The 63,726-nt window shown below is 43.2% G+C and overlaps 3 protein-coding genes across 8 annotated transcripts in view; 2 read left to right on the top strand and 1 right to left on the bottom strand.

The window, feature by feature from the left end:
• The first annotated feature begins 3,521 nt into the window (after positions 1-3,521).
• Positions 3,522-30,806, top strand: c4b (complement 4B (Chido blood group)). 3 transcript variants are annotated; one of them, NM_001124385.1, is given in 43 exon segments: positions 3,539-3,653; positions 4,883-5,072; positions 5,194-5,359; positions 5,682-5,752; positions 5,931-6,022; positions 6,196-6,278; positions 6,472-6,559; positions 9,624-9,750; positions 9,949-10,090; positions 10,215-10,327; positions 10,425-10,586; positions 10,755-10,925; positions 11,463-11,654; positions 18,789-18,932; positions 20,683-20,812; positions 21,168-21,239; positions 21,369-21,581; positions 21,769-21,880; positions 21,969-22,039; positions 22,148-22,287; positions 22,391-22,606; positions 22,719-22,779; positions 22,881-22,970; positions 23,051-23,257; positions 23,418-23,493; positions 23,637-23,829; positions 24,184-24,284; positions 24,286-24,291; positions 24,501-24,516; positions 24,519-24,663; positions 24,758-24,969; positions 26,102-26,260; positions 26,363-26,425; positions 26,499-26,589; positions 26,694-26,871; positions 27,263-27,353; positions 28,583-28,657; positions 28,747-28,846; positions 29,346-29,435; positions 29,716-29,811; positions 29,922-30,005; positions 30,151-30,283; positions 30,402-30,806. In NM_001124385.1, coding segments are annotated over 43 exon segments (5,172 nt in total). In that variant the 5' UTR covers positions 3,539-3,585; the 3' UTR covers positions 30,544-30,806.
• Positions 30,807-36,274: 5,468 nt separating this feature from the next.
• On the bottom strand, positions 36,275-48,465 carry LOC110517892 (C-type mannose receptor 2-like). 3 transcript variants are annotated; one of them, XM_036965720.1, is made up of 6 exons: positions 47,746-48,458; positions 47,008-47,382; positions 44,983-45,321; positions 43,074-44,313; positions 37,096-42,845; positions 36,275-36,908 (listed from the first exon to the last, which is right to left on the bottom strand). In XM_036965720.1, exons 1-6 carry the CDS (start codon positions 47,786-47,788, stop codon positions 36,520-36,522), a joined length of 8,136 nt encoding a protein of 2,711 aa, XP_036821615.1. In that variant the 5' UTR covers positions 47,789-48,458; the 3' UTR covers positions 36,275-36,519. The 3 variants fall into 3 exon arrangements, with proteins under 3 accessions (XP_036821615.1, XP_036821614.1, XP_036821617.1); XM_036965719.1 differs by having other exon boundaries at positions 37,096-44,313; XM_036965722.1 differs by lacking the exon at positions 37,096-42,845 and having other exon boundaries at positions 36,772-36,908; positions 44,201-44,313; positions 47,746-48,465.
• Positions 48,466-50,782: 2,317 nt separating this feature from the next.
• Positions 50,783-63,726, top strand: part of LOC110517891 (retinoic acid receptor RXR-beta-A) — a 12,997-nt gene continuing 53 nt past the window's right edge. The window contains exons 1-13 of one of the 2 annotated variants that reach the window (XM_036965714.1): positions 50,783-50,946; positions 51,888-52,084; positions 52,320-52,464; positions 54,626-54,805; positions 55,471-55,494; positions 55,870-56,030; positions 56,387-56,516; positions 60,439-60,530; positions 60,570-60,604; positions 60,914-60,955; positions 61,047-61,138; positions 61,239-61,344; positions 61,575-63,726. The exon at positions 61,575-63,726 is cut by the window's right edge and continues 53 nt beyond it. In XM_036965714.1, coding sequence (XP_036821609.1) covers positions 51,944-52,084; positions 52,320-52,464; positions 54,626-54,805; positions 55,471-55,494; positions 55,870-56,030; positions 56,387-56,516; positions 60,439-60,530; positions 60,570-60,604; positions 60,914-60,955; positions 61,047-61,138; positions 61,239-61,344; positions 61,575-61,722 — 1,296 coding nt within the window. In that variant the 5' untranslated portion in view covers positions 50,783-50,946; positions 51,888-51,943 and the 3' untranslated portion in view covers positions 61,723-63,726. The other variant, XM_036965710.1, reaches the window with a different exon arrangement.

Here is a 63,726-nt window from a genome sequence, read left to right as displayed (position 1 = left end):
GTGGTAGTTTCTACTCTCCTATATACAGTATGTTAGTGGTAGAGTTTTTACTCTCCTATATACAGTTAGTGGTAGAGTTTTTACTCTCCTATATACAGTATGTTAGTGGTAGAGTTTTTACTCTCCTATGTACAGTATGTTAGTGGTAGAGTTTTTACTCTCCTATATACAGTATGTTAGTGGTAGAGTTTTTACTCTCCTATATACAGTATGTTAGTGGTAGTTTCTACTCTCCTATATACAGTATGTTAGTGGTAGAGTTTTTACTCTCCTATATACAGTATGTTAGATTTAGAGTTTTTACTCTCCTATATACAGTGTGTTAGTGGTAGAGTTTTTACTCTCCTATATACAGTATGTTAGTGGTAGAGTTTTTAACCTCCTATATACAGTATGTTTGTGGTAGTTTTTACTCTCCTATATACAGTATGTTAGTGGTAGAGTTTTTACTCTCCTATATACAGTATGTTAGTGGTAGTTTTTACTCTCCTATATACAGTACGTTAGAGGTAGAGTTTTTACTCTCCTATATACAGTATATTAGTGGTAGAGTTTTTACTCTCCTATATACAGTATGTTAGTGGTAGAGTTTTTACTCTCCTTCACTGTATGCAGTACTCTCCTATATACAGTATGTTAGAGGTAGAGTTTTTACTCTCCTATATACAGTATATTAGTGGTAGAGTTTTTACTCTCCTATATACAGTATGTTAGTGGTAGAGTTTTTACTCTCCTATATACAGTATGTTAGTGGTAGTTTTTACTCTCCTATATACAGTACGTTAGAGGTAGAGTTTTTACTCTCCTATATACAGTATGTTAGTGGTATAGTTTTTAATCTCCTATATACAGTATGTTAGTGGTAGTTTTTACTCTCCTTCACTGTATGCAGTACTCTCCTATATACAGTATGTTAGTGGTAGTTTCTACTCTCCTATATACAGTATGTTAGAGGTAGAGTTTTTACTCTCCTATATACAGTATGTTAGTGGTAGAGTTTTTACTCTCCTATGTACAGTATGTTAGTGGTAGTTTCTACTCTCCTATATACAGTATGTTAGTGGTAGAGTTTTTACTCTCCTATATACAGTATGTTAGTGGTAGAGTTTTTACTCTCCTATATACAGTATGCTAGAGGTAGAGTTTTTACTCTCCTATATACAGTATGTTAGTGGTAGTTTCTACTCTCCTATATACAGTATGTTAGTGGTAGAGTTTTTACTCTCCTATATACAGTTAGTGGTAGAGTTTTTACTCTCCTATATACAGTATGTTAGTGGTAGAGTTTTTACTCTCCTATGTACAGTATGTTAGTGGTAGAGTTTTTACTCTCCTATATACAGTATGTTAGTGGTAGAGTTTTTACTCTCCTATATACAGTATGTTAGTGGTAGTTTCTACTCTCCTATATACAGTATGTTAGTGGTAGAGTTTTTACTCTCCTATATACAGTATGTTAGATTTAGAGTTTTTACTCTCCTATATACAGTGTGTTAGTGGTAGAGTTTTTACTCTCCTATATACAGTATGTTAGTGGTAGAGTTTTTAACCTCCTATATACAGTATGTTTGTGGTAGTTTCTACTCTCCTATATACAGTATGTTAGTGGTATAGTTTTTACTCTCCTATATACAGTATGTTAGTGGTAGAGTTTTTACTCTCCTATATACAGTATGTTAGTGGTAGAGTTTTTACTCTCCTATATACAGTATGTTAGTGGTAGAGTTTTTACTCTCCTATATACAGTATGTTAGTGGTAGAGTTTCTACTCTCCTATATACAGTATGTTAGTGGTAGTTTCTACTCTCCTACATACAGTATGTTAGAGGTAGAGTTTTTACTCTCCTATATACAGTATGTTTGTGGTAGTTTCTACTCTCCTATATACAGTATGTTAGAGTTAGAGTTGTATCTGTGTCTGGCCAGAAATGAGTGATATGTAATGCTGCTTGCACTTTTATCCAATTCAATTATTATGTGACTTTATATGGGGCGGCAGGTAGCGTAGTGGTCAGAGCGTTGGACTAGTAACTGAATGGTTGCAAGAACAAATCCCCGAGCTGACAATGTAAAAATCTGTCGTTCTGCCCCTGAACAAGGCAGTTAACCCACTGTTCCTAGGCCGTCATTGAAAAAAAGAATTTGTTCTTAACTGACTTGCCTAGTTAAATAAAGGTAAAAAAATATACATACACCACGGCCTAGGACAGGATAATGTCAACAGGTTTTGTTTGTTGCACAGACAGATGCATTGCTCAACTGATGTTGCTCAGTTTTTGCAGCCATTACAGGCCTGTGATATTGACAGTTATAGGGTAAAGGTATATTTACACTTTAGACAGACGGAGTTTGGCATTCACCCGACTGGCATTTGTGTGATAACAGCAACAGACAAGTGAAAGTTTCCAGTTTGTCATTGGATGAATCACATAACCATAACCAGAGCAGATACACACTTGTTTTTAAATGTAATGGTCCAGGGAATCTAAGAACACACATACTGTACCATACAAACAAAATAGCCCTAACTAACATAATTAACAGGATTGGCTTTTGATTCATGTAAATTGTAAGGTATTGTGGAATTGAATAAGAGAATATAAAACAAACCCCACCAAACTGTTGATCCTAAAAGTGCAACTCTACTGCTTTACTTTGCCTCAGAGAATATTATTATAATGGCACTGACTCGAACACAGAGAATAGTATCATGCTGGCACTGACTAGAACACAGAGAATAGTATCATGCTGGCACTGACTAGAACACAGAGAATAGTATCATGCTGGCACTGACCAGAACACAGAGAATAGTATCATGCTGGCACTGACTAGAACACAGAGAATAGTATCATGCTGGCACTGACTAGAACACAGAGAATAGTATCATGCTGGCACTGACCAGAACACAGAGAATAGTATCATGCTGGCACTGACTAGAACACAGAGAATAGTATCATGCTGGCACTGACTAGAACACAGAGAATAGTATCATGCTGGCACTGACTAGAACACAGAGAATAGTATCATGCTGGCACTGACTAGAACAGGCCTCAGAAATCTAAGAAATCACATGATCTCAGGGAAAACCACAATTGCACTGACCAATGGGAGCATAGACTGTCATTGTGAAATGGAAGAATCCCTCTCCAAAGTTCCCCAGGTTTTGACTGCTTAAGCCAAACAGTTAAATAAACTGCTCTGTTTGTACCACCAGATCTAATCCTGTGAAGAGTATTTTGAAGAATAATATCCCAAAGAGGACTTTCTTATTTTAGTTGTAATCCTTTTTTGCCCATCTTGAACCAACCAGTTGAAGAGAACTATAGAACAGTTGTCTTTTCAATGAAGTTGTGCCAATTTCTTGATTATTGATGATTGACAGTAAGTGGCATCCTGCCTCAATCACGCAGTGACTACAAATTACATAACTTTTGTCTCAGAGGGAGAGGGGAAGGGAGGAGCATAAGAGATTGACATGGGGATTGAGAAAGAGAGAAAAGGGAGAGATATATATAAGCTGAGTGAATAAAACTGTGAAGATAGGGTCTGTGGACAGGGCAGGAGGAGAGACAGTGAACAAGAACCATGGGCTCTCCCGTCTGTCTTATGGTGCTCTTCATTTTGGCTGCTGAGTCTGTACATGGACAGGACAGGTAAATGTTTCAACAATATCTTCATGAAACATTTCACCATGCAATATCAGTGCCTTCCTGTGTCCTGTATGTGCATGTAGCTTTAACTTGAACTGACTTGTACTTATGTTTTAGCATGGTCACATACACTGTAAAAAAGGATTCAGGTGGTTAGTCAATTATACTTCAAAATATCATTGTTTTGACATAAAAAAGAGAAGTGGTCATCTTTACTTGAATATAATTAGTACTTTACATTACTTGTTCAATCAACCAAAAAATACTATTCCCAAAAAATAATGAATTCAGCAGAAGATAAATGCAGCATCTACACAACTGTTTGTGTGTAAAAACAACTACAAGGAAAATTGTGTTTAACTTACTCAATTATCATAGTATTTCCTTTCAACTAAAGAATTTTAAGTTCTTCCAACAACTTGTCATGTGGCTCTTTTAAAAAAAACTTTACGATACTTTTACACAATGTTGTTTGCAAAAAATCCCATTTCTACGTTAGTATCAAACAGTTTGATATGCTATGAGGTGTAATGGATCAAGATGAACGGATACCCAAACCGTAGGGCAAATTGACATTCAATGATGTGACCACCCATTCTCACTATTAGTTAGATCATGCTACAATGCTTACAACTTTACCTCCAGTTAGTGCTAGTGGAATAAACTCTGCTCTCAACAATTCCTGTTTCAGGAGATAAAGATGCCAAGCGATGAAAAACATAAAGACATATTTAACACAAACCCTGTTTAACACGATCAATGAAAGTAACTAAACAGAAAGATTAAGTAGATCAAATGAAGTTGTCTCTTAGTCGTTAGTTGTCTCTTAGTCACTAAGTTGTCTCTTAGTCATTTTTATACTGGACTTTTGTGAAACACTAAAATGTAAGTATATTATACCTAAAAATACCTCATGTTGGAAATCCTCAAAAAGCTGATGGAAATAGTTGCCTACATTTTTTAAAGTGGAACTAGCACAATATGTTTTACAGTGCGAGACGTTTCTATTAGTTGTGTTCTAATCTAATGTTTCAACTCAGATTAATCTGAGTACTTCAATGCCTCTGAATGACTTGCACATTTAGCCTTTTGATATACTGGTGTTTGACAAACATGAATAAAACATCTTTAGGTTTTTGTCTCTGACCTTAAAGTGATACTTTACATTCTAGACTTTTAAAAGTATTGGGTGGTAGATACAGTCTTCTAAATGCTACCTTCTCTTGGCTCAGGTTCTTTATCTCAGCTCCCAATGTGTTCCATGTGGGGGTGAAGGAGCGTGTCTATGTCCAGCTGGGTAAAGCCCTCCTGAATAAACGTGTTACCCTTTACCTGGAGCATGAGGAAACTACACATCTGATGTCTCAAAAGAGCAGCACTGTGTGTACTGAGGAGGGACAGATCCAAACTGTGGAACTAGAGGTATGACTTAGTGAGACTTGCCTTGATAAAAGGAATGACCATACAGACTATATCACAAACAAGAAAAAGGAGATACACTAGGTCTTATTGGTTTCATTTCATTGTTTTTCCCACCTTGCAGGTAGAAAGGGACAAGCTGCCCACCTTTGGGGATATTCCCTATCTTCTGCTGGTGGCTGAGATGGATGGGGTGACAGGCAGAAAGATGGTGAGGGTCCTAGTCTCCCAACACAGAGGCTACATCTTCATTCAGACTGACCAGCCTATCTACAACCCTACACAGCAAGGTACATCTACAGTCTACATGAAATAGAACCCGATCTTAAAGGGATACTTGGGATTTTGGCAATGAGGCCCCCTTATCTACTTCCCCCCCAGAGTCAGATGAACTGATGGGTATCATTTTTATGTGTCTGTGTCCAGTATGAAGCAAGTTAGAGGTAGTTTCACGAGCCAATGCTAACTAGCGTATCTGCTAAGACACCTATAGGCATCTGACTCTGGGGAAGTAGATAAAGGACCTCCCAGTCAAAATGCCCAAGTACAACTTTAATATTGGTCAAAGGTTTACAATTAAGATATTATATTAGGATTATTTTTTTTTACCAGTGAGATACAGGATATTTACCCTCAACCACTCAATGAAGCCCCATGATGACGTTTTTCAGATCTCTATTTTTGTGAGTACAAACTTGAAATTTTTGACCACATTCCGTTGTTACATTTCATTTGATGAAGTGTTGAAATGTTTATCATTGTGGTGGAGATCTCTGATGCGAAAAAGCTTGTTTTGATGTTTGAAAGAGTTGTGAAATAGTAACTGATTTGTATTGTAACTGATTTGTATCTCCTTGGTAGAATGCTGCGGGCAACCGGATAATGAAGACTCTTAAGAGAGCTACGGATGGAATATTCACCAATATCCCTTTTAATATCCCTGATGTCTCAGAGTACAGTCATATATTATGTGCTATGGAAATTTCACAATTATTCAATGTTAGCATCTATTAATTGACTGATATTGTGCAACTATCCTTATTTGATCAATCGATGACATGATTTACTTAAACAATAGATTATAATAAGACAACCTAATATCATACCTGGTGTGTTTTTATTTTAGAATGGGTGTCTGGAGGATCGTGGCTCATTACCAAGGAGATGAAAAGAATGCTGTTACTCGAGAATTTCAAGTCAAGAAATTTGGTTCATATTTTCTCTTTTTATCTCCTTTGCTCAACTTACTCTCTATTTACCATTTGAATATTTCAAGTTTAAAGCCAATCTTTCTTCAAATATTTTACTGAAAATGTATTCATGCTATTATTTATACATTTTCTTACACATGGAGAAAGGATAAGAAATGTTTTGTTGTTCTGAACATGTTTTTTTGTTTCAGTGCTGCCGAGCTTTGAGGTGACCGTCATACCTAAGCAAAGCTACTTTCTATTGAACACTGAACAGTTCACCTTCACAATTTTAGCCAAGTAAGATTTAATCCTGATATCAACTGTTTCCCCCTACAACATCTAGCTCCTTACAAAGTGCTGAAAATAAAATGTCAAGTCAAATTGTATTTGCCACTTGCGCCGAATACAACAGGTGTAGTAGACCTTACAGTGAAATGCTGAATACAACAGGTGTAGTAGACCTTACAGTGAAATGCTGAATACAACAGGTGTAGTAGACCTAACAGTGAAATGCTGAATACATCAGGTGTAGTAGACCTTACAGTGAAATGCTGAATACAACAGGTGTAGTAGACCTTACAGTGAAATGCTGAATACAACAGGTGTAGTAGACCTTACAGTGAAATGCTGAATACAACAGGTGTAGTAGACCTTACAGTGAAATGCTGAATACAACAGGTGTAGTAGACCTTACAGTGAAATGCTGAATACATCAGGTGTAGTAGACCTTACAGTGAAATGCTGAATACAACAGGTGTAGGAGACCTTACAGTGAAATGCTGAATACAACAGGTGTAGTAGACCTGACAGTGAAATGCTGAATACATCAGGTGTAGTAGACCTTACAGTGAAATGCTGAATACATCAGGTGTAGTAGACCTCACAGTGAAATGCTGAATACAACAGGTGTAGTAGACCTTACAGTGAAATGCTGAATACAACAGGTGTAGTAGACCTTACAGTGAAATGCTGAATACAACAGGTGTAGTAGACCTTACAGTGAAATGCTGAATACATCAGGTGTAGTAGACCTTACAGTGAAATGCTGAATACAACAGGTGTAGTAGACCTTACAGTGAAATGCTGAATACAACAGGTGTAGTAGACCTTACAGTGAAATGCTGAATACAACAGGTGTAGTAGACCTTACAGTGAAATGCTGACTACATCAGGTGTAGTAGACCTTACAGTGAAATGCTGAATACAACAGGTGTAGTAGATCTCACAGTGAAATGCTGAATACAACAGGTGTAGGTAGACCTTACAGTGAAATGCTGAATACATCAGGTGTAGTAGACCTTACAGTGAAATGCTGAATACATCAGGTGTAGTAGACCTTACAGTGAAATGCTGAATACATCAGGTGTAGTAGACCTTACAGTGAAATGCTGAATACATCAGGTGTAGTAGACCTTACAGTGAAATGCTGAATACATCAGGTGTAGTAGACCTTACAGTGAAATGCTGAATACATCAGGTGTAGTAGACCTTACAGTGAAATGCTGAATACATCAGGTGTAGTAGACCTTACAGTGAAATGCTGAATACAACAGGTGTAGTAGACCTTACAGTGAAATGCTGAATACATCAGGTGTAGTAGACCTTACAGTGAAATGCTGAATACATCAGGTGTAGTAGACCTTACAGTGAAATGCTGAATACATCAGGTGTAGTAGACCTTACAGTGAAATGCTTACTTACAAGCCCTTAACCAACAATGCAGTTTTAAGAAAATACCAACAAAAAAAGTAAGAGATAAGTAAGAATAACAAATCATTGAAGAACAGCAGTAAATAACAATATGGTGCTATATACAGGGGGTACCGGTACAGAGTCAATGTGGAGGCTATATACAGGGGGTAAAGGTACAGAGTCAATGTGGAGGCTATATACAGGGGGATACCAGTACAGAGTCAATGTGGAGGCTATATACAGGGGGTAAAGGTACAGAGTCAATGTGGAGGCTATATACAGGGGGATACCAGTACAGAGTCAATGTGGAGGCTATATACAGGGGGTAAAGGTACAGAGTCAATGTGGAGGCTATATACAGGGGGTAAAGGTACAGAGTCAATGTGGAGGCTATATACAGGGGGTAAAGGTACAGAGTCAATGTGGAGGCTATATACAGGGGGTAAAGGTACAGAGTCAATGTGGAGGCTATATACAGGGGGTAAAGGTACAGAGTCAGTGCGGAGGCTATATACAGGGGGTAAAGGTACAGAGTCAATGTGGAGGCTATATACAGGGGGTAAAGGTACAGAGTCAGTGTGGAGGCTATATACAGGGGGTAAAGGTACAGAGTGAATGTGTGGGGGCACCTGTGTCAAGGTAATTGAGGTACTATGTACATGTAGGTAGAGTTATTAAAGTGACTATGCATAGATAATAACAGAGTAGCAGCAGCGTAGAAGGAGGGTGGGGGGGGGGGGGGGGGTTCTGGGTAACCATTCAGGGTAGCCATTTGATTAAATGGTCAGGAGTCTTATGGCTTGGGGGTAAAAGCTGTTTAGAAGCCTTTTGGACCTAGACTTCGTGCTCCGGTACCGCTTGCCGTGTGGTAGCAGAGAGAACAGTCTATGACTAGGGAGGCTCTAGTCTTTGACAATTTTTAGGGCCTTCCTCTGACACCGTCTAGTATAGAGGTCCTGGATGGCAAGAAGCTTGGCCCCGGTGATGTACTGGGCCGTACGCACTACCCTCTGTAGTGCCTTGCAGTCGAAGGCCGAGCAGTTGCCATACCATGCAGTGATGCAACCCATCAGGATGCTCTCGATGGTGCAGCTGTAAAACATTTAGAGGATCTGAGGACCCATGCCAAATCTTTTCAGTCTCCTGAAGGTGATTAGGTTTTGTTGTGCCCTGTTCACGACTGTCTTGGTGTGCTTGGACCATGTTAGATTGTTGGTGATGTGGACGTCAAGGAACTTGAGGCTCTCAACCTGCTCCACTACAGCCCCGTCGATGAGAATGGGGACGTGCTCGGTCCTCCTTTTCCTGTAGTCCACAATCATCTCCTTTGTCTTGATGACGTTGAGGGAGAGGTTGTTGTCCTGGCACCACACGGCCAGGTCTCTGACCTCCTCCCTATAGGCTGTCTCGTCGTTGTCTGTGATCAGGCCTAATGCTGTTGTGTCATCAGCCAACTTAATGATGGTGTTGGAGTCGTGCCTGGCCGTGCAGTCATGAGTGAACAGGGAGTACAGGAGTGGACTGAGCACGCAAATGTAACTTTAGTTCGGGCTATGTGGTTCTCATTGAGACATTCACCCAAGTACAAGTCCTCTAAATGTTTATCAAATCTATGAATATGTCATAGAACTCTGTCAGTTGGTCTGACCTCACTGTATTTCCCCCTCAGGTACTCCTATGGTGAGAGTATAAAGGGAGCTTTCCACTGCCGGTTTGGACTGAAGGAGAAAACACAGGGGCCAGATGGTGAAAAAGACAAGATTGTCTTCATCAGAGGATTGGAGCTGACTGGATCGGTGAGAGGATAAATGTGTCATATTTCAATCAAAATATCTGTACTCTTCGATCAGAGAAGAAGACTAAAGCTCTGGGAGCTCTGAAGGACAACTGACGTGGCGGCCAACCTATTTCTACATAATGTTACAACATTTTGGTTTAAGCAAAGCTTGAGTTATGGTTTGACCAAAAACCTGTCGCTTGCCTTTTTCTCTCAGATAAAAGATGGAGAGGGGTCGGCGGTTCTCCAGGAATCCAAGCTCCGAGAGCAACTCAAATCCAACCTCAACACCACCCTCTCAGACGTGGTCCAGAGCAAAGCACAGCTTTACATGGCCGTGTCTGTCACTGACATCATCAGTAAGGCATCAGTTGTTGTTCTTAGTTTGAACAAAAATAGACTTTTGAAATGTGGTACAGTCATACAGTAGGTACAAGACAACTAAACGATATTGGTAGTGTACTGACTTTATCCCTTCACCAGGTGGTGAGCTACAGGAAGCAGAGGTGTCTCTTCCTGTTGTTTCCCAGCGTTACACCGTAGACCTGTCCCGTACCCGCTCTCACTACATCCCTGGAGTTCCTCTCAGTGTAGTGGTAAAGCCTCAATTTGGATGACAGAGATACGTTAGATTGAACAATGTCTATCTGTGAAATGATGAACTGTATATTGTTTTGTCCGGTGATCTGTTAGGTGGTGGTCCGTCTCCCAAATGGTTCCCCAGCTGTTGGAGAGCCAGTGAGAATGCATCTGCCAGAACTCCAGGATGGAGACCAAACTGTAAAGACTAACCAGCAGGGCGCAGTGTGGCACGATTTTAACCTTCCCAATCTTGATCGTGACATTACTGTGGAGGTAAGTATAACAAAATAGTCCAAATAAAACTGTAGCTTCTAGCAGTAGCTTCAAGCAATACAGCAATAGGCTTCTGAACTAAACACTGAAGGAATCATATGAAACTAAAGACTTTGGATTGGTTCTCTCTTCTTTTATCCCTTGTTTTCCCCTCTCTGTTTCCATTAGGTGACTGTAGATCACCAGAAAATAACCAAAGACGTCAATCGTACATCGTCTCCTGGCAACACCTATCTGAGCGTGAGCGTGAGCCAAACGTTTCTGACGCTGGGTCAAACCCTTTCCGTTGTATTCAAAGTCTTCAATGGGCCACCAGAGGATGGGTTTATTTACTACATGGTGAGAGATATATGCCCAATGTATGACCATATTAGAGACACATATTTCCCTCAGATTACACAGATCCACAAAAAAATTGAAAACCAACACGATTTTGATAAACTCTCATATCTACTGGGTGAAATACCACAGTGTGCCATCACAGCAGCAAACTTTGTGACCTGTTGCCACAAGTAAAGGTCAACCAGTGAAGAACAAACACCATTGTAAATACAACCCATATTTATGCTTATTTATTTTCACTTTTGTACTTTAACCATTTGTACATCATTATAACACTGTATATGTACATAATATGACAATTGTAATATCTTTATTCTTTTGGAAGTTCTGTGAGTGTAATGTTTACTGTTCATTTTATTGTTTATTTCACTTTTGTATATTATCTACTTCACTTGCTTTGGCAATGTTAACATGTTTCCCATGCCAATAAAGCCCCTTGAATTGAATTGAATTGAAATCACAAGGAGCAGGACATGGTGGAAAAGTTCTATAACTGAGAGGAAAAACAATCACTTCTCTGTTTTTAATCGTCAGGTTTTCAGCCGTGGAGTGCTAACAAAACAGGGTTCTGTCAAATCAGGGGACTTAACAAAGGTTCAGCTTCCAATCACGCCTGATATGACCCCCTCCTTCCGTCTGATTGGCTACTACTATGATCAGAAAGGTGACATCATTACTGACTCTGTGTGGGTAGACGTCGACGATGCTTGTGAGGGGACAGTGAAGGTGAGTGAACAGTGACTGGAGTAGATCAGCATCAGCATTGACCGAGAGAGTTGTGGAGAATCAGACAGCAATGTGGCCAAAGCCTGTTAGAAACACAAAACAAAGAAAGAGAAATAAAGGGTTTAATCTATGCTGACTGTTAATAAGTTACAATTCAGTTCAGAGTCATTTACTAATGATACGTATTTGGTGTTATCATCCTAATCTTTTCCTATGTATGCTCTAGGTATATGTATATTTATAGTGCCTTGCGAAAGTATTCGGTCCCCTTGAACTTTGCGACCTTTTGCCACATTTCGGGCTTCAAACATAAAGATATAAAACTGTATTTTTTTGTGAAGAATCAACAACAAGTGGGACACAATCATGAAGTGGAATGACATTTATTGGATATTTCAAACTTTTTTAACAAATCAAAAACTGAAAAATTGGACGTGCAAAATTATTCAGCCCCTTTAAGTTAATACTTTGTAGGGCCACCTTTTAATGCGATTACAGCTGTAAGTCGCTTGGGGTATGTCTCTATCAGTTTTGCACATCGAGAGACTGAATTTTTTTCCCATTCCTCCTTGCAAAACAGCTCGAGCTCAGTGAGGTTGGATGGAGAGCATTTGTGAACAGCAGTTTTCTGTTACGGTGCGTGAATGAGGACCCAAAAGCGAATCAACTTAAACAGAGCTTCTTTAATTACCAAACATAGGTAGGCTCAGATGGACCGGCAGATTCCGACAGGACAGGACAAGGTTACAGCAAACATGACGACAGTCTGGTTCAGGCATGAATGACACAAACAAACAAGAATCCGACAAGGACAGGAGCAGAAACAGAGAGAGATATAGGGACCTAATCAGAGGGAAAAAAGGGAACAGGTGGGGAACGGGGTGAATGGGTAGTTAGAGGAGACAAGGGACAGCTGGGGGAAAGCGGGGGAGAAAAGGTAACCTAACACGACCAGCAGAGGGAGACAGGGTGAAGGGAAAGGACAGAGACAAGACAACATGACAGTACCCCCCCACTCACCGAGCGCCTCCTGGCGCACTCGAGGAGGAAACCTGGCGGCAACGGAGGAAATCATCAATCAGCGCACGGTCCAGCACGTCCCGAGAGGGAACCCAACTCCTCTCCTCAGGACCGTACCCCTCCCAGTCAACTAGGTACTGATGACCACGGCCCCGAGGACGCATGTCCAAGATCTTACGTACCCTGTAGATAGGTGCGCCCTCGACAAGGATGGGGGGGGGGGGGGGAAGACGAGCGGGGGCGCGAAGAACGGGCTTAACACAGGAGACATGGAAGACCGGGTGGACGCGACGAAGATATCGCGGAAGAAGAAGTCGCACTGCGACAGGATTAATGACCTGAGAGATACGGAATGGACCAATGAACCGCGGGGTCAACTTGCGAGAAGCCGTCTTAAGGGGAAGGTTCTGAGTGGAGAGCCAAACTCTCTGACCGCGACAATACCTAGGGCTCTTAGTTCTACGCTTATTAGCAGCTCTCACAGTCTGCGCCCTATAACGGCAAAGTGCAGACCTGACCCTCTTCCAGGTGCGCTCGCAACGTTGGACAAAAGCCTGAGCGGAGGGGACGCTGGACTCGGCGAACTGAGATGAGAACAACGGAGGCTGGTACCCGAGGCTACTCTGAAAAGGAGATAGCCCGGTCGCAGACGAAGGAAGCGAGTTGTGGGCGTATTCTGCCCAGGGGAGCTGTTCTGACCAAGACGCAGGGTTGCGAAAAGAAAGACTGCGTAAGATGCGACCAATAGTCTGATTGGCCCGTTCTGCTTGACCGTTAGACTGGGGGTGAAAGCCGGAAGAGAGACTGACGGAAGCCCCAATCAAACGGCAAAACTCCCTCCAAAATTGAGACGTGAATTGCGGACCTCTGTCCGAAACGACGTCTGACGGAAGGCCATGAATTCTGAAAACATTCTCGATGATGATTTGTGCCGTCTCTTTAGCAGAAGGAAGCTTAGCAAGGGGAATGAAATGAGCCGCCTTAGAGAACCTATCGACAACCGTAAGAATAACAGTCTTCCCCGCTGACGAAGGCAGTCCGGTGACAAAATCTAAGGCGATGTGAGACCACGGTCGAGAGGGAATAGGAAGCGGCCTGAGACGGCCGGCAGGAGGAGAGTTACCGGACTTAGTCTGCGCGCAGACCGAACAAGCAGCCACGAAACGACGCGTGTCATGCTCCCGGGTGGGCCACCAGAAACGCTGGCGAATGGAAGCAAGCGTACCCCGAACGCCAGGGTGGCCGGCTAACTTGGCAGAGTGAGCCCACTGAAGAACGGCCAGACGAGTAGGAACGGGAACGAAAAGAAGGTTCCTAGGACAAGCGCGCGGCGACGGAGTTTGAGTGAGTGCTTGCTTTACCTGCCTCTCAATTCCCCAGACAGTCAACCCGACAACACGCCCCTCAGGGAGAATCCCCTCGGGGTCAGTGGAGGCTACTGAAGAACTGAAGAGACGAGACAAAGCATCAGGCTTGGTGTTCTTAGAGCCCGGACGATAAGAAATCACGAACTCGAAACGAGCGAAAAACAGCGCCCAACGCGCCTGACGCGCATTAAGTCGTTTGGCAGAACGGATGTACTCAAGGTTCCTATGGTCAGTCCAAACGACAAAAGGAACGGTCGCCCCCTCCAACCACTGTCGCCATTCGCCTAGGGCTAACCGGATGGCGAGCAGTTCGCGGTTACCCACATCATAGTTACGTTCCGACGGCGACAGGCGATGAGAAAAATACGCGCATGGGTGGACCTTGTCGTCAGAGAGGGAGCGCTGAGAAAGGATGGCTCCCACTCCCACCTCTGACGCGTCAACCTCGACAACGAACTGTCTAGAGACGTCAGGTGTAACAAGGATAGGAGCGGATGTAAAACGATTCTTGAGGAGATCAAAAGCTCCCTGGGCGGAAACGGACCACTTAAAGCACGTCTTGACAGAAGTAAGGGCTGTGAGAGGAGCTGCCACCTGACCGAAATTACGGATGAAACGACGATAGAAGTTCGCGAAGCCGAGAAAGCGCTGCAGCTCGACGCGTGACTTAGGGACGGGCCAATCAATGACAGCTTGGACCTTAGCGGGATCCATCTTAATGCCTTCAGCGGAAATAACAGAACCGAGAAATGTGACGGAGGAGGCATGAAAAGTGCACTTCTCAGCCTTCACAAAAAGACAATTCTCTAAAAGGCGCTGGAGGACACGTCGAACGTGCTGAACATGAATCTGGAGTGACGGTGAAAAAATCAGGATATCGTCAAGGTAAACGAAAACAAAGATGTTCAGCATGTCTCTCAGGACATCATTGACTAATGCCTGAAAGACAGCTGGAGCGTTAGCGAGGCCGAAAGGAAGAACCCGGTATTCAAAGTGCCCTAACGGAGTGTTAAACGCCGTCTTCCACTCGTCCCCCTCCCTGATGCGCACGAGATGGTAAGCGTTACGAAGGTCCAACTTAGTGAAAAACCTGGCTCCCTGCAGGATCTCGAAGGCTGAAGACATAAGAGGAAGCGGATAACGATTCTTCACTGTTATGTCATTCAGCCCTCGATAATCTATGCAGGGGCGCAGAGACCCGTCCTTCTTCTTGACAAAAAAAAACCCCGCTCCGGCGGGAGAGGAGGAGGGGACTATGGTACCGGCGTCAAGAGCTACAGACAAATAATCTTCGAGAGCCTTACGTTCGGGAGCCGACAGAGAGTATAGTCTACCCCGGGGGGGGGTGGTTCCCGGAAGGAGATCAATACTACAATCATACGACCGGTGTGGAGGAAGAGAGGTGGCCCTGGACCGACTGAACACCGTGCGCAGATCGTGATATTCCTCCGGCACCCCTGTCAAATCACCAGGCTCCTCCTGTGAAGAAGAGACAGAGGAAACAGGAGGGATAGCAGACATTAAACATTTCACATGACAAGAGACGTTCCAGGAGAGGATAGAATTACTAGACCAATTAATGGAAGGATTATGACAAACTAGCCAGGGATGGCCCAAAACAACAGGTGTAAAAGGTGAACGAAAAATTAAAAAAGAAATGGTTTCACTATGATTACCAGAAACAGTGAGGGTTAAAGGTAGCGTCTCACGCTGAATCCTGGGGAGAGGACTACCATCCAGGGCGAACAAGGCCGTGGGCTCCTTTAACTGTCTGAGAGGAATGTCATGTTCCCGAGCCCAGGTCTCGTCCATAAAACAGCCCTCCGCCCCAGAGTCTATTAAGGCACTGCAGGAAGCTGACGAACCGGTCCAGCGTAGATGGACCGACAAGGTAGTGCAGGATCTTGAAGGAGAGACAGGAGTAGTAGCGCTCACCAGTAGCCCTCCGCTTACTGACGAGCTCTGGCCTTTTACTGGACATGAAGTGACAAAATGACCAGCGGAACCGCAATAGAGACAGAGGCGGTTGGTGATTCTCCGTTCCCTCTCCTCAGTCGAGATGCGGATACCTCCCAGCTGCATGGGCTCAGCACCCGAGCCGGCAGAGGAAGATGGTAGTGATGCGGAGAGGGAGGCGACGGAGAGCGCGAGCTCCTTTCCACGAGCTCGGTGACGAAGATCAACCCGTCGCTCAATGCGAATAGCGAGTTCAATCAAGGAATCCACGCTGGAAGGAACCTCCCGGGAGAGAATCTCATCCTTTACCTCTGCGCGGAAACCCTCCAGAAGACGAGCGAGCAAGGCCGGCTCGTTCCAGCCACTGGAGACAGCAAGAGTGCGAAACTCAATAGAGTAGTCTGTTATGGATCGATTGCCTTGACATAGGGAAGACAGGGCCCTGGAAGCCTCCTCCCCAAAAACAGATCGATCAAAAACCCGTATCATCTCCTCCTTAAAGTCTTGATACTGGTTAGTACACTCAGCCCTTGCCTCCCAGATTGCCGTGCCCCACTCACGAGCCCGTCCAATAAGGAGAGATATGACGTAGGCGACACGAGCAGTGCTCCTGGAGTAAGTGTTGGGCTGGAGAGAAAACACAATATCACACTGGGTGAGGAACGAGCGGCATTCAGTGGGCTCCCCAGAGTAACACGGCGGGTTATTGATTCTGGGCTCCGGAGATTCGAAAGCCCTGGGAGTGGCCGGTGGATCGAGGCGGAGATGGTGAACCTGTTCTGTGAGGTTGGAGACTTGGGTGGCCAGGGTCTCAACGGCATGTCGAGCAGCAGACAATTCCTGCTTGTGTCTGCCTAGCATCGCTCCCTGGATCTCGACGGCTGAGTGGAGAGGATCCGAAGTCGCTGGGTCCATTCTTGGTCGGATTCTTCTGTTACGGTGCGTGAATGAGGACCCAAAAGCGAATCAACTTAAACAGAGCTTCTTTAATTACCAAACATAGGTAGGCTCAGATGGACCGGCAGATTCCGACAGGACAGGACAAGGTTACAGCAAACATGACGACAGTCTGGTTCAGGCATGAATGACACAAACAAACAAGAATCCGACAAGGACAGGAGCAGAAACAGAGAGAGATATAGGGACCTAATCAGAGGGAAAAAAGGGAACAGGTGGGGAACGGGGTGAATGGGTAGTTAGAGGAGACAAGGGACAGCTGGGGGAAAGCGGGGGAGAAAAGGTAACCTAACACGACCAGCAGAGGGAGACAGGGTGAAGGGAAAGGACAGAGACAAGACAACATGACATTTTCAGTTCTTTCCACAGATTCTCGATTGGATTCAGGTCTGGACTTTGACTTGGCCATTCTAACACCTGGATATGTTTATTTTTGAACCATTCCATTATAGATTTTGCCTTATGTTTTGGATCATTGTCTTGTTGGAAGACAAATCTCCGTCCCAGTCTCAGGTCTTTTGCAGACTCCATCAGGTTTTCTTCCAGAATGGTCCTGTATTTGGCTCCATCCATCTTCCCATCAATTTTAACCATATTCCCTGTCCCTGCTGAAGAAAAGCAGGCCCAAACCATGATGCTGCCACCACCATGTTTGACAGTGGGGATGGTGTGTTCAGCTGTGTTGCTTTTACGCCAAACATAACGTTTTGCATTGTTGCCAAAAAGTTAAATTTTGGTTTCATCTGACCAGAACACCTTCTTCTTGGTGTGTCTCCCAGGTGGCTTGTGGCAAACTTTAAACAACACTTTTTTATGGATATCTTTAAGAAATGGCTTTCTTCTTGCCACTCTTCCATAAAGGCCAGATTTGTGCAATATACGACTGATTGTTGTCCTATGGACAGAGTCTTCCACCTCAGCTGTAGATCTCTGCAGTTCATCCAGAGTGATCATGGGCCTCTTGGCTGCATCTCTGATCAGTCTTCTCCTTGTATGAGCTGAAAGTTTAGAGGGACGGCCAGGTCTTGGTAGATTTGCAGTGGTCTGATACTCCTTCCATTTCAATATTATCGCTTGCACAGTGCTCCTTGGGATGTTTAAAGCTTGGGAAATCTTGTTGTATCCAAATCCGGCTTTAAACTTCTTCACAACAGTATCTCGGACCTGCCTGGTGTGTTCCTTGTTCTTCATGATGCTCTCTGCGCTTTTAACGGACCTCTGAGACTATCACAGTGCAGGTGCATTTATACGGAGACTTGATTACACACAGGTGGATTGTATTTATCATCATTAGTCATTTAGGTCAACATTGGATCATTCAGAGATCCTCACTGAACTTCTGGAGAGAGTTTGCTGCACTGAAAGTGAAGGGGCTGAATAATTTTGCACGCCCAATTTTTCAGTTTTTGATTTGTTAAAAAAGTTTGAAATATCCAATAAATGTCGTTCCACTTCATGATTGTGTCCCACTTGTTGTTGAATCACAAAAAAAATACAGTTTTATATCTTTATGTTTGAAGCCTGAAATGTGGCAAAAGGTCGCAAAGTTCAAGGGGGCCGAATACTTTCGCAAGGCACTGTATATGCTCTAGGTATATGTATATGTTCTAGGTATATGTATATTTATATGCTCTAGGTATATGTATATTTACATGCTCTAGGTATATGTATATTTATATGTTCTAGGTATATGTATATTTATATGCTCTAGGTATATATTTATATTTATATGCTCTAGGTATATGTATATGTTCTAGGTATATGTATATTTATATGCTCTAGGTATATATTTATATTTATATGCTCTAGGTATATGTATATTTATATGCTCTAGGTAAAGTCAAAAGATGAATATCTACCTGGAAACACGGCGAAGCTGGAGATAGACTTAAATGGTCAGAAGGCCAAAGTTGCCTTGCTGGCTGTGGACAAGGCTATTTATGCTCTCAATGCCCAGAACAAACTCACCCCCAAACAGGCAAGCTACTATTATTTTAATATTATTCTTTTATTTGTTGGGTGGGGGCACATCAGCTTTAATATTGCAGAAATATTGTAGTTTCCATCAATGTAATTGTCTGCATAATTTCTAATCCCCTTATATATATTTCTTTGAATATACAGTACCAGTCAGAAGTTTTAGAACACCTACTCATTCAAGGGTGTTCTTTATTGTTGCTATATTCAAATTATAGAATAAAGGTGAAGACATCAAAACTATGAAAAAACACATATGGAATCATATAGCAACCAAAAAAGTGTTAAACAAATCAAAATATATTTTAGATTTTAGATTCTTCAAAGTAACCACCCTTTGCCTTTATGACAGCTTTGCACACTCTTAGCATTGTCTCAACCAGCTTCATGAGGAATGCTTTTCCAACAGTCTTGAAGGAGTTCCCACATATGCTGGGCACTTGTTGGCTGTTTTTCCTTCACTCTGCTGTCCAACTCATCCCAAACCATCTCAATTGGGTTGAGGTTGGGTTATTGTGGAGGCCAGGTCATCTGATGCGCTCCATCACAAATAGCCCTTACACAGCCTGGAGGTGTGTTTTGGGCCATTGTCCTGTTGAAAAACAAATGATAGTCCCACTAAGCGCAAACCAGATGGGATGGCGTATCTTTGAAGAATGCTGTGGTAGCCTTGCTGGTTAAGTATGCATTGAATTTTAAATAAATCATCAACAGTGTCACTAGCAAAGCACCCCCACCCCATCACACCTCCTCCATGCTTCACGGTGGGAACCACACTTGCGGAGATCATCTGTTCACCTACTCTGCGTCTCACAAAATCACGGCGGTTGGAACCAAAAATCTCAACTTTGGACTCATCAGACCAAAAGACAGATTTCCATCTGGTCTAATGTCCATTGCTCGTGTTTCTTTCCCCAAGCAAGTCTCTTCTTCTTGTTGGTGTCCTTTAGTAATGGTTTCTTTGCAGCAATTTGACCATGAAGGCCTGATCTCCTCTGAACAGTTGCTGTTTAGAAGTCTGTTACTTGAACTCTGTGAAGCATTTATTTGGGCTGCAGTCTGAGGTGCAGTTAACTCTAATGAACTTATCCTCTGCAGCAGAGTTAACTCAGAGTCTTCCTTTCCTGTGGCGGTCCTCATGAGAGCCAGTTTCATCATAGCACTTGATGGTTTTTGCGACTGCACTTGAAGAAGCTTTCGAAGTTCTTGAGATTTTGACTGACCTTCATGTCTTAAAGTAATGATGGACTGTCGTTTCTCTTGGTTTATTTGAACTATTAGTGCCATAATATGGACTTGGTCTTGGCTATCTTCTGTATACCACCCCTACCTTGTCACAACAAGCTCAAACGCATTAAGAAGGAAAGAAATTCCAGAAATTAACTTTTAACAAGGCACACCTGTTAATTTAAATACATTCCAGGTGACCTCATGCATCTGGTTGAGAGAATGCCAAGAGTGTGCAAAGCTGTCATCAAGTCAAAGGGTGGCTACTTTGAAGAATATAAAATATGAAATGTAGAAAAGAAAAACCCTTGAATGAGTAGGTGTGTCCAAACCTTTGACTGGTACTGTATATACACATATACAAGATACTATTTACTAAAGAATAATTATACATATTGTCTCCTCAACATTATTTCCTCTAAAACGCACTCCTTATAATGTACAGGTATGAATATATTATATGCAATAAAGACCAAACGGCTCTTTTTGACTAATAGTGTGAATATTTTGTGTGCTGTTCACAGGTATTCTCGTCCATGCAGTCCTATGACCTTGGTTGCTCATACGGTGGCGGCTCAGATACAGCCTCTGTGTTGAACGACGCTGGCTTGTCATTCATCTCCAACTCTCATGTGCTATCTAGGATGAGGAAGGGTATGACGAACGTAGTGTGATTAAACAAAACATCTGTCTAGTGTCTACACTACTTCTTCTTTGGTCCATAGTTTCTGAATGATGTTCTCTGGGATAGGGTTAAAACCCCTTTAGGAGGTAGACAACTTAACATTTCACAGACATGGATCCACTAAACTAGACATGACATTGGCTGGGACTTAAATCCCAACCTTCAACATAAAGGAAAAAAAAATAGAAAAAGAAACACCAACTCAGACGTACATTTCAACAAAGCATTAATGACATCATAGTTGCTCAAAACCTACATGTTCCCACAATATGTTGATGTTTTGATTTGATGGTCTTCACCCTACTGTATGTGTGTTTGTCTTAGGGTTTAACTGTGAGTCAGGCTTCAGACGACAGAGGCGTTCCCTGGACCTCCAGGAGCAGATGGTGTCCATAAGTATTACAACGTTCCTTTACTATTGACTGTCACTAACTGCTGCCTGAGGTGGTGGGAGAGACTGTTCATCAGTCCTGGCAGGTACGAACTAAAACCTTTTGTCACTACCTCACCATCTCCAACTCCCAGAATCCAGTTACTCAGACGCCAAGCTGCAGGAGTGTTGTTCTCATGGCTTGTCCCTGATCCCCATGCTGAGGACGTGTCAGCAGAGAGCCGAGAGAGTGGCACGAGCCAATAAGGACCGTGTCTGTGTCAAGGCCTTCCTGGACTGCTGCATAGAGGGAGAGAAGTTGAGGGAGAAGAAGAAACGAGACGACGCCCAGAGAGGACATGGCAGGAGTGAGGATGACTTGATTGTTGGGGATATTACCATTCTAACATGTATAACATGGTAACAAAATGATAACAGACACTATCCTTTAGACAGACATGTCTGACTTGTTATAACTTAAAAGGATTGGATGAGAATACGATCTTAAAAGGTTATATTATTGTGACACCTTTAGTCTACACTCTCTCCTCTCAGCTGCGAGTGCCACAGACATCGAAGACTTCTTTGACACAACCAATCAGCAAATACGCAGAAGTTTCCCCCCAAGCTTTGCATTCGCAGTGGTCGATATAAACGGCAAAGGAAGGTGAGAAATGGACATTTAGACACACAGTATATCGGCGCCATGTGTCTGAAACACTATTGTAATTTGTCTCTCTCTCTGTCTCCCTTAGTCATACTGTGGCTCTGCCTGATTCCATCACCACCTGGGAGATACAGGCTGTCAGCTTGTCTGCTTCTCATGGTAACATCTTCCTCCTCTATTGGTTCATATTCCTGTACCTAGACAGTAAGGAACGTGTGGTGTCATTCTGGAGAGTAATGGACCTGTCTGTGTGTGTCCCTCCTGCAGGCATCTGTGTGGCAGAACCACATGAGTTCCGTGTGTTTAAGAAGGTTTTTGTCTCTCTGAGGCTGCCGTACTCAGTCAAAAGATTTGAGCAAATGTCTATTGCTCCTGTTGTCTACAACTATTGTGACGAGGCTGCACAGGTACAGTTGAATCACTTTCTGTAGTACTACAGTTGAACACTTCAGAAGCATATACAGAAATATGAAATGCCATACAGCTGATGGAGCACTTCCTCCTTCTCAGATTGCACTCCACATGGAGAGAAATGACAAGCTCTGTTCACCAGGCTCCAGTTCCATCAAAACCTATGTCAACATCACCGTGGAGGCCCACTCCTCCAAAGCAGTCACATTCTCTGCAGTACCCATGGAAACCGGCCCCATACCCATCAAAATACGCCTTTATGACATAGAGAATGAGGACGGCAGTGATGCTATTGAAAAGATTCTGAATGTTAGAGTAAGTATACAAAAAATATCGGGGAAAATTACTACTACAAAAAATTTGAACTGAAGATCCATTACTGTAAAGCTACTGCATTTATGTAATATAATAGTTTCTCATATTTTAGACGGAGGGAATAGAGAAGAGAGTGGAGGAAACTCATTTTGTTGACCTGAATGCCAATATTGGTGAGATTGCTAACAGAATATCTATGATGACAGCATTTTATTCACGTAATAGTTTATGGCATAAAAAGCACCAACCAGCTTCTCTCATTCTCTGTTGTCAGGGAAGAGTCGCCAATCTTTCACGTTTGATGGAAAGTTACCAGACAACACAGTCCCTGGCTCCAGCACCAATATCTTCGTCAAGATGGAAGGTCTGACTCATTTTACCCTCCAATCATTTCTCTTCACAACAATATTGTCAGTTTAATATCCAATCTCATCCATTCCCCAGGGGAGCTGTTTGGCAAGTCCACTTCCAAGACCCTGCTCTCTCCCGATGGGGTTAGCAGCTTGCTCAATGCTCCTCATGGATGTGCAGAGCAGACTATGAAACGTATGGCCCCCACAGCCCTGGCCCTCCGCTATCTGGACCTTAGCCAGCGCTGGTATGAGCTGCCCCCTGGCATCAGAGATACAGCTCTCCAGTTCACAGAGCAAGGTGTGGGAGAACTGTAATGAAGATGTTTTATTTTCATTTATAGTAAGAAACACAAAATACAATATCTCTCTCTGTCTCTCTCTCTTTCTCTCTCTCTCTCTCTCTCTCTCTCTCTCTCTCTCTCTCTCTCTCTCTCTCTCTCTCTCTCTCTCTCTGTCAGGCTATATGAGAATTTTGACTTTTAAAAAGGGTGATGGATCGTATGGAGCTTGGACGCACCATCCCACCAGTTACTGGTCAGTACATCTCTCTTTACGTTGCTTGTTTTTGTGGTACTGTAGTTTTCTGTCTGTCTGGAATAAAAGCCTGTAAACACTGCAACTCTCCAGGACTGGAGCTGGCCGATCCTATCACAGTGTTTGTTACCCTTCCTCTCTAGGCTGACGGGCCTTGTTGTGAAAGTGATGTCTCTGGTGGCAGAACGTCAGAATGCAGGCGGTGGAGAGAAGGGGAGATGGGCACAGGGTGTGTCTGAGCAGCATATCATTGATTCAGTCAGATACCTCCTGGTTAAACAGAAGGAGGATGGATCATTCTCGGACCCTAACCCAGTCATACACCGGGAAATGCAGGTAAAGGATTATTCAGAACACTAGTTTTAACATGAAGATCACTTCATTGGGCAGTTTCACACAAGGTCCAACCGAAATTTGACTTCCGCTTTTAACCCAACTCCTCCGAAAGACACACATAACATAGACAGGTTTTGGAGAGGTGTGGGAGGCTTCCACACTGGACGCCTGGGGAGCTGTTGTTGTGTGGGGGTTAAGTGCCTTGCTTAAAAGCACAACAGCAGGCAAAGGCATCTAGGATTTCATTCCAGCAACCCTCTGGTTGCCAACTCAGTCAGACGCAGGACTCGAACTGGCAACCCTCCTGTATTTTCTCTTTATCTGTTGAGTTGAGTTGTCTCTTTTTCTCTCTAGGGAGGCATTGGAGGGATAGAGGGAGATGTCGCCATGACTGCTTTCATAACTGTGGCTCTAAATCGCTCCCTCCCTTTCCTGACAGACAACAAGGAGCGTAGCGATACGGTAAGATAGGTGGACATATTTCCTTATTAACTCACAAGTGTTTAGTATAGTGTACTTTTTTATTGTGTTACCAATTAACCGACTTCAACCGAATCATCCGTCTAAATCAGCCGTCTCTATCCTGAGAAGAAGAAAAACAGAGACATCAAATGCTCCTATTTGTAACCAGAATGGCTAGCTGCTCTGTGTTTGTGTTTGTGTTTGTGTAGAAAGCCAATATCTCCAAAGCCACCGACTACCTGCTCTCACATGTTGAGGGGCTACAGAGGCCCTACGCTGTGGCCATAACAGCCTACTGTCTGTCAGTCTGTCTGACTGACCGGAAACAGGCTGAGCCTGCCTGGGAAAAACTCAAAGGACTGGCAACTGAAGGTATTGTCCTATTACACTCCTGTTATACGTCAGTATGGTGTGGGCTGATGGGGGATTGCTGCTGACATTGATATTCTTTGACTGCTCTTGACAGGGAAAGACAATTGCCGTGGGTGGTATGCTAACGCTGGCATGGTGAATGAGGAAAAGAAACATTATGTACCGACAACAGAGGCCATAACAGTAGAGACTACAGCCTATGCCCTGTTAACTGCAGTGGCTCATAAGGACGCAGAGTGGGCAGACTCTGCAGCCTGCTGGCTGACTTCACAGGAGAACTATGGAGGAGGTTTCAAGTCCACACAGGTGAGATATACTGTACTGATGGAGGAGACTTCAAGTCCACACAGGTGAGATATACTGTATTGATGGAGGAGACTTCAAGTCCTCATAGGTGAGATATACTGTATTGATGGAGGAGACTTCAAGTCCTCATAGGTGAGATATACTGTATTGCTGGAGGAGACTTCAAGTCCTCACAGGTGAGATATACTGTACTGATGGAGGAGACTTCAAGTCCTCACAGGTGAGATATACTGTACTGATGGAGGAGACTTCAAGTCCTCACGGGTGAGATATACTGTACTGATGGAGGAGACTTCAAGTCCTCACAGGTGAGATATACTGTATTGATGGAGGAGACTTCAAGTCCTCACAGGTGAGATATACTGTATTGATGGAGGAGACTTCAAGTCCTCACAGGTGAGATATACTGTACTGATGGAGGAGACTTCAAGTCCTCACAGGTGAGATATACTGTACTGATGGAGGAGACTTCAAGTCCTCACAGGTGAGATATACTGTATTGATGGAGGAGACTTCAAGTCCTCACAGGTGAGATATACTGTATTGATGGAGGAGACTTCAAGTCCTCACAGGTGAGATATACTGTATTGATGGAGGAGACTTCAAGTCCTCACAGGTGAGATATACTGTACTGATGGAGGAGACTTCAAGTCCTCACAGGTGAGATATACTGTACTGATGGAGGAGACTTCAAGTCCTCACAGGTGAGATATACTGTATTGATGGAGGAGACTTCAAGTCCTCATAGGTGAGATATACTCTACTGATGGAGGAGACTTCAAGTCCTCACAGGTGAGATATACTGTATTGATGGAGGAGACTTCAAGTCCTCACAGGTGAGATATACTGTATTGATGGAGAGCCAAACAATGCCAAAACATGATGTGGCTGCTTCATTGCCTCCTAGTGCATGTAGTTTCCTTGTTCCTAGTTAGCATGTTTTGCTAATTTTCCACCTTCATATTCAGTCCAACAATACTGATATTCTACTGATACAGTGACCCAAGGGTGAGAGTCCCACTCATTGAGAGTCGATGGACATTTTACATTCTACACCATTTGGTAGAAATAACATGCTAAATGTCTACCTTCAATTTGTATCCAGTCTATGCATTCATCTTAATGTCTTTAGGATACTATAGTGGCTTTGGAGGCTCTCTCTGAGTATGCACTGAACAGGCCCCAACCTCCCATCACAGAAGTGGAGGTACAGTTCACTATTCCAGGGAAGAGCGACATTCAGAAGCTGTCATTGGACAACAAGGGGGATAAAGTAGAAACGGAGCTGAAGGTATACCCACTCCAACACACACACACACACACACACACACACACACACACACACACACACACACACACGTAACTCTCTCTCTCTCTGTCTCTACTTGGCCAGAGACTGATTGGTAATCCTATCATTGACGTAGCCCTAACGGGACAGGGAAAAGCCAAGATGAAGGTGAGCGTCTTTCTCATCAAAATATATTTATTGATGTTCATTCAAACTGGTAATATATTGATCTGTCTGGCAGGTTACGAAAGCTTACCATCTACTGGACACTGCAGACGACTGTAACCTTCTGTCAATCACAGTCAAAGTAGAGGGGAGAGTAGAGTACACTGGTGAGCGTACAGCACTACTCTGATTCAGTGCTCCTTTTACTACAGGTTAGGATGTGTGTGACAGAGTTCCACGAGTACACTATGAAAACACTTTGTTTCATCAGCCCAGATTGTTGAAGACTACAACGACTATGAGGGTGACTATGGAGACGGAGAGAAAAGGGAGGAAGAGGATGTCCCCCGATCAGCGATTGAGTGGTTTGACGCTCGCAGCAGACACAGAAGAGATACTCAGCAAAGCCGGAATTCTGAAAACGATGTTGAATACGAAGTCTGTGTGAGGTATGTTAAACAGAGAGGTCTGTGTGAGGTCAGTTAAACAGAGAGGTCTGTGTGAGGTCAGTTAAACAGAGAGGTCTGTGTGAGATCAGTTAAACAGAGAGGTCTCTGTGAGGTCAGTTAAACAGAGAGGTCTGTGTGAGGTCAGTTAAACAGAGAGGTCTGTGTGAGGTCAGTTAAACAGAGAGGTCTGTGTGAGGTCAGTTAAACAGAGAGGTCTGTGTGAGGTCAGTTAAACAGAGAGGTCTGTGTGAGATCAGTTAAACAGAGAGGGAACTGATTCTGTCATGAATATACAAATAACAGAAGATTTATGACTGGGAGGAATATTTTGTGACGGCCTAGGCGATAGGGCAGTGGTTTTTCAGTAAGCTAACTAACTTATATTCTTTAGTCATAGTCTGACCAGGAATCTCACAGGAATGTCCATAGCCGACATCACACTGCTCAGTGGCTTTGAGGCACAGACAGACGACCTGGACAAGGTGAGTCTTCATCATCACATAGAGTCTATATAAACACGTTACCAACCCCTTCCCTTTACTTTTCTTTAGTAACCAATGTTCTGTCAGTCTCTCCCCTGATCTTCCTCTCTCCCTTCCCCCTTTTCATCCCCTGATCTTCCTCTCTCCCTTCCCCCTTTTCATCCCCTGATCTTCCTCTCTCTCTTCCCCCTTTTCATCCCCTGATCTTCCTCTCTCCCTTCCCCTTTTCATCCCCTGATCTTCCTCTCTCCCTTCCCCCTTTTCATCCCTCCATCATTCCTTCCTCTCTCCTTTCCCCCTTTTCATCCCTCCATCATTCCTTCCTCTCTCCTTCCCCCTTTTCATCCCTCGATCATTCCTTCCTCTCTCCTTCCCCCTTTTCATCCCTCGATCATTCCTTCCTCTCTCCTTTCCCCCTTTTCATCCCTCGATCATTCCTTCCTCTCTCCTTTCCCCCTTTTCATCCCTCGATCATTCCTTCCTCTCTCCTTTCCCCCTTTTCATCCCTCGATCATTTCTTCCTCTCTCCTTACCCCTTTTCATCCCTTGATCATTCTTTCCTCCCTCCTTCCCCCTTTTCATCCCTCCATCATTCCTTCCTCTCTCCTTTCCCCCTTTTCATCCCTCGATCATTCCTTCCTTTCTCCTTCCCCCTTTTCATCCCTCCATCATTCCTTCCTCTCTCCTTCCCCCTTTTCATCCCTCGATCATTCCTTCCTCTCTCCTTTCCCCCTTTTCATCCCTCGATCATTCCTTCCTCTCTCCTTTCCCCCTTTTCATCCCTCGATCATTCCTTCCTCTCTTCTTTCCCCCTTTTCATCCCTCGATCATTTCTTCCTCTCTCCTTACCCCTTTTCATCCCTTGATCATTCTTTCCTCCCTCCTTCCCCCTTTTCATCCCTCCATCATTCCTTCCTCTCTCCTTTCCCCCTTTTCATCCCTCGATCATTCCTTCCTTTCTCCTTCCCCCTTTTCATCCCTCCATCATTCCTTCCTCTCTCCTTTCCCCCTTTCCATCCCTCGATCATTTCTTCCTCTCTCCTTTCCCCCTTTTCATCCCTCGATCATTCTTTCCTCCCTCCTTCCCCCTTTTATCTCTCCATCATTCCTTCCTCTCTCCCTTCCCCCTTTTCATTCCTCGATCATTCCTTCCTCTCTCCTTTCCCCCTTTTCATCCCTCGATCATTCCTTCCTCCCTTCCTCTTTCTCTAACTGTTGTCTCTCCACAGCTAAAGAACCCTGATGAACAATACATCTCTCACTACGAGGTCTCACATGGCAAAGTGCTGTTGTACTTTAATGAGGTGAGACTCACACAGACACAAATACACAAGCAACTCGGTGGAACAGTGTGAAATCGAAAATCCCAAAGGTTTTTTCTGTCTCTGTCCAGATTGAGGAAAGGGAGTGTGTAACGTTTAGGGCTGTGCAGACAGTAACTATAGGTTTACTGCAGCCTGCTCCGGCCACATTCTATGACTACTATGAACCAGGTATACAAGGCTTTCTTTTCACATTTATTCTGTACTTTTTTTTGTTACCTTGATAGATTTTTTTGTATCTGTCAAATAGTCTTCTGAATATATTAGCCATCACTAAAAAATAATGCATACTTTGACTATCTCTCCCCATCTGCCACTGTCTCTCTCTCTTCCTCCTGGTCTGTCTGTCTTTGCTAACATACACCTTCCTCCCTCCCCTCTCTCTCTCGCTCTCTCTCTCTCTCTCTCCTACTCTCTCTCTCTCTCGCTCTCTGTCTCTATCCTCTCTCCCTCCTCTCCCTCTCTCTCTCCCTCTGTCCCTTCCTTCCTCCCCTCTTTTTCTCCTCTATCTCTCTTTCTCTCTCGCACACACACACACACACACACACACACACACACACACACACACACACACACACACACACACACACACACACACACACACACACACACACACACACACACACACACACACACACACACACACACACACACACACACACTATCACAGACAGAAAGTGTACTACTTTCTATGCTGCACCAAAAAGAAGCAAGATGGTTTCAACATTGTGTTCAGGGGATGTGTGCCAGTGTTCAGAGAGTAAGTTATTATTTCTATCACTATCGCCAACATTCTCTCAGTTACCATTTTGAAGAATTCTCTCACTGTTATGGCACCAGACCTGGGTTCTAATAGTGTGGAGAATTTGATTGAGCCTGCCTGTAGGGCCTTAAAGGCGGGATTTGACCATTTTGGGACTATTCCATTGGTTCTGGTTTCATTGGTTAGGGTCTGTATGACACTAAAGAAAGTCCCATTGGTTCTGGTTTCATTGGTTAGGGTCTGTATGACACTAAAGAAAGTCCCATTGGTTTTTTAGGGCCCTGCCACAAAGAGAAGGACACTTTTGGACCACTGAAGCTAGAGAAGAAAGATCGTTTTGAACATGCTTGCTATTCCCCCACTGTGGATTACGGTCAGTAGACAATTTAGCTATGAGTATGACACAGGTCAATAATTTAACAGTTACAGTATGGGACAAATAAGGTGAAGCTAGTAATTCATTTTACATCTGGTTTGTTTTAGGTTTCATTGTCCAAGTCATCAGTATGTCTGTGAAGAGTAACTTTGAACTCTACACAACTAATGTGGCGAAGGTACTCCGAGCCAGTAAGTGATAAAACCATTATTCCAATCCTGACTTGAGATCTCTGTCTGTGACTAGAATGTTCATGAAGACGTAACCATAGATAGCACATGTACTTCTTTCTACGGTCATGGTAACTATGGTAACTCTGTGCCCTCTTTCTGCCAGCCGGAGATGTGAAGCTGGAGGAGAGCAAAGTGCGAGTGTTCGCCAAGAGGCTCCAGTGTAAAGGACAGCTAGAGACAGGGAAGACATACCTCATCATGGGCAAAGATGGCTCCACCACCGACTCGAATGGCCAGTAAGTTCTGGCTATGATGTCATAAGACAACTGAAGATGTTTTTACCCCTAAGGTCTTACTCTGTGAGAATTGGACTTCCCTGGTAAATGTCTCACCATTTCTCTGTTTGACTTTTAGGATGCAATACCTTTTGGAATCAAATACCTGGATTGAACAAGTGCCCAATGAGAAAAAGTGCCAAGGATCAAAGAACAGGCCTACATGCAAAAAATTTAAAGACTTTGTATCTGAGTACATGTTGAATGGCTGCACCCAGTAACTGGTTCACTGACATGTTAACATGCATACTCAACACATCATCTAGAAAATGAAATGTTTTTATCGAGTCATGTAATTTAAAGATTTTGTATCTGAGTACATGTTGAATGGCTGCACCCAGTAACTGGTTCACTGACATGTTAACATGCGTACTCAACACATCATCTAGAAAATTAAATGTTTTTATCGAGTCATGTAATTTAGTGTTTGTAACATCCACTTTCAATACTTATCAAGATCAATAAAATGGCATTTTAACCACAACATGTAATTCAGTCTTTGACCAACTTTACCAACAATATGAAGGAAATGAGAAACATAAAACATCCATAATGTTTACAGGTTTATTTAATAATTGTGTTTAAGCACATGGCAATAAATACAAGGAACATACACTGACAATATTTTTTTATTTATTTTGTTTCACCTTTATTTAACCAGGTAGGCTAGTTGAGATCACCTTTATTTAACCAGGTGGCCAGTTGAGAACACCTTTATTTAACCAGCTAGGCCAGTTGAGATCACCTTTATTTAACCAGGTAGGCCAGTTGAGATCACCTTTATTTAACCAGCTAGGCCAGTTGAGAACACCTTTATTTAACCAGGAAGGCCAGTTGAGAACAAGTTCTCATTTACAACTGCAACTTGGCCAAGATAAAGCAAAGCAGTGAAACAAAAACAACAACACAGAGTTACACATAAACAAACGTACAGTCAATAACACAATAGAAAATCTGTATACAGTATGTGCATATTAAGTAAGGAGGTAAGGCAATAAATCGGCCAAAAGTGGCGAAGTAATTACAATTTAGCAATTTACACTGGAGTGATATATGTGCAGATGAGGATGTGCAAGTATAAATATTGGTGTGCAAAAGAGCAGAAAAACAAAAAACAAATATGGGGATGAGGTAGTTGGTTGGATGGGCTATTTACAGATGGGCTGTGTACAGCTGCAGCGATCGGTAAGCTGCTCTGACAGCTGACGCTTAAAGTTAGTGAGGTAGATATAAGTCTCCAACTTCAGTGATTTTGCAATTCATTTCCGTCAATAGCAGCAGAGAACTGGAAGGAAAGGCCGTCAAAGTAGGTGCTGGCTTTGGGGATGACCAGTGAAATATACCTGCTGGAGCGCATGTCACGGGGGAGTGTTGCTATGGTGACCAGTGAGCTGAGATAAGGCGGAACTTTACCTGCAAAGACTTATAGATGACCTGGAGCCAGTGGGTTTGGCAACGAATATGTAGCGAGGACCAGCCAACGAGAGCACACAGGTCACAGTGGTGGGTAGTATATGGGGCTTTGGTGACAAAACGGATGGCACTGTGATAGACTACATCCAATTTGCTGAGTAGAGTGTTGGAGGCTATTTTGTAAATGCCGAAGTCAAGGATCGGTAGGATAGTCAGTTTTACGAGGGTATGTTTGGCAGCATGAGTGAAGGAGGCTTTGTTGCGAAAAAGGAAGCCGATTCTAGATTTAACTTTGGATGGTAGATGCTTAATATGAGTCTGGAAGAAGAGTTTACAGTCTAACCAGACACCTAGGTATTTATAGTTGTCCACATATTCTAAGTCAGAACCGTCCAGAGCAGTGATGCTAGTCGGGTGGGTGGGTGAGGGCAGTGATTGGTTGAAGAGCATGCATTTCGTTTTACTAGCATCTAAGAGCAGTTGGAGGCCACGGAAGGAGTGTTGTATGGCGTTGAAGCTTGTTTGGAGGTTTGTTAACACAGTGTCCAAAGAAGGGCCAGATGTATACAGAATGGTGTCGTCTGCGTAGAGGTGGATCAAAGAATCACCCACAGCAAGAGCGACATCATTGATATATACAGAGAAATTAGTCGGCCCGAGAATTGAACCCTGTGCCACCCTGCCAGAGGTCTGGACAACAGGCCCTCCAATTTGACACACTGAACTCTATCTGAGAAGTAGTTAGTGAACCAGGTGAGGCAGTCATTAGAGAAACCAAGGCTGTTGAGTCTGCCGATAAGAATACGGTGATTGACAGAGTCGAAAGCCAATTATTAGTAGTTACTATCTTGTCTCATCGCTACAACTCCCGTACGGGCTCGGGAGAGACGAAGGTCAAAAGTCATGTGTCCTCCGAAACACAACCCAACCACTGCTTCTTAACACAGAGCACATCCAACCCGGAAGCCAGCCGCACCAATGTGTCGCAGGAAACACCATGCACCTGGCGACCTTGGTTAGTGTGCACTCTGCCCGGGCCCGCCACAGGAGTCGCTGGTGCGCGATGAGACAAGGATATCCCTACCGGCCAAACGGAGCTAGGGTTAGTAATACTGATAGTCTGTTAGTCAGACTAATAGTCTGTAGATAATCTGTAGAGCATCTGCAGATGAATTATCCCAAAAAAGTGTTCCCGAAGGTTGTCAAATGGCTCGATTCGATCCGTACAGCGGAAACTCAGAGCTATAGCTTAATTTAAAGGCAATGTTCCGTCGTTAGTGGAGACTGCATTCAGTGAAAAGGCTGCATTTACATTTCCTTTACATTTCAACAGCGCTGAAGTTCGGTCATATAGATTTAATCGAGCCCTAAAGCTTGAAGGCGGCAGGTAGCCTGGTGGTTAGAGCCTTGGGCCAGTAACCGTAAAGGTTGCTGGATCGAATCCCTGAGCTGACAAGGTAAAAATCTGTCATTCTGCCCCTGAACAAGGCAATTAATCCACTGTTCCCCGGTAGGCCGTCATTGTAAATAAGATTTTTTCTTAACGGACTTGCCTAGTTAAATGAAGGTTAAAAATAAATAAAGCCGTTCAATCACAGTTCTCAGGAAAAAGTACACTGTTGATTATATCAGTTAAAATAAGCCTAATTTTGATAAAAATGTAATACCCTCAGTAAGGAATAATGGAAATTAAAGGAGATCTTTTAACTCTGATTGGGAGAACAGCTGGTCCAATCATATTTATTGAGATTAAAACATTCAGACAAGAATGTATCACACATACAATGAAAATGTTTAACTGCTGTGTCAATGTAGCAGTTGTTTAAAATTGTCACGGCCGTCGTCGGAATGAGACCAAGGTGCAACGTGGTGAGCGTACATTTTATTTTATTTGTTAAAATGTCGCCAAAAAAACAAGAAATAACAAAAACGACCGTGAAGCTTACAAGGGCTATAGTGCCCATAACAATGATAACTTCCCACAATGACCAAAGGGAAAAAGGCTGCCTAAGTATGATTCCCAATCAGAGACAACGATAGACAGCTGTCCCTGATTGAGAACCATACCCGGCCAAAACATAGAAATACAAAAACATAGAAAACAGAACAGAATGCCCACCCATATCACACCCTGACTGTCAGCGATTGGGTGCAGAGTGAAAGCGGAGTCAGGCGCAGGACACAGGTATGTCGTAATCCAACTGAGTTTACTCAAAGAATAAAGCAAAATTCCAAAAATGGAACATACAACAAAACTCTAACACAAACACAACCACTAACATAAACAATCACGGACAGAACAGAAATGTATGTGGTTAAATAGGGAATGTAGTGAGGGAATGTAAAACAGGTGTGTATGTAATCAGACAAAACAAAATGAAACAGAAAAATGGATCGGTAGTGACTAGAAAGCCGGTGACGTCGACCGCCGAACACCACCCGAACAAGGAGAAGGGCCGACTTCGGCAGAAGTCGTGACACTGACCAAACTAAATAGAGACATAAAAAGGCTCTCTAAGTTCAGGGCGTGACAGTACCCCCCCCAAAGGTGCGGACTCTGGCCGCAAAACCTGAACCTATAGGGGAGGTTCCGGGTGGGCCCTCTGGTGCGGGGACCCTCGTCGCCGACCCCGGACTGGGGACCCTCGCCGCGGGCCCCGGACTTGGGACCCTCGTCGCCAACCCCGGACTGGGGACCCTGGCTGCGGGCCACGCACTGGGGACCCTCGCTGCGGGCCCCGGACTGGGTACCATCGCTGGGGGCTCCGGACAGGAGACCATTGCTGGAGGATCCGGACTGGAGGCCGTCATGGAGGCTCTGGACTGGAAGCCGTCGCTGGAGGCTCCGGACTGGAGGACGTTGTTGGAGGCTTCATGCCATGACTCCTCGCTGGATGCTTTGTGCCATGGATCATCGCAGGAGGCTTCTTGCCATGGATCATCGCTGGAGGCTTTGTGCCATGGATCATCCCTGGAGGCTTCTTGCCATGGATCATCACTGGAAGCTTCGTGCCATGGATCATCACTGGAGGCTTCTTGCCATAGATCAAAACTGGAGGCTTTGTGCCATGGATCCTCACTGGAGGCTTCGTGCCATGGATCATCACTGGAGGCTTCGTGCCATGGATCATCACTGGAGTGGGGCAGCCTGGTGCGTGGAGCTGCCACAGGGTTCACCAGGCTGGGGAGACATACTGGAGGCTTGGTTCTTGGCGGAGGCACCGGATACAGTGGGCCGTGGAGACGCACAGGAGGTCTCGAGCGTAGAGCCTTCACAACCCGTCCTGGCTGGATGGTTATCTTCGCCCTGAAAATGCGGGGCTCTGGCACAGGACGCACTGGGCTGTGCAGACGCACCGGAGACACAGTGTGCAGAGCCGGCGCAGGATATCCTGGGCCGAAGAGACGCACTGGAGACCAGGCCCGCTGAGCGGGCACCATCCTTCCTGGCTGGATGCTCACCCTAGCCCGGCAGATGCGGGGAGCTAGGATGTAGCGCACCGGGCTGTGAACGCGCACTGGAGACACAGTGCGCTCCATCGCATAACATGGTGCCTGACCAGTACCACGCTTCTCCCCACGGTAAGCACGGGGAGTTGGCTCAGGTCTATAACCCGACTCTGCCAATCTCCCCGTGTGCCCCCGTGTGCCTCTCGTGCCTGCTACGTTGTCGTTCCTCCCTTGCTACTTCCGCCTGTTTCCATGGCAGGGTCTTGTCCCCTGCCATAACCTGCTCCCATGTCCAAGATGTCATCCACTCTCTCTTCTTCCGGCCCAGGATCCATGCTCCTCCTGGCCACGCTGCTTGGTCCCTTGGTGGTGGGAAGTTCTGTCACGGCCGTCGTCGGAATGAGACCAAGGTGCAGCGTGGTGAGCGTACATTTTATTTTATTTGTTAAAATGTCGCCAAAAAAAAAAGAAATAACAAAAACGACCGTGAAGCTTACAAGGGCTATAGTGCCCCTAACAAGATAACTCCCCACAATGATCAAAGGGAAAAAGGCTGCCTAAGTATGATTCCCAATCAGAGACAACGACAGACAACTGTCCCTGATTGAGAACCATACCCGGCCAAAACATAGAAATACAAAAACATAGAAAACAGAACATAGAATGCCCACCCAAATCACACCCTGACCAAACCAAATAGAGACAAAAAAAAGGCTCTCTAAGGTCAGGGCGTGACAAATATACAGTCTACTGATGTGTCAATGTAGCAGTTGTTTTTAATATACAATCTACTGCTGTGTCAATGTAGCATTTGTGGCAGACAGTGCAGCAGCAAGCATGTAATGCAAACTCTTATTCATAAAATGGAGTGCCAAACAAGAACTCAACAATAACACACTAAAACATACAGAACCATACCCATACAGCTGTCTATCGTTGTTTTATTGCTTCTTTAATCAGAACAACAGTTTTCAGCTGAGCTAACATAATTGCAAAAGATTTTTCTAATGATCAATTAGCCTTTTAAAATGAGAAACTTGGTTTAGCTAACACAACGTGCCATTGGAACACAAGAGTGATGGTTGCTGATAATGGGCCTCTGTACGCCTATGTAGATATTACATAAAAAATCTGCCATTTCCAGCTACAATAGTCATTTACAACATTAACAATATCTACACTATGTTCCTGATCAACTTGATGTTATTTTATGGACATAAAATGTGCTTTTCTTTCAAAAACAAGGACATTTCTAAGTGACCCCAAACTTTTGAACGGTAGTGTACATTTTTCACGTTGCACAAGAAACATACATAATACAAAAGTTGTCCGAATCAGGGATGTATCAACCCCTCACCACTGTCCCCAGAACATTTGTAGCAGATGAAGTTGAGCCTCTGGTTCTCCTCCAGACTAACCCATTGCTGCCTCCCGGTGGTCTGTACAGCCCCTGCAATCCCACAGTCCTGCTGGCTGTCTGAGCCGTGCCCGGGGGCCCAGTTCTGGTAGCAGCCTGCATCAGACCTGATCCAGAACCAGAAGTGGAATGAACAGGTGAAGCGCAGGCCCACCCAGACGTGGGATGAGGTGGCGTCGGCAGCCCTCTCTGTCACCCAGTACTGAAGCAGCTCTGTAGTGATCGAGACCAGGTCAACGTGGTGCTCTCTGCAGTAGCTCAGGGCCTCGTTCCACGTCATGTTCTCATGGATCAATATCAGGTTGTCTGAGAGAAATAAAGATATTAAAGATAGATAACATGGAGCCCATTCAACAAAATGTAGATTTGCATGCATTTATACCTCTGCTCTGTAATATAACATCTTTGAAGCAACATAAATCCACAGCCAAACAAAAAATAGACTATTAGGCTTTCAACATGTCAATAATTGTGATATAATGATGAAAGTTACCTGGACTTAAACCTTGACTGTTTTCATTTGGCATAACAGTGGAGAGACTGACAGGCCCTGTAGTACTGTATGGGGCAGTCTCAGCCACTGTGGTTATATGTAGGGCAGAAGTATGTTCAGTAGTCACTTGTGTAATGCTGTGTTGCATTTCTGTGTCTGCAGTCTCAGTTGTTGATTGATGTTTTACATTCTCAGTAGTAAGGTGTTTAGTAGTCGCCTCTTCAGTTGAAACATGCACAGTGGTATTGAATGTACTTGGTAAAGACGTGGAGGAAATGTTTTGGACATTAGCATTAGAAGCTCTTGTAGGTGAGAAATCAGTAGTCACTTTCTCTGTAGTTGAGTGTTCAGTAGTTAACATTTCAGTTGAAGCATGTACTGTGGTAGTTGGTACAGACGATGAGATAATGCTTTGAAAAGGTACAGTAGGTGCACTTTCTGTATTTAGGTGTTCAGTAGTTAACTGTTCAGTTGAAACTGTTCTATTGAATGTAGTTGGTATAGACGTTGGGGGACTGTTTTGAACAGGAACAGTAGTCAGTGGGTCAGAGGTCAGGTGTTCAGTAGAAACATGCACTGTGGTATTGAACGCAGTTGGTACTGGTGTTGAGGGAGTGTTTCCAACAGGTACAGTTGTTTCAGGTAAGTAAGCAGTAGTGGCTTGGTTAGCTGTTGAGCGTTCAGGAGTTGCCTCTTCAGTAGAAATACGCACTGTGGTATTGAAAGTAGCGCTTGTAGGTATGTAACCAGTAGTTGCTTGCTCTCTAGTTAATGTAGTTGGTACAGGCATTGAGATATTGCTTTGAACAGGTACAGTAGTTGCTGGGTCAGAGGTTAGGTGTTCATTAGCTAACTGTTCAGTTGAAACATGTTCTGTGGAAATCAATGAAGTTGGTACAGATATAGAGATATTGCTTTGAACAGGTACAATAGTCGCTTGGTCAGACGTTAGGCGTTCAGTAGTCAACTGTTTAGTAACATTTACTGTGATATTGAATGTAGTTGGTTTTTGAACAGGTTCAGTAGTCAGTGGGTCAGAGGTTAGGTGTTCAGTAGTTAACTGTTCAGTTGAAGCATGTTCTGTGGAAATTAATGTAGTTGGTACTGGTGTTGAGGGGGTGTTTTGAACAGGTACAGTAGTCAGTGGGTCAGAGGTTAGGTGTTCAGTAGTTAACTGTTCAGTTGAAGCATGTTCTGTTGTGTTGAATGTGGTTGGTACTGGTGTTGAGGGATTGTTTTGAACAGGTACAGTAGTCAGTGGGTCAGAGGTTAGGTGTTCAGTAGTTAACTGTTCTGGTGAAGCATGTTCTGTTGTGTTGAATGTGGTTGGTACTGGTGTTGAGGGACTGTTTTGGACGTTTGAAGCAGAAGCACTTATAGGTAAGTAACCAGTAGTTGCTTCCTCTCTAGTTGAGTATCCAGTAGTTAACATTTCAGTTGAAGCATGTTCTGTTGTGTTGAATGTGGTTGGTACTGGTGTTGAGGGGGTGTTTTGAACAGGTACAGTAGTCAGTGGGTCAGAGGTTAGATGTTCAGTAGTTAACTGTTCAGTTGAAACATGTTCTGTGGTATTGAATGTAGTTTGTACAGACGATGAGGGAGTATTTTGGACAGGTGCAGTCGAGGCACTTGTAGGTATGTAACTAGTAGTCACTTGGTCTGTGGTAGTGAATATAGCTGGTACAGATGTAGGAGTGTTTTGAACAGGTTCAGTAATTGCTTGATCAGAGCTTGTGTGTTCAGTAGAAACATGCACTGTGGTATTGAAAGTAGCGCTTGTAGGTATGTAACCAGTAGTTGCTTGCTCTCTAGTTAATGTAGTTGGTACAGGCATTGAGATATTGCTTTGAACAGGTACAGTAGTTGCTGGGTCAGAGGTTAGGTGTTCATTAGCTAACTGTTCAGTTGAAACATGTTCTGTGGAAATCAATGAAGTTGGTACAGATATAGAGATATTGCTTTGAACAGGTACAATAGTCGCTTGGTCAGACGTTAGGCGTTCAGTAGTCAACTGTTTAGTAACATTTACTGTGATATTGAATGTAGTTGGTTTTTGAACAGGTACAGTAGTCAGTGGGTCAGAGGTTAGGTGTTCAGTAGTTAACTGTTCAGTTGAAGCATGTTCTGTGGTATTGAATGGGGTTGGTACTGGTGTTGAGGGACTGTTTTGGACGTTTGAAGCAGAAGCACTTGTAGGTAAGTAACCAGTAGTTGCTTCCTCTCTAGTTGAGTATCCAGTAGTTAACATTTCAGTTGAAGCATGTTCTGTGTTAGTTGGTGCAGACAATGAGATAATGCTTTGAACAGGTACAGCAGTCAGTGGGTCAGAGGTTACGTGTTCAGTAGTTAACATTTCAGTTGAAACATGTTCTGTGGTAGTTGGTGCAGACGATGAGATAATGCTTTGTACAGGTACAGTAGTCAGTGGGTCAGAGGTTACGTGTTCAGTAGTTAACATTTCAGTTGAAGCATGTTCTGTGGTAGTTGGTGCAGACGATGAGATAATGCTTTGAACAGGTACAGTAGTCAGTGAGTCAGAGGTTAGGTGTTCAGTAGTTAACATTTCAGTTGAAGCATGTTCTGTGGTAGTTGGTGCAGACGATGAGATAATGCTTTGAACAGGTACAGTAGTCAGCGAGTCAGAGGTTAGGTGTTCAGTAGAAACATGCACTGTGGTATTGAACGTAGTTGGTACTGGTGTTGAGGGAGTGTTTCCAACAGTTGTTTCAGGTAAGTAAGCAGTAGTGGCTTGGTTAGCTGTTGAGCGTTCAGGAGTTGCCTCTTCAGTAGAAACACGCACTGTGGTATTGGATGTAGTTGGTTTTTTAACAGGTACAGTAGTCAGTGGGTCAGAGGTTAGGTGTTCAGTAGTTAACTGTTCAGTTGAAGCATGTTCTGTTGTGTTGAATGTAGTTTGTACTGGTGTTGAGGGACGGTTTTGAACAGGTACAGTAGTCAGTGGGTCAGAGGTTAGGTGTTCAGTAGTTAACTGTTCAGTTGAAGCATGTTCTGTGGTATTGAATGGGGTTGGTACTGGTGTTGAGGGACTGTTTTGGACGTTTGAAGCAGAAGCACTTGTAGGTAAGTAACCAGTAGTTGCTGCCTCTCTAGTTGAGTATCCAGTAGTTAACATTTCAGTTGAAGCATGTTCTGTGGTAGTTGGTGCAGACGATGAGATAATGCTTTGAACAGGTACAGTAGTCAGTGGGTCAGAGGTTACGTGTTCAGTAGTTAACATTTCAGTTGAAGCATGTTCTGTGGTAGTTGGTGCAGACGATGAGATAATGCTTTGAACAGGTACAGTAGTCAGCGAGTCAGAGGTTAGGTGTTCAGTAGAAACATGCACTGTGGTATTGAACGTAGTTGGTACTGGTGTTGAGGGAGTGTTTCCAACAGTTGTTTCAGGTAAGTAAGCAGTAGTGGCTTGGTTAGCGGTTGAGCGTTCAGGAGTTGCCTCTTCAGTAGAAACACGCACTGTGGTATTGGATGTAGTTGGTTTTTTAACAGGTACAGTAGTCAGTGGGTCAGAGGTTAGGTGTTCAGTAGTTAACTGTTCAGTTGAAGCATGTTCTGTTGTGTTGAATGTAGTTTGTACTGGTGTTGAGGGACGGTTTTGAACAGGTACAGTAGTCAGTGGGTCAGAGGTTAGGTGTTCAGTAGTTAACTGTTCTGGTGAAGTATGTTCTGTGGTAGTGAATGTAGTTGGTAGAGGTGTTGAGGGGGTGTTTTGAACAGGTACAGTAGTCAGTGGGTCAGAGGTTAGGTGTTCAGTAGAAACATGCACTGTGGTATTGAACGTAGTTGGTACTGGTGTTGAGGGAGTGTTTCCAACAGTTGTTGCAGGTAAGTAAGCAGTAGTGGCTTGGTTAGCGGTTGAGCGTTCAGGAGTTGCCTCTTCAGTAGAAACACGCACTGTGGTATTGGATGTAGTTGGTTTTTTAACAGGTACAGTAGTCAGTGGGTCAGAGGTTAGGAGTTCAGTAGTTAACTGTTCAGTTGAAGCATGTTCTGTGGTGTTGAATGTAGTTGGTACAGGTGTTGAGGGGGTGTTTTGAACAGGTACAGTAGTCAGTGGGTCAGAGGTTAGGTGTTCAGTAGTTAACTGTTCTGGTGAAGTATGTTCTGTGGTAGTGAATGTAGTTTGTACAGACGATGAGGAAGTATTTTGGACAGGTGCAGTCATAGCACTTGTAGGTATGTAACTAGTAGTCACTTGGTCTGTGGTAGTGAATATTACTGGTACAGATGTAGGAGTGTTTTGAACAGGTTCAGTAATTGCTTGATCAGAGCTTGTGTGTTCAGTAGAACCATGCACTGTGGTAATGAAAGTAGCGCTTGTAGGTATGTAACCAGTAGTTGCTTGCTCTCTAGTTAATGTAGTTGGTACAGGCATTGAGATATTGCTTTGAACAGGTACAGTAGTTGCTGGGTCAGAGGTTAGGTGTTCATTAGCTAACTGTTCAGATGAAACATGTTCTGTGGAAATCAATGAAGCTGGTACAGATATAGAGATATTGCTTTGAACAGGTACAATAGTCGCTTGGTCAGACGTTAGGCGTTCACTAGTCAACTGTTTAGTAACATTTACTGTGATATTGAATGTAGTTGGTTTTTGAACAGGTACAGTAGTCAGTGGGTCAGAGGTTAGGTGTTCAGTAGTTAACTGTTCAGTTGAAGCATGTTCTGTGGTGTTGAATGTAGTTGGTACAGGTGTTGAGGGGTTGTTTTGAACAGGTACAGTAGTCAGTGGGTCAGAGGTTAGGTGTTCAGTAGTTAACTGTTCAGTTGAAGCATGTTCTGTGGTATTGAATGGGGTTGGTACTGGTGTTGAGGGACTGTTTTGGACGTTTGAAGCAGAAGCACTTGTAGGTAAGTAACCAGTAGTTGCTTCCTCTCTAGTTGAGTATCCAGTAGTTAACATTTCAGTTGAAACATGTTCTGTGGTAGTTGGTGCAGACGATGAGATAATGCTTTGAACAGGTACAGTAGTCAGTGAGTCAGAGGTTAGGTGTTCAGTAGAAACATGCACTGTGGTATTGAACGCAGTTGGTACTGGTGTTGAGGGAGTGTTTCCAACAGGTCCAGTTGTTTCAGGTAAGTAAGCAGTAGTGGCTTGGTTAGCTGTTGAGCGTTCAGGAGTTGCCTCTTCAGTAGAAACACGCACTGTGGTATTGGATGTAGTTGGTACAGGCGTTGAGGTCGTGTTTTGAACAGGTACAGTAGTCAGTGGGTCAGAGGTTAGGTGTTCAGTAGAAACACGCACTGTGGTATTGGATGTAGTTGGTACTGGTGTTGAGGGGGTGTTTTGAACAGGTACCGTAGTCAGTGGGTCAGAGGTTAGGTGTTCAGTAGTTAACTGTTCAGTTGAAGCATGTTCTGTGGTATTGAATGTGGTTGGTACTGGTGTTGAGGGACTGTTTTGGACGTTTGAAGCAGAAGCACTTGTAGGTAAGTAACCAGTAGTTGCTTCCTCTCTAGTTGAGTAACCAGTAGTTAACATTTCAGTTGAAGCATGTTCTATGTTAGTTGGTGCAGACGATGAGATAATGCATTGAACAAGTACAGTAGTCAGTGGGTCAGAGGTTAGGTGTTCAGTAGAAACATGCACTGTGGTATTGAACGTAGTTGGTACTGGTGTTGAGGGAGTGTTTCCAACAGTTGTTTCAGGTAAGTAAGCAGTAGTGGCTTGGTTAGCGGTTGAGCGTTCAGGAGTTGCCTCTTCAGTAGAAACACGCACTGTGGTATTGGATGTAGTTGGTACAGACGTTGAGGTCCTGTCTTGAACAGGTACAGTAGTCACTGGGTCAGAGGTTAGGTGTTCAGTAGAAACATGCACTGTGGTATTGAACGTAGTTGGTACTGGTGTTGAGGGAGTGTTTCCAACAGTTGTTTCAGGTAAGTAAGCAGTAGTGGCTTGGTTAGCGGTTGAGCGTTCAGGAGTTGCCTCTTCAGTAGAAATACGCACTGTGGTATTGGATGTAGTTGGTTTTTTAACAGGTACAGTAGTCAGTGGGTCAGAGGTTAGGTGTTCAGTAGTTAACTGTTCTGGTGAAGTATGTTCTGTGGTAGTGAATGTAGTTGGTAGAGGTGTTGAGGGGGTGTTTTGAACAGGTACAGTAGTCAGTGGGTCAGAGGTTAGGTGTTCAGTAGTTAACTGTTCAGTTGAAGCATGTTCTGTTGTGTTGAATGTGGTTGGTACTGGTGTTGAGGGGGTGTTTTGAACAGGTACAGTAGTCAGTGGGTCAGAGGTTAGGTGTTCAGTAGTTAACTGTTCAGTTGAAGCATGTTCTGTTGTGTTGAATGTGGTTGGTACTGGTGTTGAGGGGGTGTTTTGAACAGGTACAGTAGTCAGTGGGTCAGAGGTTAGATGTTCAGTAGTTAACTGTTCAGTTGAAACATGTTCTGTGGTGTTGAATGTAGTTTGTACAGACGATGAGGGATTATTTTGGACAGGTGCAGTCGAGGCACTTGTAGGTATGTAACTAGTAGTCACTTGGTCTGTGGTAGTGAATATAGCTGGTACAGATGTAGGAGTGTTTTGAACAGGTTCAGTAATTGCTTGATCAGAGCTTGTGTGGTCAGTAGAAACATGCACTGTGGTATTGAAAGTAGCGCTTGTAGGTATGTAACCAGTAGTTGCTTGCTCTCTAGTTAATGTAGTTGGTACAGGCATTGAGATATTGCTTTGAACAGGTACAGTAGTTGCTGGGTCAGAGGTTAGGTGTTCATTAGCTAACTGTTCAGTTGAAACATGTTCTGTGGAAATCAATGAAGTTGGTACAGGCATAGAGATATTGCTTTGAACAGGTACAATAGTCGCTTGGTCAGACGTTAGGCGTTCAGTAGTTAACTGTTTAGTAACATTTACTGTGATATTGAATGTAGTTGGTTTTTTAACAGTAGTACCATGTTTGGTAGTTAGGTGTTTTGTAGATAACTGTTCAATTGAACCTTGGTCTGTGGTAGTGAATGTAGTTGGTACTGGTGTAGATGGAGTGTTTTGAACAGGTAAGCCTACAGTAGTCGCTTGGTCAGAGGTTGGTAAAAGATCTAAAAGAATATGTTGGATCTGCACAAAATGGGTAGTTGTTAGCTTAGGTGTTACTTCATCTGTAGTTGACTGTTCAGCAGTGGCAAGCACAGTAGCTGCGGGAGGAGTTGTTTGTGGCCCAGTATGTGTGGTTGTAGGTGGCATCTGGGTAGTCGGTCGCTTCATTTCTGTAAGGAATATTTACAAATACATTAGAAACAAGGGTCAAATGTATTTAATTCATAACAAACACATTAAATCATGTTTACATACTGCTTTACTCATCTCATATGTATATACTGTATTCTATTCTACTGTATTTTAGTCAGTAGTTAACTGTTCAGTTGAAGCATGTTCTGTGGTGTTGAATGTAGTTTGTACTGGTGTTGAGGGGGTGTTTTGAACAGGTACAGTAGTCAGTGGGTCAGAGGTTAGGTGTTCAGTAGTTAACTGTTCAGTTGAAGCATGTTCTGTGGTATTGAATGTGGTTGGTACTGGTGTTGAGGGACTGTTTTGGACGTTTGAAGCAGAAGCACTTGTAGGTAAGTAACCAGTAGTTTCTTCCTCTCTAGTTGAGTAACCTATGCCACTCACATGGCTCATCCTAATATTTCTATATTCTTTAAATCCTTTCTTTTACTTTTAGGTTTGTGTGTATTGTTATGAATTGTTAGATATTAGTGCACTGTTGGAGCTAGAAACCCAAGCATTTCCTGCAATAACATCTTAATTAATGTGACCAATACAATTTGATTTGATTTTGTATCTTAATTGTTTTCTCTGTTTCTATTTGTTTTCTTAAAAGTTGCTACCGGTCAAAATTTGAATCCCATCTAACAAAAATGTACCAAACTCACCACCATGGCAGACAAACCCCCAACTGATGTTGCACCACTGGTCATTCCACTTGTTATCGTTGAGTATAACAGAAGTACAGTTCTGGGCCCCTCTGAAGTTGTCAGGCTGATTGGTCTTCCAGAAGCGGTATGAGGAGTTGCTCCCATCTGACCACTTCCATGGGTCTTTGAAGAGACCAATCCACATGCTCTGGGACAGTGACATGTTCTGGACGTGATGGTTTTCCTCTCTGGACCGTATGCTGGCCAGGTCTGTGTACGTACCCCGGCAGTGGTCTTGAGCCTCTCTCCAAGTCTTGCTGTCATCAATGAAGATGTGACTGTTACTAGCGTTTTTCCCTGTCAGAGGATAGAAAATACAGAACATTGGCATGGAGCATTGGAGATATAGGGGGGTGCAGGGTGGAGCATTGGAGATATAGCAGGGTGCAGGGTTGAACATTGGAGATATAGTGGGGTGCAGGGTTAAGCATTGGAGATATAGGGGGGTGCAGGGTGGAGCATTGGAGATATAGGGGGGTGCAGGGTTAAGCATTGGAGATATAGGGGGGTGCAGGGTTGAGCATTGGAGATATAGTGGGGTGCAGGGTTAAGCATTGGAGATATAGGGGGGTGCAGGGTTGAACATTGGAGATATAGCGGAGTGCAGGGTTAAGCATTGGAGATATAGCAGGTTGCAGGGTTGAGCATTGGAGATATAGTGGGGTGCAGGGTTGAGCATTGGAGATATAGGGGGGTGCAGGGTTAAGCATTGGAGATATAGGGGGGTGCAGGGTTGAGCATTGGAGATATAGCAGGGTGCAGGGTTGAGCATTGGAGATATAGCAGGGTGCAGGGTTGAGCATTGGAGATATAGCGGGGTGCAGGGTTGAGCATTGGAGATATAGCAAGGTGCAGGGTTGAGCATTGGAGATATAGCGGGGTGCAGGGTTGAGCATTGGAGATATAGCGGGGTGCAGGGTTGAGCATTGGAGATATAGCGGGGTGCAGGGTTGAGCATTGGAGATATAGGGGGGTGCAGGGTTGAGCATTGGAGATATAGTGGGGTGCAGGGTTGAGCATTGGAGATATAGGGGGGTGCAGGGTTGAGCATTGGAGATATAGGGGGGTGCAGGGTTGAGCATTGGAGATATAGCAGGGTGCAGGGTTGAGCATTGGAGATATAGCAGGGTGCAGGGTTGAGCATTGGGGATATAGCAGGGTGCAGGGTTGAGCATTGGAGATATAGCGGGGTGCAGGGTTGAGCATTGGAGATATAGTGGGGTGCAGGGTTGAGCATTGGAGATATAGCGGGGTGCAGGGTTGAGCATTGGAGATATAGTGGGGTGCAGGGTTGAGCATTGGAGATATAGCGGGGTGCAGGGTTGAGCATTGGAGATATAGGGGGGTGCAGGGTTGAGCATTGGAGATATAGCAGGGTGCAGGGTTGAGCATTGGAGATATAGCAGGGTGCAGGGTTGAGCATTGGAGATATACCGGGGTGCAGGGTTGAGCATTGGAGATATAGCAGGGTGCAGGGTTGAGCATTGGAGATATAGCGGGGTGCAGGGTTGAGCATTGCCCACACAATTTTTTTACATTTGATTTTATTTCACCTTTATTTAACCAGGTAGGCAAGTTGAGAACAAGTTCTCATTTACAATTGCGACCTGGCCAAGATAAAGCAAAGCAGTTTGACACATACAACAACACAGAGTTACACATGGAGTAAAACAAACATGCCGTCAATAATACAGTAGAACAATAAGTCTATATACAATGAGCAAGTGAGGTGAGATAAGGGAGGTAAAGGCAAAAAAAGGCCATGGTGGCGAAGTAAATACAATATAGCAAGTAAAGAAATCATTATGCTCACGCAATCACCCAACTGTCATGTTTAACAGTTGAAATAGCAGTAAGCCAGCTTTAAAACAGGCAAAAAATGTCTGACTGCCCATCCAGGCATATCATCCTGGAATCGGCCCTGGTTTGAATCTGATATGGGGTTGAAATTGCTATAAATAGAATAGATGTAGGATTACTCACCATCAAAGCAAACAAAACCTCTTTTGATTTGGCAGTTATCCTCAAACCACTGTCCGTTTGGATCCATTGCAGCACAGCTGTCTTGAGTATTGTTTTGCTTCGGCTCTGCTGCCCTCCAGTTGAAAAACTCAATCTTTCTCTGATCTGGTAATGACCAGTGCCACTCAAATTCATCTCCAAACTCCAGTCCTATCCAGACACTGGCTGTACCATTCGGTACCAATTGTACAAGTCTATCCAGATCCCCTGAATTGTAGATGGTTGCCAAGTCAGTGTAAATGTCTCTACAGTAAGTCTGGGCTTGGCAATAATTCATTTGAAGGCTAATATAGTGATACTGAGGAGGGGAGATACTCAGAGTCAGGTAACACAGTCCTGTAAAATACAAGCAAAAACAATTAGAGAGCAAGTTAATCATATCTCCTTGCTGCATGCATAGGTTTCACACACACACATCCTATTAATATCACAGAATATCAACGTATAATACACATCACGTTGCTTTTCATGAACAGAGAGAACTATGAAAGGATCCTGAAAAATGGCCTGCCGTTTGAAAGTTACCCATGTGTTGATTGGGTAACAGATGATCAGTCTTTTATGTATGAGGTACTCCCAACACTTATACCTCTTTCTGAAGGATTTATATTTTAATGCCTTAGTCAATGATGCCTAAATTATCACAGTGACTCCAACAAATAACTTTGATGTTATTGAAAGCACTGAAGAATTACATACCTGAGACGGACAGGAGACGGAACAGTGCAGTGCTCCTCATCATGACTGTAGCTTTTCACTAGTCTTCAGAATGGGTGGTCGAACTGAAATCGTTGGAACTGTCCATTACTAACGTTCAGATCTAACCAAAACATACAAACTGTGACACCCTGTGTTCTAGTCGAGTACAAAATCATCTGAAATGGAGGCAACTGATACTCGTTGTAACTTAGTTGACTGACTTATTAAGACTCCCTAGTAGTAGGTGTTTAAGAATGTGACCGTTCTTGTTTATAAAGATAACACATGTTTTAGGTTCACCCTTGTAGCAATGTTCCCTGACAAGGTAGTGCATCAGGTTTAGATCTGTCACTCTTATACATAGAGCCCACATGATGAGGCTGTGACAGGTGGTAAGAAAAACATGTCAGTCAAGAACACGGAAGTGTGTCACCAAAAACCTCATGATAACTGACAAAATGTACATAATCACAGTGTGAAACTGTTGAGATACACTGATAATGGAAAAGTCATTGCTAGGCCTATTCGCCTACAGATAAAAAGCAATTGTCCCAGAACGGTCCATTTTGTATTGAAAAATAGAATGCTAGTTGACAGTCCAAGTCATTAGTAAGGTGTTAGGAATGAGGTTGAGCAATTCAGATTACTCTGTATGAAGATACCTTCCCAAACAGGTGACAATATACTGTAGTTACTGTCTTTTGCTGGTCTGACAAATGAGCGTGAAACAAAATGATTAATGAAGTTAGCGACAGAATTGTTCACTCAAGGGCATGACGTATTGTCACGCCCTTGACTGAACAGACCTATTGTTACCCTTTAAAGAACAAGGAAGTTTAACTCTGCTTAATGCAAAAGACTAGGAGCCCACACTGTATAGCACCAGTCAAAAGTTTGGACAACTCATTCAAGGGTTTTTATTTTTTACAATTTTCTACATTGTAGAATAATAGTGAAGACATCAAAACTATTAAATAACACATATGGAATCATGTAGTAACCAAAAAAGTGTTAAACATCAAAATATATGTTATATTTGAGATTCTTCAAAGTAGCCACAGTTTGCCTTGATGAAAGCTTTGCACACTCTTGGCATTCTCTCAACCAGCTTCACCTGGAATGCTTTTCCAACAGTCTGGAAGGAGTTCCCACATATGCTGAGCACTTGTTGGCTGCTTTTCCTTCACTCTGCGGTTCAACTCATCCCAAACCATCTCAACCTTCTTGGTCAAATATCCCTTGCACAGCCTGGAGGTGAGTTGGGTCATTGTCCTGTTGAAAAACACAAACTAGGTGGGATGGCGTATCGCTGCAGAATGCTGTGGTAGCGATGCTGGTTAAGTGAGCCTTGAATTCTAAATAAATCACTGACCGTGTTAACAGCAAAGCACCTCCACACCATCACACCTCCTCCTCCATGCTTCACGGTGGGAACCACACATGCAGAGATCATCCATTCACCTACTATGCGTCTCACAAAGACAAAGCAGTTGGAACCAAAAATCTAAAATTTGGACTCACCAGACCAAAGGACAGATTTCCACCGGTCTAATGTCCATTGCTCATGTTTCTTGGCCCAAGCAAGTCTCTTCTTATTATTGGTGTCCTTTTGTAGTGGTTTCTTTGCAGCAAGTCAACCATTAAAGCCTAATTCAAGCAGTCTCCTCTGAACAGTTGATGTTGAGCTGTGTATTACTTGAACTCTGTGAAGAATTTATTTGGGCTGCATTTTCTGAAGCTGGTAACTCTAATAAACTCTTGGGTCTTTCTTTCCTGTGGTGGTCCTCATGAGAGACAGTTTCATCATAGTGCTTGATGGTTTTTGCGACTGCACTGTCAACGTTCTTTAAATTTTCCACATTGACTGATCTTCATGTTCTTGCCATAATATGGACTTGGTCTTATACCAAATAGGACTATCTTCTGTATACCATCCCTACCTTGTCACAACACAACTGATTGGCTCAAACACATTAAGAAGGAAATAAATTCCACAAATGTACTTTTAACAAGGCACACCTGTTAATTGAAAAGCATTCAAGGTGATTACCTCATGAAGCTGGTTGAGAGAATGCAAAAGAGTGTGTAGAGCTGTCATAAATGTAAAGGGGGGATACTTTGAATCTTAAATATAAAACATATTTTGATTTGTTTAACACTTTTTTGGTTATTACATGATTCCATATGTATTATTTCATACTTTGATGTCTTCACTATTATTCTACAATGTATAAAATAGTAAAAATAAAGAAAAACCCTGGAATGAGTAGGTGTGTTCAAACTTTTGACTGGTGCTGTATGTGAGAATGATTCCCATGTTACATGTCTCAAATTTAAAATCTAAATCAGAATTAATAAAGCACACAACCACCAGGAAAAAACTAGCAAATAAAGTAGAAAATAGAAGACTTAACTGAACCTCTATCATCTCCCGAGGCTACTTACCCAACTTTGCATATACAGTAGGCTCAACTTCCTAGATTTGCATAGGCTACACCAAAATATACAATTTGCATTTCCTCTCAAAATAATCACATGATGAGAAAAGTGAATAAACAAACAGACACTGAGACATATTGGTTGCATGTTTTATACTTTTTTTTAAAGGATTATTTAACCCTAAACATATTTGAGATTAAGAATCATTGTGAAATAAAGCAGTCTAAATGTCTTACAGGCATGTGTCAAATGTAGTTTTACCAGCTGTCCTCCTGTCAAACCACCACCATTATTCAACCATGAAATGTATTAGGAAGAGGCTTTTGCGGAATAATCTTTCATTATCAGCTGATAAATATCCCAAATTGAGGTCCACAATCGATGTAGTCTACATTGATATACGTATATTCATAGTAGGCTAGTAGTATAGTTACACTTGTAAAATGTAATGTTGTTTAATTTGTGATTCTGTTGATTTTCCTTAATATATTAGGTACAGTATATAGAGGGAAATTTAAACGTTAGTCCTACCACTGGTGAATGTTGCAACTGTTCTGCCCAGAGACATTGTGGCTCTAAAGACACTGTCACTGGCATTGAGCCAACATGGCTTCCTTTCCGTGTAAACAACAACAGCATCAAGTAAACGGGGTTAGAGTGTAGGCCTATTACCTCGCATTTGGTCCGTCTCTTGGATTTCGCAAATAATATGCAACTAGAAATAGTTATGTAACCTACAACGATGTGCCGAAGGTGTTTCTAGTGAGTATATTGCGTTCCCCCCAATTGTAACTCGCGAATTTATATTTTTGAGGCCAACATTAGCATTAGTTAACTAGACAGCTAACGTTAGCTCGCTGGCTAGCTACCACCAATGATTTTGAAACAGCTAGCTAGCCGGCAAGTTATCTAGCGAAACATGGTGTGAGTTTTTAAACGGTTGATGCTTGCTGTGATATTTAATTGCTTACAATCATCGTATACATTTGTTTATATTACATACAGTAGCTACGTGCTAACTAAAGTTAGCTAACGTCTGGTCTAATTTGCCATTGCTTTCTAACGTTAGCCAGAAGTACATGTTAGCTTTTTTATCATTGCCAACGCTGGATTAAAGTGATCTCTCATTTGCCCACTTGGATGACACCAGTGTTTATAAAAATGTTTAGCTAGCTAAAGTCAATTGACCGTCTTAAATTTAACTACCTAGCGAGGCAACTCGTTAGCCAACTACCGAACATAGCTAGCTAGCTACGACATTTGTTTTATTTTAGCTAGCTAGTAACTAACGTTAGTAATGTGGAGGAAGGCCTGTCAAATCTAAGGTCAGTTGATACGATTAAGGAGTATTTATCATTATTACAGTACCGGGCATACCCCATTCCATGGTAGCTAGCAAGCTAACATGTCAGTTATTTAGGCCTTTCTAGTTTTAATTAAACAGTTAAACGTTACCTAGCTAGTTAGTAGGAACAACCTAACTAGCTAGCAGGGACAACCTAACTAGCTAGCTACCGGTAAGTAAGTTGTTAGATCAAATAATTACCAGTGAGAATACTGAATGTCTTACAATCAGCTGAATATCTTCCTACAAATGCCTACAAGTGGCATTTATGTGAATACATTTCGCTGGCCACATGATGATGTAGCTAGTCTTGAAAAATAGTTATCAATTGTGATAATTTAACCTTCAACCCCAACAGATTATTGTCCTAAAGACAACTCAACATCCTATTCTCCGCTGGGTAGCTCAATAGCCATGTCATCGCATCAGCCCACCAGTTCAGCTTCCAACAGTCCCACCAGCACCTTTGGCTCGCCTTTCTCAGTCATCAGCCCCTCACTGGGCTCCCCTGGTGTGGCACCCTCCATGGGTTATGGGCCTATTAGCAGTAGCCAGGTGAGAAACACGCTTTCATCTTTGCATTTAAATGATCCTACTCTGTATGCGTTTATTCTCTTGCATTATTTCCAAGCTCAGACTAGTGCTGAAGTTTGTTGCTGCGCACAGAAAGGCTGACATTTAGGCTAGCCTACGTAGCCTAGATGTTTATTTTTTTAAATCAGTCATGATAACAGCATTGTTATATATATATATATATTTTTTTTTTTCTCCACTTTTTGTTTGTGCACAGATCAACTCTACAATGGGGATGCACTCAATCAGCAGCTCGGATGATGTCAAACCCCCGTTTGGCTTGAGGCCTATGTCTGCACACAGCCCTGGGATAATGCTCTCCCAGAAACGCATGTGTGCCATCTGTGGAGACCGCTCCTCTGGTGAGTGCTGTGCCCTAAGAGCAGGGTTAGTAGAGGTGAAACGTCGGGCCGGGGACTTATTTTAAATCCCTGGCAATTTCAGAGAGGATAATCCTTTTTTGTCAGCTGTCTTCAGCTGTGTGTCCTGACCTCTCCCCATCAGTCTAACCAATGTTCTTTACTGGCCTGTTTGATTCTATGTCACTATATAAACAATAAAGGCACTTGAAACGGTGCAGATTCATTAATTAGTGAAGCTCTGCGTAACTGCTCATCAAAAAACGAAATCTGTCCTCATTCCTACATAGTGTATACCGGTACCACGGTAATATCACGCTACCAAAACATCATGATACTTAGAATACCGTTTCATATGATACTACTGACTTTTTCAGCCCTCTAAAGAACGTGCCTGTTATTAAATGTTTATAAAGTCAGTTTTGTTTATAAATTCAGTTGAATTTTATAAATAGTCTCTTGTATGCGCAGGTCACGTGTGGCAGCTGTGGCCTGCGCATACTGCTTCTCTTAGCTTTCCCTACCTGCCCGCCCCTCACTCACCTGCTTCTCTTAGCTTTCCCTACCTGCCCACCCCTCACTCACCTGCTTCTCTTAGCTTTCCCTACCTGCCCGCCCCTCACTCACCTGCTTCTCTTAGCTTTCCCTACCTGCCCGCCCCTCACTCACCTGCTTCTCTTACCTTTCCCTACCTGCCCGCCCCTCACTCACCTGCTTCTCTTAGCTTTCCCTACCTGCCCGCCCCTCACTCACCTGCTTCTCTTAGCTTTGCCTACCTGCCCGCCCCTCACTCACCTGCTTCTCTTAGCTTTCCCTACCTGCCTGCCCCTCACTCACCTGCTTCTCTCCGTCCATTCTTAATGTGCGTCTATTCCGCCGTCAAATATAATTTAGCCATGATGGCGAGCGGGGAAGCAGACCCAGACCCTGACGAGTCTTCTGTTGTTAGATTTCTTACATTGGAGCAGCGAGCAATGTTGATGTATTGTATCATTTCATGGCCTGTTATAACCAAGAGCACAGACCAGTCTGAGTAGACTTCAAGTTCACGGTCATGCAGCCGCTGAGTGTCAGAGGGGGAAAATGGAGGAACGCTTGGCGACAGGCATCCTTGCTGCTTTACAGCAAAAAAAACGTCTTGTCTCTAAAATAAGTCCCATATTACCAGAGATGCCTTTTGCGCACATTTTATATAATACAAATAAATGAATTGCGAGCCATTTTAAACTAATACCGGGTCGCTAATTATTGTTTTGATAACAAACAATGTTCAGTCATGTTACCTAGCTAGCTAACAACCTGGTACCTTGGCAGTAGGTTTAGGACAATTTTGATTGGAACAGGAAGAAAGGAAAAGGGTCTGCTACTCATGAGATGTGATTCAAAAGGTAGGATTCATATACTGTTGGCCTGATGGAAGACTAAACTATATCAACAAATCTATTTCTTTCTGGTACTCCTGAAATTGTGTTTGGTGCCGGATGTTTTTAAAAGTTGGGAGCAGTGTGTGTTTGTGGGAGACAGCAGTGTGTGTGTTTGTGCCTGTTAACTGAAGAGTTAAGGTTTCATGCTGTGTTTTCCTCTTACTGAGACAATGACTTGCAGGTCATTATGCATGTACAGTATATCACTGGAGGTTGGTAGCACCTTATTGAGAAGGACGGGCTCATGGTAATGGCTGGAGCAGAATGGTATCTAACACATGGTTTCTATGTGTTTGATGCCATTCCATTTGCACAGTTCCAGTCATTATTATGAGCCGTCCTCCCTTCAGCAGCCTCCACTGATGTATATTCCTCCAGACAAATCACAGGTAGGCCTTTGCACAACTTAGCAAATCAGACATTCTATGCAGTATTCTATTATACAGTGATCAGTGTGACGCTACATTTAATGTGTTGTATTGAGTAGAAGTGTGAATTCTTAGAAAACGGGAACAAGCGTCTGGGGGATGGGGCGAACAGGATTCTAGGTCACTGATTGAATATCTTTTTATTTTTTAATTTTAAATGTGTTCACTGCGGTACTGCTTTTATGAGTTTATTCATGTATGAATGTGTGTCTGTGATTTAAAAAAAAAAAAAAAAAAAACTTTTTTTTTTAGCTGGCCTGGTGTCGTATCGTTTTTAAAATGTTGGTGTGACAAGTCTCCCCCTTCCCGCAGGTAAGCACTATGGTGTGTACAGCTGTGAAGGTTGCAAGGGCTTCTTCAAACGCACAGTGCGCAAGGACCTGAGCTACACCTGCAGGGATAACAAAGAATGCCTGGTGGACAAGCGCCAGCGCAATCGCTGCCAGTACTGTCGCTACCAGAAGTGTCTGGCTATGGGCATGAAGAGGGAAGGTAAGGAAGGACTGAACGTCTGGCTATTATCATGAAGAGGGAAGGTAAGGAAGGACTGAACGTCTGGCTATTATGAAGAGGGAAGGTAGAGAAGGACTGAACGTCTGGCTATTATCATGAAGAGGGACAGTAGAGAAGGACTGAACGTCTGGCTATAATCATGAAGTGGGAAGGTAGAGAAGGACTGAACGTCTGGCTATTATCATGAAGAGGGAAGGGAGGGACTGAACATTTGGAGCAGAGCCTAATGGTTTTGGGCCATCCATATTTTTCAACTTTGAGAGTTTGTAGGAGTGCTTTTGAAAAGGCAACATGAAAAAAATTGTAGGGAGCGATTGAGAAATGTGTTTTTTTATACCTGCAGAATCTCAAACTTGACTACATTTTCTTTAATGAATTACATTTTAAATTGATTTGTGACGTAGGCCGTTGTAAAATGGTCTAGTTCAAAGGCCAGAATCATTTGATGAAATGATTGAATTGTGTTGAATGTAGACCTAGCCCAGTAAAACCTTTGACGATAACTTCTATTTGATCATATTGTGTGGGGGGATGGTACGTTGTTTTCAAAGTCATTAACAAAACAGGGGGAGAGCGTAGGTTCATATAACTAACCCCTCTCTTCCTTTTCTTTCCCCCTATTCTTTCTCTCCCTCTTTCTATAGTGGTCCAAGATGAACGTCAGAAATGTAAGGATAAAGACATTGGGAGAATGGAGAGATGATAAATTATATGATTGGATGTGGTATTGAGAGAGTGCAATTAAATAACAAATGCTTGGCACACACTGGTAGGCTAATTCTCACAACACATTGGCTAAGAAATGAATGCATTGTTATATGAAAGTATACCAATTTGACCTTTCACCCTGTTTGGATGAAGCCTAACAGGAGTTAAGATGGGCACAACTTCCTCCTTTCCTTTCTTCTGTCACTTTGTCTTTTTTAACCTTGTGACTCCCTCCCGCCCCTCTCTCCTATTAACCCACACCCCTCTTCCTGTCTCCTGTCTCTCCCTCTCCCCTCCTGGCTCTGTGGTGTGGTTGGATGCATGGCGGGGTGCAGCAGTCCAGGAGGAGCGTCAGAGGATCAGGGAGCGAGAGGAGGGACTGGAGTGCAGCAGTGCTGTGAACGAGGAGATGCCCGTGGAGAAGATCTTGGAGGCAGAGACGTCCGTGGAGCAGAGGGCGGAGCTCCACTCTGATACAGGCTCCGCTGGTAGCTCTGTGAGTATACAGGGCTATACTGTTGACTGGATCAGTAATAGGGTTGCAAAATTCCCATATTTTCCGGAAATCCCGGTTGGAGGAGTTCTTCTGTGTTTATTCCTAACTCAGGGAGTCCTCCACCCGGGAAAGTGTCAGTTAAAGGAGTTATCTGCCTCTGATTCATAGCCTACTACTCAGCTCTTGGCATGAATATTCTTTAAAGACGTTAGATAAACTGCTCTCTCTTTAGCATGGCGTTTTAAAGTGTTTTCTTTCCTACTACTGATTTATTGCATTATTTCTAGCTTCAGCATTGGCTTTTAGGGTCTGTTATTGCATTTTATGGGATTTTTGTATCTTTTTTTGTGTTTTAGCCCCATGATGCGGTGACAAACATCTGCCAGACTGCAGACAAGCAGCTGTTTGCGTTGGTGGAGTGGGCCAAGAGGATCCCCCACTTCTCTGAGCTGCCCCTGGACGACCAGGTCATCCTCCTGCGTGCAGGTACCATTGTCTGGAGGGAGGGAGACACCAGGAGGCTGGATATGATATGCACTGTCTCAAAGAATAGAGTTTACAAGTGATTTTCTGTTCCCGTATTAATTCAAGAGGCAACCAGAGTAGTGCGTATGATGGTGTACATGTATCTACCAGTGAGGAGCCCAAAACGACTGATCATAGAGAAGGAGCTGCCCCTATTGTGAGATTATTCCTAACCACTATCAATTGTATTACATGCACATATATCCTGCTATTATAAAACAAGACCATATATCCTGCTATTATAATACAAGACAAGTACATTAGAGTGTCTAGTTTGAGAAACAGACACCTCAATCCTCAACTGGCAGCTTCATTAAATAATACCTGCAAAACACCAGTCTCTACGTCAACAGTGAAGAGGCGAAAAGAGATGGCCCCTTAATTATTTTTTGAATATTTAAAATAATAAGTAACATAAAAAAAATGGTTTAGTACCCAACTCTGTGGGAGGGGGTGTGTTTTAATATATACTGTACCAGTCAAAAGTTTTCAGACACCTAGTCGTTCAAGGGTTTTTCTTTATTTCAACTATTTTTCTACATTGTAGAATAACAGTGAAGACACAACTACGAAATAACACATGGAATCGTGTAGTAACCAAAAAAAGTGTTAAACAAATCAAAATGTTTTATATTTTAGATTCTTCAAAGTAGCCACCCTTGGCCTTGATGAAAGCTTTGCACACTCATGGCATTCTCTCAACCAACTTCACCTGAAATGCTTTTCCAACAGTCTTGAAGGAGTTCCCACATATGCTGAGCATTTGTTGGCTGCTTTTCCTCTGCGGTCCAACTTATTCCAAACCATCTCAATTGAGCTGAGGTCAGGTGATTGTGGAGGCCAGGTCATCTGATGCAGCACTCAACCACTCTCCTTCTTGGTCAAATAGCCTTTACACAGCCTGGAGGTGTGTTCAAATCAAAGTTTATTTGTCATGTGCACTGAATACAACAGGTTTAGGTAGACCTTACAGTGAAATGCTTACTTACAGGCTCTAACCAATAGTGCAAAAAATTTATTAGGTGAACAATGGGTTGGTAAAGAAATAAAACAACAGTGAAAAGACAGGCTATATACAGTAGCGAGGCTATAAAAGTAGCGAGGCTACATACAGACACCGGTTAGTCGGGCTGATTGAGGTAGTATGTACATGTAGATATGGTTAAAGTGACTGCATATATGATGAACAGAGAGTAGCAGTAGCGTAAAAGAGAGGTGGGTGGGTGGTGGGTGGGACACAATGCAGATAGCCCGGTTAGCCAATGTGCGGGAGCACTGGTTGGATGGCCCAAATGAGGTAGTATGTACATTAATGTATATAGTTAAAGTGACTATGCATATATGATAAACAGAGAGTAGCAGCAGGGGGTTATGGGGGGCACACAATGCAAAGAGGGGTTGATAGTCCAACTAAGCGCAAACCAAATGGGATGGAGTATCCCTGCAGAATGCTGTGGTAGCCATGCTGGTTAAGAGTGCCTTGAATTCTAAATAAATCAGACGGTGTCACCAGCAAAGCACCATCACACCACCTCCTCTATGCTTCACACATGCAGAGATCATACGTTCACTTACCCAGCATTTCACAGACACGGCGGTTGGAATCAAAAATTTGTACTCCTCAGACCAAAGGACATTTCCACCAGTCTAATATCCATTGCTCGTGTTTATTGGCCCAAGTAAGACTCTTCTTCTTGTTGGTGTACCTTAGTAATGGTTTCTTTGCAGCAATTTGACCATGTTGAGATGTCTGTTACTTGAACTCTGTGAAGCATTTATTTGGGCTGCCATCTGAGGCGCAGTTACCTCGGCTGCAGAAGAGAAGTTCATTAGAGTTAACTCTGGGTCTTCCTTTCCTGCGGTGGTGAGCCAGTTTCATCAAAGTGCTTGGTTTTTGTGACTGCACTTTAAAAGTTATTGAAATTGTCAGGATTGACTGACCTGCATTTCTTAAAGTAATTATAGACTGTCGTTTCTCTTTGCTTATTTGAGCTGTTCTTGCCTTCTTGTCTTTTACCAAATAGGGCTATCTTCTGTATACCACCCATACCTTGTCACAACACAACTGATTGGCTCAAACGCATTAAGAAGGAAATAAATTCCACAAATGTACGTTTAACAAGGCACAGCTGTGAAATACATTCCAGGTGACTACCTCATGAAGCTGGTTGAGAGAATGTCAAGCGTGTGCAAAGCGATCATCAATGGAAATTGTAGCTTCTTTGAAGATCTCAAATATAAAATATATTTTGATTTAACACTTTTTTTGTGTTACTACATGATTCCATATGTGTTATTTCATAGTTTTGATGTCTTCACTCTTATTCTACAATGTAGAAAATAGTCAAACTAAAGAAAATCCCTTAAATGAGTCGGTGTGTCCAAACTTTTGACTGGTACTGTATATATATTATTTAAATAACAAAATAAAATAAAGAGCAGCCTGCAGCCGCTAATTGTCTGCTTTATTCTTGTGCTTTATCCATCCTTCGTCAGGGGGCTATTGAAGCAGAAATGTCTTTACTGTCAGGGGGCTATTGTAGCAGAAATGTCTTTACTGTCAGGGGGCTATTGTAGCAGAAATGTCTTTACTGTCAGGGGGCTATTGTAGCAGAAATGTCTTTACTGTCAGGGGGCTATTGTAGCAGAAATGTCTTTACTGTCCTTCGTCAGGGGGCTATTGTAGCAGAAATGTCTTTACCAGGGATTCGTCAGGGGGCTATTGTAGCAGAAATGTCTTTACTGTCAGAGGGCTATTGTAGTAGAAATGTCTTTACTGTCCTTCGTCAGGGGGCTATTGTAGCATAAATGTCTTTACTGTCCTTCGTCAGGGGGCTATTGTAGCAGAATTGTCTTTACTCTCAGGGGGCTATTGTAGCAGAAATGTCTTTGCAGTCTTTCGTCAGGGGGCTATTGTAGCAGAAATGTCTCTACTGTCCTTCGTCAGAGGGCTATTGTAGCAGAAATGTCTTTACTGTCAGGGGGCTATTGTAGCAGAAATGTCTTTACTGTCCTTCGTCAGGGGGCTATTGTAGCAGAAATGTCTTTACTGTCCTCCGTCAGGGGGCTATTGTAGCAGAAATGTCTCTACTGTCCTTCGTCAGAGGGCAATTGTAGCAGAAATGTCTATACTGTCAGAGGGCTATTGTAGCAGAAATGTCTTTACTGTCCTTCGTCAGGGGGCTAATGTAGCAGAAATATCTTTACCGTCAGGGGGCTATTGTAGCAGAAATATCTTTACTGTCAGGGGGCTATTGTAGCAGAAATGTCTTTACTGTCCTTCGTCAGGGGGCTATTGTAGCAGAAATGTCTTTACTGTCAGGGGGCTATTGTAGCAGAAATGTCTTTACTGTCCTTCGTCAGAGGGCTATTGTAGCAGAAATGTCTTTACTGTCAGGGGGCTATTGTAGCAGAAATGTCTTTTACTGTCCTTCGTCAGGGGGCTATTGTAGCAGAAATGTCTCTACTGTCCTTCGTCAGAGGGCTATTGTAGCAGAAATGTCTTTACTGTCAGGGGGCTATTGTAGCAGAAATGTCTTTACTGTCCTTCGTCAGGGGGCTATTGTAGCAGAAATGTTTTTACCAGGGATTCATCAGAGGGCTATTGTAGCAGAACTGTTGAAATAGCCGAATCCACTAATTTGAAGCTCCACTAATGTAGAGTAAGTGAACAACAAGCAATCCATGGTCTATCATTTGATACATGATAGACTCTGCTGGACACAGTAGCAACTGCCCCAGAGGTTGTTGATGAGGTCTCTCCTCCTCCCTTCTCTGATCCTCTCTGCTCTTCCGTCCTGTGTATCTGTCCCGTCCCTTCGGTCTCTTCTCCCTCCTCTGCTCCTCTCCGTCTTCTCCCCTCTTTTTCTCCTGTGTGTGTCAGGGTGGAATGAACTTCTGATCGCCTCCTTCTCACACCGCTCCATCGCTGTGAAGGACGGGGTCCTGCTGGCCAATGAGCTACACCGGGACAACGCACACAGTGCAGGGGTGGCGGCCATCTTTGACAGGTAGGCACACAGTGCAGGGGTGGCGGCCATCTTTGACAGGTAGGCACCCAGTGCAGGGGTGGCGGCCATCTTTGACAGGTAGGCACACAGTCCAGAGGTGGCGGCCATCTTTGACAGGTAGGCACACAGTCCAGAGGTGGCAGCCATCTTTGACAGCTGGGCACACAGTATGCGGCTAAGTTACCCCTAGGTACAGACCTAGGATCAGCTTCCCATAACATTAACCACTAATAGGGAAAACGTACAATATAATAATAGCATAATTACCATAGAAGTATATAATAACAGTGTTGTATTCAATTCTGTGATCATCATCATGTGATAACACGCTGTAATTGACCCCCACAGGGAGAGTGTGCAGAGTGCTGAGGTGGGAGCCATATTTGACCGGTAATAACCTACACCCACACACACACACACACACACCAAGTGTACATCTATGTAGACAACTCTCTCCACCTCTCTTTCCGGCCTCCTGTAGGGTTCTCACTGAGCTGGTCAGTAAGATGAGAGACATGCAGATGGACAAGACAGAGCTGGGCTGCCTCCGAGCCATCGTCCTCTTCAACCCAGGTGCTCTATTGTTCCCATTAGTCCGTCATACACAATGTTACCTCTGCACCTTTACTGTCATGGTTAATAACTGTTAATAACTGTTGTATCCCTCCCTCAGATGCTAAAGGTCTGTCCAACACCGGAGAGGTGGAGCTCCTGAGAGAGAAGGTCTATGCGTCACTGGAAGCCTACTGCAAGCAGAAATACCCCGAGCAGCAGGGAAGGTAGGCATTCATGTGCTACATGAATTAGTACTAGTATCTCATACACTAAAAGGCATGTACATCCTGGATAAATACATTTGTATTGTGTGTAAAACAATACATACTAATCTGCTCTCCCGTGGTTGTGCTGCTAACTGACCCTGTAAGAGCTAGGAGTGTTGCTGTTGCATTCATGTAGCTTATTAATGTCCCGTTATTTCATTCCCTCACTCTTCACCCCTCCCCCTCAGGTTTGCTAAGCTCCTCCTCAGGCTGCCAGCACTGCGTTCTATTGGCTTGAAGTGTTTGGAGCACCTGTTCTTCTTCAAGCTGATTGGTGACACCCCTATCGACACGTTCCTCATGGAAATGCTTGAAGCACCTCATCAGTTGGCATAGAGGTGGTAGGAGAGGAGAGGTGTTCTGTGGCCGGGGTTAGATAGCTTGGGTCTGGGAATTTGCTGGAGTGGGACTGCACTTTTAGTTCTTTGGGGAATTCAGCATTTTGTCTCACTGCTGTCTGGGTTATGCTATTTAGTTCACCACCACATTGTCTCTTTCAGAACATACATCCCCAAGATGGCTGGTGCTATATATTAATATAACTTCTTGAATAACTGAGATTTAAAAAATAAAAAGTAAAGTATTTTGTAAGAATGGGAACCTTTAGTTCCTGTACTCTGGCTTATTGAAGCTACAATCTGGGTTTCTGTTTTTCTATAACTATGTTAATGCTTTTTAGACAAACCCCAAATGATCAAGTTCAATTCTGGTAATGATCTCCCCCCGTAACCTGTTTTTAAATGAAGGTAACCTGGATGCAACCAGACTGTCATTCTACCTTTTTATTTTATTTGTAATTGGAACAAAATCTTTTTGAAAAAACTTGAAAAACATGTTTTATTGTCAAATCTTGGGCAAGTACATTACTGTACCAAGCGAGCGCTCACTGCGTAACATGTCTGACTTTCAGCTCCTAGTGGTTTTGTATCCCTCTCAGATGACCAGAAAGCAACACGTAGAACCTGGGATACAGAAGGAGTAGTTGAATCACAATGGAACACGGAGCAGACTTGTACTGACTGTGTTGACCAGCTTTATTTGTCTAGTAATATGCTGTTAGCATTGTTTCTCTTTGCTGTTTTGTAAAATGTAATCACCTCGCAGGCAAAAAGATTGAGCTGCATTGCACATTTTTGCTATGTACTATTTCTACACCATACAATACAAGTCATCAAATGTCTGGCCAGCAAACAGTCTTTTGGTGCTATACGACAGACATTTGCCATACTTCATTGCAGCCATACACCAAACTGCAAACAGGAAGAATTATGCAACAAAAAAACAAAAAAAACTAACTGAAATGTTGTAAATGTAGCAATACAAAAATGAATACATATGCTTTCTTTCTGCTTGACAGCTTGTCCGTTCTGGGGGTTTTACAAAGTCATTGTCTGTTAGAAAGGGAATACTCCAGTATGTCATTTATCGAAACAATTGTAAGGTACTGTGCAAAATTTGTTCAGGGAAAATACTATATATTGATAGGTTTGAATAATGAGATCAGGAGACAGACATGATGTAATAATTGATATGTGCCCTTGCTATTAGTTCACCAATTGTATAGAGCAGATCATGTCTTAGGTTGTACTGGATTCCCTAAAGCACTGTTTCTACCTGGTTATAACATGTATCCTTTGTCTTGATCATGTCTACATTCTGATTGTGCCCACATTTTCAGACCAGTGTAGATGATTTAAAAAAGGCATTGTGATCAGATCATCCTGACCACCCCCGAAGGTAGTCAGGCACACATTGTGTCTGGATATCGTACAAGTGTAGACATATGGGCAGTGAATCCATTTAAATCACAATTATAACACCTTCTAAAATATTGACATTTAGCACCTTTGTCTTATGGCATCAATATGTGTCTTAAAATAAATATGTATTATTTTGAAAGAATAGCTCTCAAATCATTTGCATATAGGGAGGGACCAGGAAGTCTGGTCACAGTGCAATTGGTGGATAGATACAAGACCCATTTTACTACCATGTGGACAAGATCAGGACAGAGGACTGGGGTTTGCACCAGGTATAAACAAGGATTCACACATTCAGCTGAATCTCATCTTTTTGAATTTTTCTGTGCTTTCTGTAGTAGTAGTTTTTCCTGTTTCCTTTTTTTGAGCTAGTTGTTCATCCTCTCCTCCCTGCTTACAAAACACACACCGTTATCATGTTTAAATATCCATAACACCTGTGGACATAGACACATTAAACAAGACCAAATAGGAGTTTTGTGTGATGATCATGTGTGAACACCTGAACAAGGGTATTGGTATGTGTGATGATCCTGTGTAAACTCTGGAGCAGGTTAGTGATCCGTGTGGATCAGTGAAT

This window comes from Oncorhynchus mykiss, chromosome 3 (genome assembly GCF_013265735.2).
Source record: "Oncorhynchus mykiss isolate Arlee chromosome 3, USDA_OmykA_1.1, whole genome shotgun sequence".
NCBI classification, from domain to species: Eukaryota; Metazoa; Chordata; class Actinopteri; order Salmoniformes; family Salmonidae; genus Oncorhynchus; species Oncorhynchus mykiss.
This window is presented reverse-complemented; position numbering and strand designations above follow the sequence as displayed.

Excerpts from the sequence above, each read along its gene's own strand:
- c4b (XM_036963137.1), top strand. The coding sequence starts at position 3,586 with ATGGGCTCTCCCGTCTGTCTTATGGTGCTCTTCATTTTGGCTGCTGAG. Across the intron at positions 6,023-6,195 it reads AATATCCCTGATGTCTCAGA|AATGGGTGTCTGGAGGATCG; the intron begins GTACAGTCATAT and ends TTTTTATTTTAG. Across the intron at positions 21,881-21,968 it reads GATATAAACGGCAAAGGAAG|TCATACTGTGGCTCTGCCTG; the intron begins GTGAGAAATGGA and ends TGTCTCCCTTAG.
- LOC110517892 (XM_036965719.1), bottom strand. The coding sequence starts at position 47,788 with ATGATGAGGAGCACTGCACTGTTCCGTCTCCTGTCCGTCTCAG. Across the intron at positions 47,383-47,745 it reads CCGTCTCCTGTCCGTCTCAG|GACTGTGTTACCTGACTCTG; the intron begins GTATGTAATTCT and ends TGTATTTTACAG. Across the intron at positions 44,314-44,982 it reads GGGGTTTGTCTGCCATGGTG|AAATGAAGCGACCGACTACC; the intron begins GTGAGTTTGGTA and ends TATTCCTTACAG.